We start from the raw sequence: 72,089 nt of genomic DNA on the forward strand, positions 1-72,089 counted from the left end.
AGTTGATTAAAAATATCTGTACATACCAGCCTGATCAGGTCCAGACTGGCTTTAGGGATCCTATTGAGATGATTGGGTATTGAGTTCCATTTCAAATGTGACTCTGGAAACCTGAGGCCATTTAGCAGTAGAGACAGAGGAAGTCTATAGCGACAGTAGCAACTGGGCAGTCTGTTGTAATATGCTATTTTTGGTGTATTACCCAGCTGTCTTCCCTGCTTCAGGTAGGTGATAGGGCTGAAAGTTAAGCTCCAGGTATGAAACAAAGAAGCTGATATTAAATCTATTTCAAAATTGCAATGCAAGTATTCTGATAGTTAAACATTATTCTTGATTAACAGAGGATGATTAATGTTTTTCACAGCAATCATTGGCACTTACTTAATAGATTCAATTTTTAATCTATAAAACAATATAGTTGAACTACATACTCAAACAGCAGAATCAGAGGAGCTGTTTGTTAAAAAGTCAGTAAAGTTGCCATAGTTATCAGACTATAGGGCTGCTCTCTCATTAGTTTAAAAAAAAAACAACTGATGGTGGAGAAATAACAGAAGTTAAGGAGGAGAGTCCTTCATGGTAACCTCAGCCATTGCGGGAAATGTAAGATCTCCGCGGTTCTCTAATTCTGGCCTCTACCAAACCTCTGATTATAGTCAGTCTATCATCACCAGCTGTCTAGGCTCTTATTTGTGGAACTTCCTCCTTAAGCCTTTCTCTCTTTAAAGATGCCTTTCTTAAAAAAAAAAATTACTTCTTTGGTCTCTAACACTAACTGTTAACACCTCTGCCTGATAGCAATATGAATTTGATTTTTCTCTTCCTAATTAAACTCACTTAATCTTTTCAGAAACAAATGAGTCCAGAATAAAGTCTGTTGGTCTGATTAGCTTGAGCACGGGAGTTAAAGTTAAATCCATAAACACTCCAGTATACAGACACTGTTCATTTAAATGCCCATTGCATTTAAAAAGTCAGAACTTTCTTATCAGTTCTATGATGAACCCATGAAAAGAAAATGTTGCCAAAATCTACCATTTTCACCACAGTGTACACAATTTGCTGACTCACTGAATAATATCAGTGGAGAGCCACATGTAGTTATATTTTTTTAACCTCAATTCAACTGACCAAAAGGCTTTCTCTTGTCTCAACAGAATGGCTGTTTGATGGGAGGGTCATTTTTCACTGGTATAATTCAACATTACTACTTCCAACAAGTGAGAGCTCAAATCTTCACCTGTTATTGACTGTGAAATGCAATGTCTTTTTTTTTGCAAAAGACCATTTATTATTACCACCTGTGTTATCGGATGAACAAATAAATCCGAGTTGGAACATTGTCTGAGAATTGCTGGTTTGTAAAACAGCTGGCAGTTAGATTCTCTCATTGTTTGTGGTTGCTTGTCATTTATTATATGTCACACTGCTATCTGTCAAATGTTGTGCAAGAGTAAATTGATTTGTGTCCGTTCTTAAGCAAAGGTCACTTTGATCAACACAATACAAAGCCAGCAAATTAAAAGTCGTCTTGACAGCATGCTGCTTGAAATGAAGGGGAAAAAGAAGCATGTGTAAAAATACATTTTATATTCACTTATATTATGGCCATAATTAACAAAATGAAATGTAATCTCAATTTACAAAAGAATGGCTGGATTTCACTGTTGAAATTCTTCAGAATGGTTAGAGAAAGTTATATTACTTAAGAGGTATGGAAGGATTCAAGGTTAGGCAAAATAGGTCACTGATTTCTTCATTGTGCAATTACACAATTAGACCCTAGCCAAAAAAATCTCTCAAATGTGCATCTTGTAATATTAAATCAGTGAGATTTCTTTTATGATTGATATTTTGGAGAATAATAGTTATCACTCTTCTGGCGATTATAATTTTTGTGTTTAATACTGTAAAAACTTAAAGTACTGAGTAACATTAAAATATCTTTTTAGCATCTTAAGTTTGTAGGAAATCTGCTTTTATTCCATATAGATATCCATCCACTCATTCTATAGTCCTTCCATTCCTCCAGGCCACACATCACCAGAACTGAGATGGTAAGGAGATAGAAGGATAGTCTGTGCATCGACCTCTGTCCACCAGATTGACTGCTTGAAGAATTGTCAGATGGCACAAGCATGGTAATACCAATAGTAATCTGAGGTCTATTTAAAACTGGGTGGGTGTGATATCAGTTGTAAGGTTCTAATTACATTATAAACACCATTCTATAGACATCCACTCCATCTGGTAAATACATGAGGTTGAACAGACTGTTCACAATCTTGGTCACTTGTCTAAACATGAGATGAATTTCTAACCATGTGTCTGCCATTAATAAGACATTTTTATTTCACCCTCCATAGCATTGTCACCCCTATTTTCATTCATCCGCTAATGAAAATCTCATTTGTGCCTTTGTTACCTCTAATTTTAAGGTAGGAATTAATCACATCATCAGGTCATACATCCTCTAAGCAATGATGGAAGTGGTCCTCCACAGATTTCCCATTGACAACTGCAGAGGATGCATAGCATTTCCTAGTCTATTGAAGAGGTGTACGGCTACCTGGGAATACAACTATGCGTCAGCAACTCACATGTCATATAACATTCGGCCACTCTGACTTACTATCAGCAGTAAGAAAAATATAATCAGAAAAGGTTTATTCTTCCCTTTATTAGTACTAAAGCAGATCTTGTCTCTTCTGGGGCTTTATGCATATCATTCATCAGGGAGAATGAACTGACTGAGGGGGCAGGGACTGTTGAATGACCCTCTCTGAGCTTGGCTCAACTGGACACAGATCAATGAAAAGGAGAATCATTGAAGGGAAGCATAAAATGTGCAAGTTATGTGCAGACCTTCCATGCACATTGTCCACAAATAAAAAGATCAAAGGTGAGCCACCTCAAGCATGGAAATTTGACAGTGCCAATCCTTGTGAGATGTCTTCTTCCATTGGTAAGTGGCCAGTTATGTGGAACATCAATTGGTTCAATGAGTTTGTGCAGGTCATGAATGGGGCCATTAGTAAGATGCACAAAGGGTTCTTTAGATGTTTGCAGGGTGTATAAGGGGGAAGTGTGGCTGTTGCTTGTGACTCTTACATCTGCCCAGTGGTAGCAAGTAGTTGAATCATATAGTGCTAAATGAAAGCCTGGCATTCCCAAGCAGTTTGAGCAGCTGATACTGTGTTGTGAGGTTGGGGAATGGCAAGGGTGCTGTCTTTACCACCTGCTTTCTTTTCTTCATTGAATATGTTTACAGACCATATATTCTCAGCTGTTTGATCCTCCTGTATATACATATGTAACATACCATGACCTTTCTGGGGACTGTGGCTGCTAAATACTGAAGGGACCCTCCAGATTTGCTCATGCATATGAATGCATTTCAGCATGTGACGCATTTGCTTTCATATACCTGCCATTGGATTAGTCATTGTCTATGCTAGATGGATTTGTCACAGTTGGCATTGGCTAGGTTTTAAGGAGGAGTGTCCTATGTCTTTGAACAGTCATCTTCAAGATCCAGTTTGTAAATCTAAACTCATTGGAAAGCTTGGAATAACACAGGCCGAAACCATCATGACAACTTGACATTGATTGAATGGCCAGAAGGTGCCCAGATTTTCAAGTTGTGTGAAGCCAATGTGTCACTCTGCCTGTGGGATGACCACCAGACACACAAATCCAAACACTGCTCCTGCTGGTTCTTATGCTGACCAGAAATGCTGATAGAATTCTTTGCTCTTGCAAACAATCTGTCAGTGAATGATTCCCCACTATGCTTGTGTGCAGCCAAGTGAGAAATGCTGAATGTATTTCTGGCCAAAGTAAAATGACCAAAACAAAATATAAGACTGGTGGTGAATTTGACAGCCACTTGCAGTTTCTGGCCATCAGGTTCAATAGGAAGCAGTCCTCCTTCTGGGAGTCTGCTGATTTCTGCCACTTCCTGATAAAATAACCTTTTGCATGTGAAGCATTGCACTTCTGAGAGGTCAACGAAGTTCAGTCTCTCCCATTCTAGTACACAGTTGCTAGCTACTGAGTACAGCATTTTTCCAGTCTTGACTTCTGTGCTGACCACTAGCAGGTCTGTCCACCACATGGCTTTTCCTCCTTATTTGTGTTTAAGCCTCAGGTAACCCTGGCAGTGCCCATCTTGATCTTCATCTCAGTGTACTAGAAATTCACATGTACTAGAAGTAGCCTGACTTCAAGTGGAAATATGTAACTCTGTCACCACTTTCTAAGGTCAGGATGGACGGTAGGCTGCTTTCTCTACAACCTACACAGTATTACAAATGTTGAATTATGGCATGGATTCCATAATAACGGCCTGTATCTTTAAGACAGTTACATGCTATTTAGGTCATGTGACATTCCAGTGTAAAAGGTATCCAACTTGCTTCCAGTCACTCTGTCTGTGTAGTAGAGATAGTAGAGTCTGTCAGCTGCATGTTTGCAGTATACAGTAATGTCAGTAAACATAGGACTCAGACTTTGTGCATCAGTCCATGGTATTTTAGCCTTGTAAACAAACTTTGTGATATCTGAATCAATAAAAATCCAACTATTTGAGATATACATTACGTGGTCTTGCATAAAGAAAGTCACTAACTGCAAAAGAAGAGGAGCAACAATAGAGACGTTTGTGCAAAACCCTGTCTCCAGAAGATTTTGAATCAATGCTATCATCAATCCTATCATCACATATGCAAACCAACTGATGTGATGCTAGAACATTGGATACCATAACCATTCACCACTCTTCAGAGACACTGCATGGGACTGCAGGATGGTCCTTGCAGTAGCATTTCTTAAAGGGCCATGCAGCCAAATTTAAACTTAATTTTCAGTGACATTTTCAATCACAAAATATCCAGAAGTATCCTGGAGAGCTTGTGAAGGATTTTTTTAGTGTTGAGGTCCTGGATTTGCTGCAGAGTAGTGCTACAGCCTTACACAGCAGACAACTTGGTGATCTGCCCACATGACAGCTGCCGCAAGTAGTGGGGACTGCGGTTACAGTAGCACTGTCTGCAGGGTAGCAAGAAGGCGGAGCAGTCTGCAGAGAGGGCAGCCACTGCATCATGTCCTCCACATTTGGAGGTTGATTCCCACAGCTTTCTGACAGGCTGTGCAATATACCCAGCGTTTCATTGTGACTTTCAAATCATCAACATCCTCATTTGACTCCTTTGTAGCAAAACCTATCTGTGACTGTCCTCTGGGACCTGCCAAGTGAATGTTACCCCAATCTGACTGCAGGTCAGTTGTGGCCACTTGCCATGCACTGACTGACAATTTCTCTACTGGCCTTCAGTATGCAAGACTGACTAGTATCTGAGCTGATAGCTGCAAGTGTCAAATTGAGTGATGAGGCCCCTTCATCTTAGCTCTGTTGTTGCACTGAGTCTTTCTTCTGGGTGCATTGTCCAGACAGGCAGCAATTCCTGGGTGTCCGGAAACAGGAATTTGGAAAATGGAAGGTTGGTATGACAAAAGTGGGTGAGTAGGAAAGCAAGAGGCCTTGGGGAACTGCAGTGATTGTAATGAGGTCAGCCAGATGGACCTTATATAGAATATGATTTTCTTGATATGGGGCTGTTAATCTGGTCCAATCAGGAAGCCCTGGCTGATGGATTAAAAACAGGAGTGCTCGACATCCTGTTCACATGCTCTGAGGGAGCTGGATCAGTGTCAAGAACTCTCCACATGTAAATAAAGGGTAGCTTGGTGACAGGATGCTGCCCTTTGTGGAGATATTTCAGTCACACCATTTGCAAATTGCTCATGTTAAAACACTAGGAAGAGGATGTGCTGGGAGTTGGGAAGGGGCATACAGCAGGAACATAGGAATTGTTGGAAAGATTGAGGATGATGCTAAGTCCCTGAGTCCCATTGCAATCAGATACATGATGTTAAGAGCTGTTTCCTTTATCAGGCTCAGCAGATGCTAATTTTCTTATTCTCCATGGGCTCAGCTTTACTCCCTTCCATTGTGTTTCACCTTGCCCAAGAGACAAGGCAGAGTGTCTTCTGTAACAGTTTTGGGTGATGTGTCTACCATAGCTCTGTGGCTGGAAGTAAATGGTGGCTGTGAGAGCTAGGTGTGAGGTTTTCATTAGTGCAAACTTATTGAGATCAGCCAAGGTAAAAGGTTGCTGTATAAAGAACAGGAGCCAGCTCCTTCCTCCCTCGCTTGGGAGTATATTGACTTGAGGGTTTCGTTTCCAGACTGGTAATGAATTGGGATGCTTTGTCCAAGGAATAGTAGGAGCAATGTGTCCACCCTGAATGAACCCATGAATTCCTCACCTTCATTTCAATGGTAAATTTTAAAATGCCTGCAAAATCCAGTAACTGAAACTAAATTTAAGTGCTGGTCAAAATCAGGATATTTAAATATTGTAAACAGATCCATCTTTCAGGAAGAGTTTACATAAAAGTTGCCATGGTCTTACCAGATCATAGAGCTGTTTTCTCTTGAGAGAGAGAGAGAGAGAGAGAACTGTTGGTAGTTTAACCTGAGGGTCACCATGCCTCAGGTAAGGGGAGAGGTTGAGAAGGAGAGACCTTCATGGTAGCCTCAGCCGGTGCGGAATTGTTGGCATCATGCTGCATCACAAAGTAGCCATCCAGCCAACTGAGCTAACTGACCCACTTTACATATAAGAAGTGCACCTGATGTAAACATTAATCAATGCAATGCTGTTGGATTCTGTACCTGTCAACATTTTTGTTGATTTTACCAACCCCACCAGTCATAAATCGGTGCACTCTTCACAATTTAAATGTACAAAAGATTAGCTTCATTGGCCAGATAGCTGGGTTGTGCCATACAGTGATGACAACAATGTGTGTTAAATTCTTGCACTGGCTGAGGTTACCATAAAGGATTCTCTTTCTTAACCTTTCCTTCGCCTGAGGCATGATGACCCACAGGATATGCCACAACCAGCCATCTTTCTCTAATGAGAGAGTAGCCCCTATGGGAGGGATTGTTTAGCTCAGTTGGCTGGATGGCTGGTTTGCAATCCATAGTGAAGCCAATAACATGGCTCCAATTACTGCACTGGCTGCGATTATCATGAAGAATTCTTCTCAACCTCTGATACCCTGATGGTGACTATGCCTTCTTAAACATGTAATTTTATTTTATAATTTTCAATGTTTGAAATCTATGCAAAGGAGTTTAAGAGACGTTGTATAGTTGAAAGATAATGTGTTTGGCTGAGAACTGTAGGAATCTTTCTGTAAAGTATAAGCAGGATGAGTGAATGATTTCATTCAGTAACCATAATGCTACTTTTATTGTAGGCTCAAATGGAATCTATATATTGAATTCAGTTCTGACAAAAGGTCATGAACCAAATCTTTAACTTGTCTTATGTCTTTCAGATGCTGCTACACTGATTGCACTTAAAAAAAAATTCTGTCTTTAGTTAAGATTTACAGGAGCTATATTTTCTGTTGAAAATATTGTTTTGCAATTATTAAAAAGGTAAATGAGTTAGATTTGATTTTACACTTCTTCTCCCTTGCTGTATTCTGTTTAACATCCAGAGAACCCACAATTCATGTGATTTGCCCTCCTTTCCCACCCAAAAACTGATCAACAGCATCCTGTTTCTTATGTCATCAATTTCCTTCGTAGGATGTTTTCAGAAATTTTTTATTGCGACTTCTACATATATGTGTGGATTTATTGATTAGGTTAGCACTACCCTAGGTCTGGAAAGAGCATTGTATATTTAATGTTTATAGTGTTCATTCTTTGTGCTAATGTAACACTTGTACAACAACTAGGTACCACTCAAATCTCAATTTCAAAGCAGACCTAACATCTTACATTGGATCAAATTGATTTTGTCCACTTGGAATAGCCAGATGACATCTTGGACATCCCCTGCATGACTCATAGCTGAAATGCTACCTTTATTTCCAAAAAAATAATTTTGATTTTCATTGAGGTACTGCTTTTCAAGCTGTTTCATTGGTAGGTCACACCATATTGTTCATTCCAAAGGGTTTTTACCCTTTGTCAATTTTCTTTGACGGTTGATTAAACGGATCACTTTATCATCATTTGTCTGTGGTGCAGACTGTTTTTATTCTGTCTCTGATCCCTCTTGGGTTACAGCTGTCATAACTCATTCAGCTTAATAGCATTGAAACTTGTTACAGAGCTCCTCACATGGCTTTAACACAGACATAGTGCATACTGTGAGAAATTAGAGATCAGTATTATTAGCAACGTGTCATCAAATTGCAAAGGATGTGCTGCAACCAAGTAAGGATGTAACAGTATTACCATTCGATAAGGTTTCATGTGTTGAGCAATGTTTCAGAGCAGCAATATGTCTGTGCATTGCAATTTCAGAATACTCAAAAAAGAATTGTCATACTTTAGTGCAAGAAACTTGTCTTCCATTTAATGGTTCAGGCAGTTTTTTGTCACCTGACACTTCATAGATGGCAATTGTGACTTACAGCTGCAATATATTGTAGCACATTACATACAGACAAAAGTAGTGTCAATGTCAACTGTGGGTTGCTACTGTAGCTGTGAGGTATGTTCAGGACCCTTCAGTTATGCCATGATTGCAGGATTGAGCTGGATTTAGCACCTGGCACAGTTAAGCTTTTGTTTTGGAAGATAACCCACACAATTTTAACTTTGGGCCAATTTTTGATGGCTGAGTAGCAATGAGTTATGGACTCATCTGCTGCTCCAGAAGTAAGATCACAGAAGTTTTAATTGTCAGGATTCATCTAAATACAGTATCATTGATTGACTAGTTATCCACTGTGATTGAGATGTTAGCGGGAAGTGACAGAAAGTCACAAAGCCAAGAGGCTGCCTGCTAAAAACAGTTAACCGTGATGGACTACTGGGGCTTGTATATCTACACTCCTCAAGGACAGTTTTTATAAAAATATGAAGTTGCCTTTTAGTCCCTTTCTGACCTTGATCATTTTCACTGTTACTTCAGCTGGGTACTATTGTATGATCAGTTCTGGGTTGTTGGTAGAAAGTAGTCTGCGCCCAACAACGACGACAATTTAAGTATCTGTGCTAAATACAGGAGATGGTAAGAGAAGACATCTCTGGAACCCTACACACCTGGGTCCCGACTTCTAAGACAAACCTATAGATGGTGATAGAGAAAAAAAATTTTCTGGTGTTTGTGTAGTGTAAAAGGATGCTGTTTAGATAGATTGAATGGTGTACATTTGTTGTGTATTGAAATCTTTCAGAATGTATTATACATAAATGGCAGGGTTTATTCTATTTTATCTTTTATTTTGCAAACTAACTTCTGTTTATTGTTAAAATCAAATCTGCAGAATAGTGTGTCCATGTTTCAGTGAACGACCACCTTATTAAATTCAAAAAAAAAGCAAATATGATCCAGTCTAAACTCTGACTTGTGCTGATCTGGAATCATAACACTTTGGCCTAAAAGGATCTGAAAGAATTCATGCTTGATTGAGCGTAGTAAACACATTATGACGATGCTTTGAGAACTTAGAAATTGTAAGAGTAGACCTGGGGAGTGTGCCCCTATAACAGTCCTGTATGATATAGGTTATCATGTATTAAAGGTCGTGTTGTTTGTGCAGTAAGATTCTTCCAGTTCGACCAGAAAGACTGATACTGTTAGACCATAAAGCCATATGGCTCAGAAATAGACAATTCAGCCCATCAAGTCTCTGCTGCCGTTTGATTGCTTCAGATTTCCAAGGCCTTTCCCCATTTAGGAAATAATCTGCGCCTCTATTCTTCCTACCAAACTGCATAACCTCAACTTTCACACATTTGTATTCCATCTGTCACTTCCTTGTCCATTCTCCTAGCCTAGAGTCATACAGCATGGAAACAGACCCTGCAGACCAACACCTCCATGCTGACCAGGTTTCCCAAACTGAGCCAGTCCCATTTCCCTGCGATTTGGCCCACATCCTTCTAAACCTTTCCTATTCTTGTACCTATCAAATGCCTTTTAAATTTTGTAACTGTAGCTCCATCTATCATTTCCTCTGACAGTTTATTCCATATACGAATAAGTCTTTGTGTGAAAAAGTTGCCCCTCAGGTTCCTTTTAAATCTTTTTCCTCTCAACTTAAACTTATGCCCTCTCGTTTTGAATTCCCCTACCCTAGGGAAAAGATCTTTGCCATTCACCTTATTTATGCCTCTCGTGATATTGTAAACTTCTATAAGGCCACCCCTCAACCTCCTACGCTCCAGGTAATAAAGACCCAGCCTATCCAGCCTCTCCTTATAACTCAAACTATCCATCCCAGTAATATCCTTTCCAATTTCATAATATCCTTCCTATGGCAGGGTGAGCAGAGCATAGTACTCCAAAAATGGTCTCACCAACATCATGTACAACCTCAACATGATGTCCCAAGTAAACTTCTATAAGGCCACCCCTCAACCTCGTACACTCCAGGTAATAAAGACCCAGCCTATCCAGCCTCTCCTTATAACTCAAACTATCCATTCCCAGTAATATCCTTTCCAATTTCATAATATCCTTCCTATGGCAGGGTGAGCGGAGCATAGTACTCCAAAAATGGTCTCATCTCAACATGATGTCCCAACTCCTATATTCAATGGTCTGACCAGTGAAGGCAAATGTACCAAATGCCCTGTCTATCTGTGATGCCACTTTCAAGGAAATATATACCTGAACCCCTGGGTCTCTCTGTTTGGCAACGCTTCCTGTACACTGCAGCCTCCCAGCCTCCTCAACACTATCTGACCCTCCACCTATCTTTATGTCATCTGCAAACTTAGCAACAATGCCATTTTCCTTTATCCAGATTGTAAATGTATAAGGTGAATAACTGTGATCCCAACATAGATTTGTGCAAAGCACCACGAGTCATCTGCTGCCATCTTAAAAAAGACGGATTAGATTACTTTGGGCTTGAAGTAACCTAAACACCATATTGACCATGCACTAAATTATCTCATGCTTTCTGCTTGTATAAGTTTCATGTGCCCTTCCTACCTCTGAAGACCTCTACCCAGCAGCTATCAATTACTTGGTGTGGATAAATATTTTTTTCAGTTTACTGTGACCCGTTGTGAGCTTTCCCTGTCCTTGATCACAGTTTCCCATCTTGTGATCTGATGACTAGCTTGTCCATGGAGTCCTTTGACCACTCCACTGTACTGCCTCTTCAGGCTTTTCACCCTCTTTTATAGTCAGATTGCTCAGCTAAACTCATACATCATCTGCTGCACTGTACTGATGCGAGGCACTCCATTGCTGTTAGTTCTATAGGTCTGATCACTGCTTGTCACCATGTAGTATGATCAAATTTGGATTATTGATGGGAGGTAGCATCAATGACATTAGCAACTTTAATTATAACTAATAACTATTAAGACAGGAACCCTACTTACCCAGGCCCCAATTCCATGTGATTTGACCTAGTCGTGACATCTTACACACATTTGCAATAGTTATTATTACAGTAAAGAGTACAGCAAGCCAGGCAGTATCAGGAGATGGAAAAGTCAACATTTTGGGTATAACCCTTCTTCAGGACACAAGTTAAAGCTGAAATGTTGACTTCTCCACCTCCTGATTCTGCCAGCTTGTGTATTCTTCCAGCTCCTATTTATCTTCTTTGGATTCCAGCATCTGGAATTTATTTGTCTCTTAACAATTATTAGAGTAAAGGTCTAATTAACACTTTACTCTGCAGAAGTTGCTACAACTCCCTGGTGTGTAAAGGGTAAATTCTCACTGTGTAATATGCTAAGGGAACACAAGTATGTCATCATGAGAATTGATAACATTGCACAATCTTGCCTTTTCTTGTAACCTCATGGCTAGATTCAGCCACAGTAACACTTTTAAAAAAAAATAAATAAAGTTAATATTTTCCTGTCCTCATCAGGTGATCTGCAAGTATTGTGTATTAGCACAACAGGTCAAGAACATTATATGTTGATCGCTGAGTTAAACTTGAAATGTAAAACAAAGTCCTGCCAGTTTTGAATACCCTGGTTTTGCTGCTCGCTCAATTAAACAAATTTAAAATGGGAACCATACTATTTTTACAGTAGTTAGAGTTATGAAGAAATGTTGGTATTGAAGTTTTAGAAAAGAGAGATTAACACTGTGATCTGCTATTTATGAGATTCTGGTCACAAATTATTATGGTGAGCGTATGAACATTTAAGACTGCATATTATATTTATACTTGGAAAAAATTCAGTATTTTCTGTTGAGTTATATATTCCAAAGCTATGAATTGTGTGATTATCACTCTGTGCTGCATAAAAGATATTTTCCCTCTGGAATCTTTTTATTGTATTGTTGGCAAGCCAAGAGTTTGCAGCAATATATTACATCGAACAAAGATGAGATGAAATCCCATGAAGGGAATTCTGTGATTAAAAGCACAAATGTTTGAAGCCTCAAATGCTTCAAAGATACAATCATTATTGCCAGTATACATGACACAGGTCATTATTATTGTTTCCTCACAAGACAACATACATGGGGTTTATTGGAAAAGTTGATGTCAGTATTTCCTATGTGATAAAGATAGGTGATATGAAATTGGGCTGGATTTAATGGAGACAGTATAAGTTCCATCACTAGGACTGAAAGAGGGAGATGAACTTGCTTAGGGTCCAGGGCTGCACCATATCAACAGCAACCCATTAGGTGGCTGCCACCAGGATTCCCATGTCGATCAAGGATGGCTTCCTGCTTCTATGAGCCTACGACCAATGGGAGAGTCGCTATTTTGTGGTGGTTGTTGCAGGAGCTGCATTTGTGGAGGAGAATACATCGATGGATGATGAGCTCATAACCAAGCAAGTGAGGGTATTGAGGCATGTTTAAGGGGAGGCCAGTTAGTGTGTGTTGGCATCATTGTGGGTGTGGTCATTGCCATCATGGGTAAAGTGTGCCTGAAAGGGGAGGATCCCACCTCTCCAAACTGCTGATGTGTATATAGTGGTCTCCCCATATGAGGCAGCCAGAGAATTACCTCAGGCATTGGCAAAAAGCCAGTGGAGATGGGATGAGGCCATTGATTAACATCTTAAATAGTTTGGTTGAGTTCTGGGCTGGATGATCAGTTGCCACATATTGCCTTCCCATGCCATCTTGCCAATCATACCATCTCACAGCCTTCCCACAAAATGCTGGTAAAATCCAATTCTTTAGAGAGTCATTGGGTCATGTAACTTACCAACAGCCTTTCAGCCTGCTAATATTAATGCCAACCAACAAACACCAAACTATACTCATTCAATTTATGTGCTGTTGGTCTATAGCCTATTATTACATTGGCATTATGAGTACTCCTCCAGATGCTTCTTAAATGTTACTAGAGTACCTGCCTCTCCCACTTTCTAGGGCAGCATGTTCCAAATTTCAACCACCTTCTGGATGAAAAACATTTTCCTTGAATCCCATCTAGTCCACTTGCACCTGACCTTCAATGTATGCCATCTGGTCTTAACAAACATGTGCCACGGGGAGAAGATTCTCATGACCTACCCTGTCCTCATAATTTTGTATAAGAAAATCTGCCTCACCTACTCCAAAGAAACCAAACCCAGCCTATCCAGTCTCTCCTCATAACTGAGACATTCTGTCATAGGCAACATTCTGATGAATCTCCTCTGCACTTCTCCAGTGCAATCACATCCTTCCGATAATATAGCGACCAGAACTGCACAAGTATTCCATATGTTTTATAAAGTTGGAACAAGACTTCCTTGCTTTTATATTTCTATGCTCCAGCTAATGAAGGCAAACCAATATTTTGCACCAGTCTTTATGTTGGAAAATAACTTTGAACATCCCATTAATACTAAAGAATGCTGGGGAGGAATGAAGTACCATCACCATTACTAAAGTAGTAGTATTAAACAAACTAATGGGGCTAAAGGTAATTAAGTCAATTCACCTGGATGGTTTGAATCCTAGGATCCTAAAAGTGGTAGCTGCAGATATAGTAGACCAGTGGTTGTATTTTTCTAAAACTCGCTGGATTCTGGAGAAGAGCCAGAGGATTGGAAAACTGCTAATGAGACACACCTATTCAAAATGGGATGGATGCAAAAATCACTAACTGCAGACCAATTAGCCGAACATCTATTGTTAGAAAGTATTGGAATCAATTATTAAGGCAGTAATAGCAGAACCTTTGGAAAATCGGAGTCTAATCAGGCAGAGTGAGCATGCCTTTGTGAAAGGGAAATCATGTCTGACTAATTTATTAGTGGTTGAGACTTCCTTGAAATAAAATGGATAGAGGGAAACCAGTATATTTTTTGTATTTGGACTTCCAGAAGATGTTTGGCAAGGTATCTCCGAAAACGTTAAGATAAATCAAGAGCCTATAAGCTTGGAATAATCTATTGGCTATGGACAAGAAACCAGAAGTGGGGCTAAGGGGTTATTTTTCAGGGATCAGTGCTACGACTCCAACTGTTTACAAAATATATTAAAGACTTGGAGGAAGGAAATTAATGTACTATAGCCAATTTTTCAAACAACACAAAAGTAGGTGGAAAGGCAGGTTGTGAGATGAACACAAGCAATTTAAAGAGATATTGATGCATTTAGTAAATAGGTAAACAGTTGCCAAATGGAGTATGATGTGCGAAAATGCAAAGTTGTTCATTTTGGAAAGGAGAACAGAAGATTATTTAAATGGAGGAAAACTATAGGAAGCTGCAACACAAAGGGACTCTGAGGTACTTGTGCATTAAACACAGAAAGCTATCATACTGGTACAGCAGGTAATCAGGACGGTTAATGAATGTTAGCCTTTATTTCAAAGGGTTGGAGCATAAGTGTAGGGAAGTATTACTGTAACTGATCAAGATGATGATGAGACCACATCCAGAGTACTGTGAGCAATCTTGTTCCCCTTATTTCAGGAAAGATATAATTTCATTGGAGGCAGTTCAGAGAAGGTTCACTGGGATGATCCCCAGTATGGAGGGATTGACTTACGAGCAATGGTTAAACAGGTTGGAACTCTACTCATTAAAGTTTAGGTGAATGAGTGGTGATCTCATTGAAAAATATAGGATTCTTAAGGGGCTTGACAAGATAAATACTGAGAGGATGGTTCCCCTTGTGGGAGAGCCTAAGGCCAGAGGGATTTGCCTCAGAATTAAGAGGGGCCAATTTGAAACTGAGATGAGGAGGGATTTCTCCTTTTAGAGGGCTGAGAGTCTTTAGGACTCCTTGCCACAGCAGGCTGTGGGGGCAGACACCTGGTGTATACTTAAGGCTGAGATAGAATGGATTCCTGATCTGTCAGGGAATTAAATGACCTAGGAAAGGGAAAACAAATGGACTTGATGAATGTTGGATCAGCCGAGATCCTTTTGAATGGAAGAGCTGGTCTGAGGGGCAAGCAGCCTACTACTGTTCCTTATGGTCTTCTTACTATCTTGACTTGTATGCCTTCTTCACTACCGTGTCAACCTGTGTTGACACCTTGCCTTTCAAAATGTTCATATCCACAGATGCTGCCAGACCTGCTGAGATTGCCAGCAATTTCTGTTTCTCTTGCAAACTTAACTAATTCCCATGGTGGGACTTTGTTTTGGGGACGTCATAAAGAGGACAAAGAAAAAATCTCCTATGCTACTGACAAAGCACTAATTTCCATTAAATATTTAGCCATGGAGTTATATTAATGAAACTGTTCAATATCAATATGTTTATAAATCACAGCAGTTTTATGGTGGCTTTTAGAATCAGTACTGTAAACATCCATAGTGTAAATAAGCTCACCAACACTGCCAAGATAAGATTCAACTTCACATCTCTCTTATATTCTGCACAGCCTTCTAGTAACTTTCTAGTTTAGCCCCATCATTTTCAATTCTCTCCAAAAGTCTGGTCAGGTAATCTGCAGATCCATGTATCTCGGTTCAAGAACCATGGGAAGCCTATTGGTGATTTCAATGAGTTTTCAAACTAATTCGGTCAAGACTAAGTGTTGAAAGTTCCATATGAAGTGTCAATGTTTTTCCTCATCTTCCCCAGCACAGAAATTGGCATTTGTGTAGCGCTGATAAAGTCAGAGATATCCTGATGGCCAGGTAGTCATGGCAGCAGTGTAGACAGAAGCTGTGCACCAGGATCTTGCAAAGATTTCACTGCAACTAGGGGAATTGCTTGGCAAATTGAAAACTCTGATAGCTATTTCTCCAGTTTAGAACCTTCCAGAAAAGCTCTTTAAAGCTGATTAATTAAGAGGAATCCAACTCACTTAAGCTAATAGTCCAGAAAAGTTTCTGATCCCGATTGGAATTTTGGGTCACAGTGTTACAGGGGTCAATGCTGGCAATCATTGCTCTCTTCCTAGAAACCTGGCACAAAAGCTTGGAACAACTGAACAGAGAGGGTTTAACCCTAGTTGTGGGCATGTAGGTTGGGAAGTTGATTTGCAGACCGGAAGCAGTAGGAATGAAATTCAATAAATTCCAGAAGACTCAGTACAGCAGTGCTTCACAGGAGGCTCCAAATCACTGAGGATACCACCTAGACAGAGGACAAGACATCTGCAAATCAACTTCCTAGCTCAGCGACATCAGAGCTAAAAATCTTCATGCAAGCCGAGAGAGGATTTAAACAGATCACTTTAGTTACATCTATCTGAATGTTAATCAACAAGGAAAAAAAAAAATTGGTCACAGCACTGATTTACACAATTGGTCAAAATAACCTGACATTCAGTAATAAAGTAGGTGTTGACCATGATGCCATTTGATTTCCTCTTCATGGATTTCTGGTCATTGTTCTTTTCAATTATGTTCCCACTTCCAGATGAAATTTTTGCTAATTGGGAACCATAAGCACTTTCTTTAACAGGAAGAATGATAAAGGCAACTACTTAAACAGAGGTGTAGAGAGAGTTATATGTTCTAGTGCATGAGTCACATGAGTTAGAATGCAGGTACAGCACTTAATTACAAAAACTAATGGAATGTTATATTTTAATATGAAAGATATTGAACATCAAAGTAGCTATATTATCTTCGGCACTATATAGCATTTGTGAGACCATATCTGGAATACTGTGTGCAATTCAGGTCTCCTTCCTTAGGGAAGAATGTAAATGCATTGGAGACGATGCATAAGAACTTTACCAAATTGATGGTTCGACTGTGTGAGTTATCTTAGCAGGGTATGTCAGAAAGGTGGGGCCTGTTTCCATTCCAGTTAATGAGATTGAGTGGTGACTTGATTGACGAGTATATGATCCTGAATGGTCTTGACAAGGTGGCTATGGAAACAATGTGTACACTTGTGGGTGAGTCAAGAACTTGGAGGCATTGTTTTAAAATTAGATCTCACCCTCTTAGGACAGAGCTGAGGAGAAATTATTTCTCTCGAATGGTTGTGTGACATTGAAAGCTGCCTTGGATGGTGATTAAAAAGCACGGTCATTATCCTAAAAACATTGAGGTGGATAGATTATTGTTAGGCAAAGGAATCAAAGATGTTCACGGGTAAGTGGGAACGGAAACACAAACAGATCTTGTTGAAAAATGGATGAGGTTCAACAGACTGAGTAGTCCCTCTTCTCTCCCTATTTTGTATGTTTGTATCACTTTTCAAAATGTAGGAATTTTAAAAGCTTTCCCCTTTTCATGACTTTAAAACTGAAACACTAAATGCTCTCTCTAATCCTTGCCTAATAACTATACTGAGCTTTACATGAATCATTTCATGTCAGTTTGGTCCAGTGTAGCACTCTTGCTGCCAGGTCAGAGGCTCCTGTGTTGGAATTCCAGTCTAGGCTTTCAGCACATACTCTAGTCTCTCTCTACATTGCAGTACTAAGGAAATGATGCACTATTGGATCAGACATCTGTTCAATGAGAAATTAAATTGATGCATTATTTGCCTATTAAAAGGAAGATACTTCATATATTATTGCCTGGAGAGCTTAGGCTCTAAAGGATCGTGGAAGAAATTATTTATTTCAAGTTATGTGGAAATACCTGGAGTGACAAGTTATTGAAAGGTAGTTGTGAATTGACTTTTTTTAAAAAGGCTTTCTAGAAATCACATGATTGATACTTGCTTGTCCTGCTGCAGATCACTGGCGGAGCTATTTGAACAATAATGTGATGAAGCAGAGTCCTTTATGATCTGGAGTGAATTGGGGAACAAGTAGCCTGTGAGGATAGGTTGCTACGCTGATCTGTCCTAATTTGAAAATGAGCCTCGTTTTGAGTTTGTGATGAAATCTATTTGCTCTTATGAGAGAATGATTGAAGAAACTTCTGAATAGTGCATTTCCTAAGCAAACTGTGCCTGTCAAGATTCCAGAGATAACTGTACATGATCAGCGACTTGGCCACAATGCCAGAACATTAAAATTGCAAACTTCGGAACAATCATGACTCTTTGACTTCAAGAATATCTCTAATGGCAAGGAAGGTTTTTTTTAACATGAAACTTTGCAGAGGGATATCCTTTTTTATTCCTTTCTGAAGTGAGCATTTTTATGGGTCTTTTAGCTTCTTTAAAGGGATAAACATTTATACTTTTACACAGTTGGTAATGTGGAAGTATAAATGTATTTATTGTCTGGGAGGGAGTGGAGAGTTACTGCTGTGGCTGTCCGGTTTGATAACAATCAAATAGTGACATCCTAGCAAAGTTGTAAGCTGGTTGTTGACGAATGTCTGTTTGTAAAAAGCTAGATTAATTGAAGCTGATTTCTGAGCAATGTTACTTTCGGCTCTCTCATCTTCTGGGATCATCAAACTGTCCTGTGAGGAAAGATGGGGGAGACTGGGCCTGTATTTTCTGGAGTTGAGAAGAATAAGAAATGGTCTCACAGAATTCTTACAAAATTCTTAAAGGTGTAGGCAGAGTAACTGTAGAAAGAATGTTTCCTCTGGCTGTTGGAGTCTGCAACCGGGAAAAGCAGACTAAATGACAAACCATTTAAGATGGAGATAGGAGGAGCTTCTTCCCTCAGGAGGTGGTCGATCTATGGAATTACCTACCCCAGAGGGCTATGGAAGCTCAATCATTAAGTAATTCCAAAACAGATTTTTTTTAGGTATCTGTTTACTGATGACTTAGGGGCTATAGAGATAATATGAAAGTATGGTGTGGAAATAGGCCATTAGCTATGATCGAGAATGGCAGAACAGGTTTAAGGGGCTGAGTGTCTATTCCTGGTGCTGTGCTTCTAATGATATTTGCTTTTATTTTTAAATCTTGATTTTAGTGAGAGATTTAATTAGTCATCTTAATAAGTGGAAACAATGTTTTTATTATAAGTTATATAATGGAAGCTATGTGATTTATCCATATTTTAATGTCAATCATTTTAGAATTTGAGTTTGTGTTAATGGCATGTGGCTTTGTCTCTGTGTCTGAGTGGATTTAATAATCAACTTGTAACCACAGTGAATTATTTTGAAAAACAGTGGTCTGAGAGAGTTTTCATGGAGGCTAATGAGAATTTCAGGTGGGGAGAGTTTACGACTGACTAAAATAAACAATGCAGTTCATTTAGGGTTTTTTCAATAGATTTATTTTGGGGGCCAAGAGGTAGCAGCAATAGCTTGGAAAAAGAGTTCAGTCATTGTACCTGACGAAAGGTGATTGTCAAGAACTGTTAAGAAATACATTACTTCAGTGTAAGAAAGTTCTAGAACAGAAGTGTTTGCTTACACACTTGAAGGAGTTATTTCAAGTTGAGTTAAGACCAAGCTCAGTTGTGTGAAGACTTCAGGAAGAGGCTATCAGATTCTGAAGATGGGGAATGGAAGCCAGAGTTAAATTAAACCCCATAGATGTGAAAGAGAAGGGAATTCTCTCTGGTGTGAGTACTGTAAAGGAGTACTTTTGGGATTAATGGAATTGTACTTTACTGATTGTATCTAAATATTTAAACTTGTTACTGTAAATAGTTTGGTTTATTCTGTTTTATTTTTTCTTTTATACAATAAGTCTCTGTTTTATTGTTAGAATTGGATCAATAGCATTGTGTTTAATTTTCAGTGAAAGACCAACGTACTAAAACTAAAAAAGATCATATTTTGTTTTTATCATTACAGGTTTCAGTCTGCGATCTGGCTTGCCCAGTAAAAATATCAGCTGGGATCATAGCAGTTGTGATCCCTAGAGTAGTGGGACCAGGTGATGATACACTCCTCCAGTCTTGCTCAAAACACAATTCAGATGCATGTAAAATATCCCATAGTACTGTTTGGGAAGATCTGATGTCCTGACCAATCTTCAGTCCTTAGCCATCACTTCAAAACAATTGAATTAGTAATTTTCTCATTTGTGTTTGTGGAATATGCTTGCAATGTATTGTAAATTACAATGGGGAGGGGTATAAAATGGCCTGCTGATTTGCTGTCACTCCTTTTCTATTATAAGGTTTCAATTACCTGAGATTTTCATGATGAAATTCCTCTATTAAAGGTGAATAGTATTTGTCCAATATTTCTTTCAACGTAATTTCTGAGGCATTCAATTTAAGGTTTTAAAATATCTTTGTTGTATAGAGTATTGATTGGAATGTAGCTTGTATGCAATCATTTCATAGTATCAGTCAAATATGTTCATTAAGGATCACAACATTTTTACTATTCTTACTTTAAATGGGATCACTCAAAATCTATTCTTGCACTATTCCTGACTTTCTTTCAACAGAATGTTAATGCCTTGTAAAATAAAAGCAGCATGAATGAGAAAATGCTCTCTCTTTGACAGAGTGAATAGTATTACTGTTATACAATGATCAATTGGCTGCATCTGGATGATTTGACGCTGATAATCAAAACTCCATAAGCTGCATCTGTCTAAACATGACAAGGTTTACTGCCAAAGGAAGGTATGACTGGGATATGCCTGATGTAATAATTATTACCAGACTGCTTGTAATAAATGGGATTATGTGTTCAGCTGCCCTGGAGCCTACTCAGCTCCATCCAGCACTATTTAGATAGTCTGAAGTATTTTTAAGCACATTTCAATGCTTTCGGTTCATCTGGGATATAAATCTATCTCAAATTGTGTCTTGTTGGTCGGTTTTGTTTGTTGAATAGGCTGTGCAGAATTTCAAATGTTTAAACCAGCCAACATTAAAGTTACTGAATTCTGCACTTGATGGTGTGGAGGAATTTATTTTAATCTCTTCAAAGGTTTTGATGAATTTTGATTAGCAATGAAAAAAACATTAAAGCTCAAGCCAGTTGTTCTGCTATCTGGATCCTAAAATGCCCTTGTTTAGTTGTAGACTTGGCAAAAAGTAGCAATTCTAGTTCATGTCAAAGCTACCTTTGTTATAGTGCGCATTGTATCATCATAATTAATGCAATAGTGAAGACCATTTTGGCCAACATTTTGCAGGAGTATTGACAATGAAACTATCCAGTATTTGTCTTTTTTACTCCTCTGAAGCTGGTAGCAACTTCTGGAGTTTGGGCATGTGTAGTTAAATATGAAAATTGTTAAATTGCCTTTAGTGATTCTCGGTTGCATTGCTGAAGTCCTCCAAGTCAAATAGGAATCACTAAATTAATGAAATCTTTTTCTCTTAACGCTGGTGATTTCACTATTTTTAAAAATTATACATTGTTGAATGAGTTGTTTTTTTTGAACATTCGAAACGTTGAAGGGTAAATATGTTCCGTCCTCTTCTCTTGTCTGTTTTAAAATAACATACTAAATTTATAATTGCTGCCAAACAATTTCATTGGACCTAATAACAAAATTACGTTTGTGAAACAACAAATTTCTTCATTGTCATAAAAAATCTGCATTTTCAAGATAACTTTTTAAATGGTTTATTTAGGATATTTAAGCTTTACATTGATATCAGTTAAATTTAAATTAAATATGAAGAAATTCAGCTGCTCTTACATTCTTGTTTGCTGTCTGTGAGAATGCTTGAAAGTGATTTGCTGCATGACAACAATTGTTGCGGGATGGATGTAGATCTTCTTGCCTTAGTACCTGATTCAAACTGACATTATGAAGAGGAAATCCACAAAGATCATATCATGTTTATGACCAGTTTCATTTGAGACTTGTGGTGAGCATTGTCGCTTCTCCACTGACTTCAATTTCCAGCTCATTATTTACATTAAAAATGCTGCAGTGAGAAAATGCAGTAGCAATTTGGGTCCATTAAAGGCCTCAATTCAGAAAAGGGAATGGAGCATAGATCCCCTCCTTTGTTTTGAATACTAACAGCGTAGTATTGGACCATGTTTAAATTCAGCATTTTTGAACTGTTTCATGAACAAAGAGTACAAACCCCACTAACAGAACCTTCAATTTTGTTGAACATGAGAACTCTTTATTTGTAATTCTATAGAATCATTTCCACTGCATATAAAATGTGATATTACAGTAAATTGTTTTTTTAAACTCTCTCTTTTCTTTGCTCTTTTGATTTCCACACAGAAGCTAGTTTCTGCCCCTTGACACATTCTTTACTCTGGTGAAAGTTAGCACTATTGAATCTACAGGGTTCATCAAGATTGTGGCTTTAATTTAGGCTCGCAGTTTGGCAGAATTATCTGAAGATTTCATACTTCTTGGTTAGATTAAATGAAAGCCAAAAGGCATTTATCTTCTTTACAATTGATTAAACTAGAAAAATATTACATTTTAACTACAAAAGCAATCTTCATTTGTTATGATTACTTATCATTTTGATTTAGTTTTATATTTTTCAAAAATGTTATTGCGATACCATATGAAGAATAGTAATGCTGCCTGCATGATTGTTATCTTGAACTTCCCTGATGTGTTCAGAACTCTATATTAAATACCATGTTCCACTGTATTACCAAATGATTTCTGGGACTGGCTCAGTACCATCGTTTCGGCTGTGTCACTGCCGAGGAACAGATTACAGCTCTTCAGCACCAATGCAATGTGAAAATTGATTAATATTTGTTCTCAAAATGGCAGGCAATGATGTATGAATACTCTTTACCGATTTAAGTAATACTTTAAGGAGATGAATAGCCTCTACAGAAAATGTTAAAGTTCAAGCAAAATAATTTGCATATTTATATTGCAACTTACTGATAATAATTGCAGCAACATAGTGTAATAGGGTTCGTATTTCATTCTAATCTAGTAGTACTTCAGAGCTAGACCTCATTACCTTCCATGGACAAGAGCTCTAATATCCTCCTGTTAAAATACACAGCTCAAATGATGTCACTGAATACCAAAGGAGGAATCATTATTCATCTTTTTTGCTCAAGCTGAGATCTGTGGCTTCATTGATGTTTGAGAAAGTAAACAAAAAGGACTAGTTCGAGGTTTTTTTATACAAAGCAAAAAAGAGCAAAGAACTTGCTTCTGCTCTTGTATTTGAAAGCCATTCAAAAAGTTGGCCATGGATTTTAATGCTTGAAGTCATGGAAATTTTATACGGTATGGAATGCTTCTTAACATTGTGATACAATTTTGGGAAAAATAATTGTCCCATTAATAGGCTCCTGATAATGCTTGGTCACATATTCTAGCATTTGAAAGACTTTCCTAATCTCCACCAGGTCACGTGTTGCTTTTAATGCCCTTAATATATCTTAAAGGACATTTATTGTCCCACTGTGCATTAATAGAGAAGTTATTTAGGGAAGTAAGAATCACTATGATAGAAGACTTGTGCTGTACATTAGATTAGAGATTAGATTATTTACAGTGTGGAAACAGGCCCTTCGGCCCAACGAGTCCACACCGACCCACCGAAGTGCAACTCACCCAGACCCTACATTTACCCCTTCACCTAACACTACGGGCAATTTAGCATGGCCAATTCACCTAACCTGCACATTTTTGGACTGTGGGAGGAAACCGGAGCACCCGGAGGAAACCCACGCAAACACAGAGAGAGAATGTGCAAGCTCCACACAGTCAGTCGCCTAAGGCAGAAATTGAACCCGGGTCTCTGGCGCTGTGAGGTAGCAGTGCTAACCACTGTGCCACCGTGCTGCCCATAGGTGCAGCAAAATTGTATAAATACAACTACTTTATGACTACCACTAGTTTTATGCGGTCAGCATTTTTAAATAATATTTGTCATTCATTGATTTTTGTCAGTGTGATGAATTTCTTCTTATGTCCTTTAATTTAAGATGATGATTAGGTCAATGTTGTCATTTTATTAGAATTATTCATGTCTGTGAAAAGCAAGCTGAATTACAGAAAATACAGAAACTGGCCTCTCCTGTGAAATAACACATCTCTACTAACCAGCCGCCTTTACATACCTTCTGGGTGACAACCCTCTTAATTTGAATAATTGATTGCATAATTCATGGGGGCAGATGACTGATACTCTAATTGATTTAAAGTTAAGTAATATTGTGACAAGTAAACTTTCATTGCCACCCAAATGAGTGCCGATTACAATCAGAATAAAGGGATGGTTTCTCACAGTTTTAAGGTGTGATTCAATCTGACTTGTTGTTCTTTGAGTGTTAATGGAAAGCATTGCCTCCAAAAACCACAAGCCCACGCCTAATCAGCATGCAGCTGTTTCAGGTTGGTGTTTTTTTTGTCCAAACTGTCTGAAACATCAATGAAAATGACAGTTAAATGCTGATTAGAGCCAAAACCAAATTTCTCTAAGCTGTTTTTGCACCCAGTTTGTCATTGAATTAGTTTTTCTTTTATTGATAGTGGTACAGCTGATGTGCTGCCTCAAGATTACCTGGGTAAGGATGAAAGGCTATGGTTCTGCATGCCTTTAACTTATTCACCTAAATGTGTCAACTTTCCCTTTTATCATTTTCTACACCCCCTAGTAAATTGAACCAGTATAAAATCATATGATTTTACTCTCTTTTAACCTTCTCAAATCACTGCTTTTCCATCCTTTTATAGTGGTTTTTGCACTGTTATTTCTCACATGTGGCTTGCCTGTATATATACTTGAATAGAGCCAATTTCAAATGGACTTCACTAAACTATTGCCAACAGCCATCCCCATTACAACCTCCAGAGATTTCATGATTCGGCGAGGCCTTTGTTGGACTGGGGTGTACAAAGTTAAAAATCACACAACACCAGGTTATAGTCCAACAGGTTTAATTGGAAGCACACTGGTTTCCGGGCGACGCTCCTTCATCAGGTGATTGTCAACCACCTGATGAAGGAGCGTCACTCTGAAAGCTAATGCTTCCAATTAAACCTGTTGGACTATAACCTGGCGTTGTGTGATTTTTAACTCCAGAGATTTTGGTTTCTTTTTCAAATTTTGGAAAAGAAAGGTATTTTCAGAGAAGGGTTTTCATCCTGATTTTTAGCTTTAGCAGGTATCAAACATTTTAATGACTAAGCAAAGATATATTGGTGTTGGGTAGTGATGAGGGGTAGGCAGACATAAGGAGAGGTTGACTTCGCTCTTACCCATTAGGAAATATTGATGAACTGGCTGTGTCACTAAGATGCACTACTACTTCATTAAATTTGGTGGTCGGTTGAGAAACATACACAAATTACCTAAGATCACATGAAGCTTTTGAAGATCTAGAAATTCTAAATGCTAAATGCTGCTAAAATCAAATTATGTTTGAGAAATGAGGTTTTATTACTCCACACGTGCTTGTATATAAACTAGCAGGCCACAAAAAAAAACCTAAAAGGAACCTTTAATTTTGTGATTTTCAAATGGCCAACCAAATCTTATATTTCTGCTTTCGGACACAAGGCCAGGAGTCAATGAAACACAGTTTTAAGGAAATGTATGATCACATATATGGTAAGAATCTTGGAACAACTGAGTTCTGGAATAGGAATAGCCCAGATCTCCCACTTGCTTAAACATGCTCCAGAAATGGCAAGAGAAAGACAGACAGTTTGCAAGCATTTAAAGATGGAGGAATCAGCCACTTTTTACTATCATTCTCTGATGTGACTACAACTAGCAAGGCTGACAATTATTGCCTAACCTTGGTTGCACAAAGAGGTTGTTGGTGGCAAGTTTTTTTCATGAACCATTGCTATCTGTATTTCCTATACAACGTCATGATTTACAAAGCTACTTCAGACAGTTATAAGGAATCTGATTCATTTAAAAAGCCATATACTGTTTGACTAAAAAAACTTTACTCAATGTCATTATTAACCTGAAGCCTGTCTGTGTATAAAATTTGAAGATTCTGTCCTGGAAGGAGTGGACTGATGAATTGAAGATGCTTTATTATTCCATTTTATTGGACTAGTACCAAATTATATAGAGGCCAGATGAAATGAGGATTGCAGGTCTCCTTTACTGATGGAGATTATTGAACTGGTTAGGTATTTAAAAGAATCTGACAGCTTCCAGTTCACTTTTACTGTTTCCAATTTTATTTGGAATCCTGCATTCTAAGTACCAAACTTCCATTTGAACTCATGGATTACTAATCCAGTAAAATAAATAATGGTCTCTGTTAGTAATGTTGACGTTAATACCACTAAAATGTGACCTTTATTGTTGCCAGTTTCTTAGCAGAGTGAATTGCTTCAAAGTAACAATATATTTACTTGTATACAACATTTCATAACACTCTGTACAGTGACTTCAATAATATGGAATATTTTTATTGTACTAACATTTGATAGATGGTTATAATCATAATGTTTAAAACATATTTTACAGTATGTACTCCAGTAATGCTCAATTTTGTGTAAAAAAAAACTAAACCCTAACTTAGTCATAAAATCCAAACTCATCACTGAAACTAAATTCACCCGAATGCAAACCTACTTGATAGAATCATAAAATACCATACAACTGCTGGAGGCAGTTAAGCACCTGGTATCTGCACGCATACTTTTGGATACCCTGACTCTACTTTTAGGGGAGGGGGTTCTTGTGTTGGCAGGTACCGTGTTTACTTTAACAATGCTGTGATAATGAAGCAATGTGGCAGGGTGTATTTCAACCTCTCCAAAATAATATTCAGGTAAAAGTTGATCCCTGTTTTTTGACTAACTAGTCTTAGAAGCTTGCTTTTTACGTAAGCATATGTGGCCATATGAGCAGCCTTTTAGAAATACTAAGTATCATTTTCTAGTTTTTTTAGATTAGATTAGATTACATTACAGTGTGGAAACAGGCCCTTTGGCCCAACAAGTCCACACCGCCCCGCCAAAGCGCAACCCACCCATACCCCTACATTTACCCCTTACCTAACACTACGGGCAATTTAGCATGGCCAATTCACCTGACCTGCACATCTTTGGACTGTGGGAGGAAACCCACGCAGACATGGGGAGAACGTCCACACAGTCAGTCGCATGAGGCGGGAATTGAACCTGGGTCTCTGGCGCTGTGAGGCAGCAGTGCTAACCACTGTGCCGCCCACATGTTTTATGTGTTTTATGTTGACAAATTATTGTAACAATTGCTAAATGTAATGCTGAGGAGTTTATTATAGGAAATTAAAGTTTGCCTCATTAGGAATGATTTTACTTTTTGTTTGGCTACTTGTTGGCATTGTGTTTCCCAAGTCAATCTGCACTTCAGGGTGAAATCTCAGCTGATCTTTCAGTCCTGTCCTGAGCCTATTCTGCATTTATCAGGATATTGCCCTTCAAATGACAAGTTAAGCTGAGACCTATTTACATGTAAAATATTAGTCACTGCGTTAGGTAGTTTGCTGTACGTATGCCACTTCAACACATCCCTGAGAGAGATTTACTGTAGCTTTAAATGAAAGCAAGTATTTCTTTTTCTACTGTTATTAAATATACAATCTATTGTCATTCTTTTCTGTTATTTATAGAGTTTCAGTCACTTTCAATTTGAGAATGTTGGATAAAGGAGGATAATTCAATGATTGTCAATGATTTTGATTTGATTGAGAACTTCCCTTGCTCTAGAAGTACAGAGTAAAACCGGGTGAGTGATTTGAGCCACCTCTATTCAGCTCATGCTGTATGTTGCAAATAAATTCAGTTGGTGAAAGTTGTGTGAAGTCTGTCTTTAGTCAATGTTAACTGGAGTAATACTTTGTCTGACAGTATCACTCTCTTATAATTTGTAGGCAAGAATGGTTGCCATGTCTTCCTTCAGGACCATGTGTACCTAATATATGGTACAATTTTGACTAAAGCTCGTTAAAAGCACCTTGTGTTTCAGTAAGCTTATTTTTATTTAGTTACCGAGCCATTAGTCTTTAATTAAACTCATTGTCTTTTTGAAAATCAGTTGTGTAACACCTACTGTGAGTATTGATAGAATGGGTGAAACTTCACATCGCAAACATTATCTTCAGTATCAAAATTCAGTTGACTGCAATCATTGGTAGTGGTTTTCTGCTGAGCTTCAAGTAGTGTAGATTCTCCGGAAAGTTGACTGGTAATATTAAAATGCATACAAAATAGTTTAAAAATGAAAAGTGTAGCATGTTTCAAGCTCTTTATCTGAGGTCAGTTTGATGAACAAATGATTTATTTTCTCTAATTAACAATAGACTTTTGGAGCCATTTAGAAAATGGGAGATTAATTCTTTACTGAGTATGGAAGAACTGGTGGTTTTGTCACAAGACTAGTTCATGTCAAACCTAGAGAAAAGAGAGCAAGAGAAATTGAGCCCATGATGTTGCAACAGAATAATTGACCAAAGTAATTAACTATTCATGCATAGTCTTAAAATTGTAAGAAAGATTTTCAGCTAAGATTTATATGTAGTAATTCAATCACTAAATATAATCAGCTCTAGACATGCACATATGCAGCGTGTATATGTTGGTTGGCTCAGTTGGCTTGACAGCTGGTTTGTAACACAGATATTGCCAACATCATGGGTTCAATTCCTGTACCAGCTTAAGTTACCATAAAGGAGTCTCCTTCTCAACCTCTCCCCTCGTCTGAGGCGTGGTGACCTTTAGATTAAACCAACACGAGCCGTCTCTCTCTAATGATTGAGCAGCCCTATGTTTGGTAAGATTATGGCAAATTTTTACTGAATAAGATTTGTGTTTATAAGACAATGATATACAGTATAAAAACCAGAAGAACTGTGGATGTTGTAAATCCAAAACATAAACCGAAATTGCTAAAAAAGCAGAGCAGGTCTGGCAGCATCTGTGAAGAGAGATCAGAGTTAACATTTTGGGATGCAAAACATTACCACTGATTACCTATCGTTGAGGCTGAACATCAGAACTCAAAAATTTCTTCCCTTTGAAAGAAAAGTTGTCAGACCATTATTAAAGACATTCTGATTATTGTGTCATACATTATTTTCATTTTACAGATAACTTTGTACTTTCTATATTACTGCTTTTGTTCCTTTCAGAGTGTTTTGCTTAAAAATTGTTAAGGTGTGATAGAGAAACCTGATCGACATGAAATGTGAGGCACATGTTCTTTCTGTATTAAACAGATAACACTTGGGCCTATACTATTTCAGACAATTTTGGACAGGGAAGGAATTGTTCTGTTCCAATGACTTGAACACAAATCTAGGCTGACACATCAGTGCAGTGCTTACAGAGCACTGCCCAAGGAAGCAGTAGAAGCAGCTTCATTAAATATATTCATGACACAGTGGATGGGGTTTAAAGGTTAGTAGGGGAATTAAAGGTTATAGGGATAATGCAGGTAAGAGGGAGCTAAGATGATGGATAGATCAGCCATGATCTTGATGAATGGCAGAGTAGGCTTGATGGGCCAAATGGCCTATTAGTACTTCTATTACTATGAAACTATAAATGAGGTCTTTCCAGTGAGATGATTATTATTGCCTCGTCTGTCCTATCAGGTGGACATTAATGGTCCCAGGTTTCTTTTGAAGAAGGAAACAAATCTGCATGATATTTATCCCTCAACTACCGTCACTAAATCAGATTATTTGACCATTATTGCATTGTTGTTTGTGAGACCATGCTCTGTGCAAATTGACTGTTGAATTTTTTTTATATAACTACAATTGCAAGTCAAAAATTAGTTATCCTGAGCTCAAGTTTGACGTTATATAAATGCACATTATTTCTCTCTTATCTGATGTTTGTTTGTGTAATGAGTGAAATTATTTCTTTGCAGAATTTTCAACACCATATCAACTCATTAAAATGTACAGTGGGAAACTAAAGCATAGAATGTGCTTTTCATCAGAAACCTCAATGTTCTCCTTTACAAGTGTCTTGGTAGTACCCTCACTGATTAAGCTATAGGTCCTGAAGGATATTGCTGCCTGCATCATCTGGTGCAGCTACTATCTCAAGAGTACAACCTACTTGACTTTCTCGTCCCTGTTCGCATTGTTAAACAAACACCTGTCCATAATACAATTGAAGATGTCCACTATGTAATTACTTTGAAGATAAAATCAAATCTTTACAATGAATGCATGCTCCATTGTGTATTGTGGTGTTGCTGTGATGCTAATTGAGTTGAACTATGAACAGTTGAGTTGTGCAAAACTGAACATATATGAGGAAATTTTGATTAGCATGACAGTAGAGTTCTAACCACCATACTTGTAATCATGTGGACTCACACATTTGTCATTCCTCTGTCACCATCAATTCAGAAAATCTGTCCTGATTCAGATGACATTGTTTTTCAATGTAGCCATGAGAAATAGCAAGGAAATCTCAGAACGAAAACCTATTGAAATGACCATACATGGTCGAGTGTATGCTGTACACCAAAACCATCACAAAAAAGGGTATTATCTAGTCAAGAAGATATTGTGTGCATTCAGTTCAATTAACCAGTTGAGTATTGCTAATAATTCTGAAGAGTAATGCCCTTTAGGCAAGGAACCTGCCATCCTTATCTGGTCTGGACTACATGTGACATCAATATTTTGACTCTTAACTGCCCTTTGAGCAGTTGGGGTGGACAATAATTGCTGGCTTAGCCAGTGACACCCACATTCTGAATGTGAATAAAACAAACTGCTCCAAGATGAGCAACCCCTTCCGACCAAGTTATGCCAGTGCGGCTTTAACACTTGTTTCAAACCAACAATGTTGAAAATTGCATAGGTGTATTATATGTACTAAAAGCAGAATAGGGATCATTTTTGAATCCCTGTCCTATCAATTTCTTCAGGAATTTGTTAGCAGGAGTTATCAAAGAGCAGTTGATCACTAATAGCCTGATGCTTAGTGTTGTATAATGTAATGATTCTGAAAAGTTTAAGGTTCATGTGATATTGGCTTCATCCATTCCACTGATTTTTACAGTCTGTTGGAACAACACATTCTCCTCCAGTTTTCAGAGGGAGCAGATATCTGTACCAGTTCCCTAAGGTTGTAGAAATTATGCCTGACTTACTATAGTTGTACTTATTACTATCACATAATAGAACTTCCTTGTTATCTAAGATTATAACCTCTTCTATTGACACTCTTTGGTGGTGTATTCTCTATCAGTTATCACTTTTAAAAAAAAGTCTAAGATAAAGCTGGATTAGTGGCAATGAACTACCTCAAACAATCTGAATCCAACACAACATATTAATAGAAGTATCAATAGTAGTCAGCAGGGAAAATACCTCTCGTTAGCGTGGTGTGGATCTGAGTCCCACCATAAAATGAAATCCTGAAGATGCAGAGAAAAGCTATGATACAGAAAGGAGCCATTAGTTTCATTGTTGCTGTGCTGGCTGAATAGAATAGTTCCACTCTGATCCTACTTTTCTGCATCTGTTCTGTAGTCTTGCAATTTGTAACATTTCTGTTGCAGATTCAGGTTCCTTTTAAATACATTGAATATTTCCACCTCAACCACCAACACATCCAGCAAACTGTGGATATCTATCACCCTCTGAGTGAAAATTGTCTTCTTCATTTTCTCTCTCAACTTTTCACCAATCACCTTAAATCTGTGCCCAAGGAACAGTGACAGAAGACCCAACCGTACAGAATTGGGAGAGTCTCAGAATTTTTATAAGCTGAAAACCAAGCAAATGCAAAGAAACCTAGTGGACAGTGTAGTGGAAGAAGAAAAGTCGGGGAAAAAAATTAAAGATTTAAAATATTGAGACTCAGTTTTTGAGCTGTGATTTTGGTGGGAAGATTTATAAAAGCTGCAGTTAAAGAACCTAAAAGAAACAATTGTTGAAGAACGTGCTTGGAGCTTAGGCGATTAAAGGTGGGAAATCATCTATTTTACCAGGAAGAAGTAGGGAGACTATCTTGGCTGAAGAAGGCAGGAAAATCACAAAAAAAGAGTATAGCTACCATAAGGATTGTTAAGAAAGGCAGAGAAACACAGTAAGCAGAAAAAGCGATAAAATGTTACAAAAAAAGTTTAAAAATCTTGAATGTAGTGCAAGTTGTTCTGCTATAATGTGACAGTAGTGTTCCTCTGCAACCTTGTGCTATCAAAAGTCATGCAATGGAAAACCGCTAAAGAAAATAGCTTTTCCCGTTCAGTAGAAAGTTTGCATTAAAAGCATCCCCAATTCGTCAATTGCGTTATAGCCAACTTGTGTTAACGAAATGCGCATTATACCAGAATGACCTGTTCAGAGTTTGATGCAATATTACAATGTAGAGTTAAAAAGATTTGCGATAATGAAAATACAGCAACATCACTGTTTTACAAACTCTATACTCATACAATTTAACATAACATTGATGAATAGAAAAATACAAGCTTGAGGAACAGCAAGTTTAAAGCAATGTTGAAGTGGTACAAAATTAAAATACCTTTACAATAATATGGTTAGTCGACACATTGAAAAGCAATAGATAAAAATACAATACTTCCTACCAAATTTGTGGCCATATGGGACAAAAGATTGGACTTCATGGAGGTGATAGTTCTTACAATTGCATTTACATTGATTCAAAATTATATACACAGCCCCTGAAGTTGAGTAGGTTAATGCATCATACTCAGTGGGTCCAATTATGGACAATGATAATTTGATGGCAAAACATCAAAAGACTGCAGACACTTTTGATGCCTGAAAAGCTCTTCATAGATATTTCAATTTAAGAACAAACAAAACTTACCAAAATAATTTAGCTTCTCAGAAAATCCACAGACAATTTCAATAATGACCTCTTTGGATTAGTGTAAAATTGTAATATATAGCTTTGAAATCAGAATTCATAAGAGTATTTTTTTTCAGAATTCCTATGAAACATCACTGCATTTGTAACAGTCCAAGGAAGATCTAATCCTGGAGAATGCTGTTCAAATAATCCAAGAAGCAGAAACCATAGACAGATGTTAAAGTGAAAAGTCTCCGCTCTCTTCTCCTTTGACCAGGTATGGACACTCTAAAGAGGCATCTGGCAAATCTGCATCAAGAACAAACCAATTGCCTCCTGCAAAATAAACTAACAGTGCTGCAGGATATCAAGGACTTGTAAGCACAAACAATGCCTAGCTGTCACTTTTTTTTTAAAAAAAAAACATACCTTTACAAGATTGTAGGTAATTTCCAAAAGATGTTCAGAAAGTAAGACATAATTTTAGAATAACAGAGGTACTGGTTAAATATGCGTAAAGAGCTTTACACAGTAGAACATCCATGACTGTTATGAAAGATAACTCATTCAAAAAGATAACTGCACTGAAGAAGATACTTGAACCAACCAGGGTGATCTTGCTGATCCAGAAGAGACAGAACTTTCTATGTTAAAGGGCAACTTGTTGATTTTGCACTTGGTAAAGGAGCATGTTTTACTCTCCTACCAGACCAATTACCATGACTGAAGAATTAGAAGTTATACCTGTGGAAGTGAGTGTGTACATACAGGTTGAATAACTGTCAGAAACATGGGAACACTACAAATTACATCTGCAGTCCTCACTTTCTCCTAGTGGTTTAATATTGTCAACATGGAGGAAGTCATAGACTTCACAGGGCTGGTCCAATTCTCACTATTCTAAAACAGAACAGTCATTGTCCGTGTCAGAGAGTCTGAGTGAGCAGCAATCTTTCAGTAAGACAATGGAGAGTCTGAAACCCAACGCCCCACCTCTCAAATACCCAGAATGTGTGACTGAGGATATCCAGCCTGATTAACAACTCAAGGGAGATTTGCTTCACGTGACTCCATGGGAGCCAGACCAAAATTCATAGATCCAAGACCCAATCAAAAAGATGATGCTTTCTGATCTAAACATTCAGAATACCTTACAAGCTTATTCTCCACAATCATCTGCTGAAGGAGCACCACTCCGAAAGCTAGTGTTTCCAAATAAACCTGTTGGACTATAGCCTGGCGTTGTGTGATTTTTAGCAAAAAAACCCTAAAAGATAAAAGATCTCTCAGCAGAGACATGATCCACAGATCAGAACCAGGGTCAGCAACCCTGAAGTGAAGACTTGCCATTCTTCTAAGTGAATGCATGCTGAGAAGAATATAGGATGTCCTGACTACCTGCATTTGTGTTGCCAAACACTTGAGGCAGATTGGATAGTAGTAAATGGGATATATTTATATTCTTGTATGATAGGATAACTATGTGGAAACAAAGCTTGGGTTGGAATATTTTACAAGATCACATGATTAATAATCATAATACATTGTTCTTCCCATTCCACTGATGTCACACACAGTCTGTAGGTGTGGACAAAGAGTTCTATTGATGTACTTGTGCCAGCTCCCTAAGGTCCAAATCATTATGTATGATCAAATGTAATTGTACTTGTCGCTGTCATGCAATAAACCTTGTTATACAAGTACAGTATCTCTTCTGTGGATGAGTTATGGTGGTGTACTCTCTACCACTATTCAGTAGATAAGCCCAAGACAAAATAAAGACAAAAGAGGATTGGTAGCAGCAAACTATCTGAAACAATTCTTATCTGTTACCCCACAGGTGTCAAACTCCACAAGTTTCTGGGGCAGTCATGTAAAGAACATAACACATTTAATTCAGTTTTTGTTCCCCCAGAAACCCACAGCTTAACATTTCTTCTCAACCTTAAGCTTAAATGGACCAGGCTTATTCTGGGATGTTGTCAAAAGAGCAGGACAGAACTAGGCGCTCTGTTACATGTGGCTTGTCTTGTGACCACTCAAAACTTTTCAGAATTTAATGGTTTAAGCCAGGAATGTGATGGAATAGTCAAGGTACTTTCAGCTGAACATCACAACAACAACAGCTAAGAGACTCAACATCATCCAGAACAGAACAGTTCATTTGATTGATGTGCCTCCCATTGGACTTAATAGTCAGCCTGCTTACCCGTAGCAGCAATGTGACCTATCTTTAGATTTTACTGTAGCAACTCAGCAAGTTTACTTCAATTGCACTTCTTTCATCTGTAATCATTAGTGTTGAGGACAAGTTCAGCAATGTCAAGGTAATCTGTAGGTTTCACAGCAAGTTGCACACTATCCTGACTCAAAAATATCCTACTATTCCTTCACTGTTAGTTGGTCAGAAGCCTACAGATCTATATCCAAGACCGTGGTGGGAGCAGAATCCAGCACAAATATCGCAGCAATTCAAAGAGAATGTTTATCATTTTCTTCTTAGATATGTATTGTGGGGAAAATCACCAGTCTCTGAGTCAGAATCGGGATTAAATGACAGAGTTTATTGTACAAAAAAAACAGAGCTCCGGAGAGAGAGACCGTCCGGCAGCATGGCTGTCAGCTGCAAGCCTTCTCTCGCCCTCTGAGCACGTCACAATATTTTATGTGTTTCATGGTATAATGGTCCAGATATTAGTCTTTGTTTGCACAGTATGGTTTGTTTACACAAAACATTACAGAGTCATTATCGGTTTCAGAGGCATGTTACAGAGTCATTGTCAGTTTCAGCAGCTACGCAGAAGTCCATTGCTGCAGTAATTGGTTGTAATTATTCTTTGAGAAGGAAGATTGTTTTCCATTACTGCAAATCTAAGGTATTAACACTTGTATACAAGCAGTCTCAGGTATTTAACATTTATATTGAAGATGGTGGCTGGACTCGGACACTTCGGTGGGCAGTAGACGCTACTGATGTGATTTCTCTTCCCCCACCAACCTTAAACTAATTATCCATGTTCTATGTCTATTGTGCTGGTATCCGGTTGGTCTCAGGCAGTATCTATGTATGCTTCACTTTTCCATGTAATGTCTCAGTGGCCATCTTGTGTCTGTGTGCTGCGTGTCAACTCCCACTTCACATGTGCAAAAAATAACCCCTTACCAGCCACACCTCTGTCTTCGGGACAATTGGAAAGAAAATATCTAATCTGTATCTACTTGAAAATTCTTATTGTTTAGAAATAAACCACCCATTTGATTCATCAACATGAAGGACATGAATGTTTCCAAATTTCATATTAAGTCTCAGACTTAATTGGCTAATGAATAGATGACACTTTTAACATCAGCTTATCTTACACAAACAGTGAAGTGGTGTCCTCATTTACAGATTTCAATCATGACATTCATTTTGTAAAAGAGTGAAACTTTACTGCCTAAATCTTCTATTATCCTATGCTGCATGCTACTTACTGTATTATTACCTTCAAAAAGTTAACTTTCTAACAGCTTCAACAGCAATTGACGACTTTGATATTTGTTGTCTAGACACTTTACACTCCCCTTTTTATGATATTTACCTGCTAACAATTTTAATAATAGCCACGTAACTGTATGATCTATGTTACATTGTTTTTATTTACAGGTTAATTTAAACAGTAATTTTTTTTAAAGAAGACATCAATGAGAAAATAAGTCAATAAATCTCCTTGGAAAGAACCAATATAATATGTTGTGCATCATGTAATTTGATAATATCAATCATAATTGAGTTACATGCAATCCATCTGACTTTCAGTACATTGGGGTCAGCAGGGGCCACAATGCCTCACTTCCCATCAATTACCACACATAAGAGGAGGTAGTAAGCATTTCCCATTGATAGCTTGCTTCAATAAATAATATTAAGAGGCACTGCAGAGACAATCAATAAAATACAGTTCTACAGTCACAGTTTTAATGGCAGCTGTTCTGCTTCACAGCCTGGTCAATACTCAGCCTTGTCAGACACAGACTCAAACCGCAACATCAAAGCAGTGCATCTGTGCACCATATTAGATTGTTAACAGCCTAACAGCATAAGGCAATTACATATGGATATGAACTAAATATGACAGCAGTTATAAATATGTGATACATTGGTGTGAATATATTATAGCCCAAAGGGTTTTCCAACTACATTTCCCACATTGAATATGCTCATGCCAGATGTGCAAGAATAAATCTATGTGATATTTTTTTCCTTAAAGGACATGCTTGGAATAATTTACTTAGTTGATCTGATTGTTAAATAAAATAATTGAAAAGCATGTAATTTAACATTGTTTTGTGGAAACATGAGACAATAATAAATTAAATTTTTAAAATGTTTTGAACAATTTTCATTCAGCAGTGAGGCAGTTTTCTGCACATTAGTTCAATGTGAGATTTGAATTGAGGCTGAATAACATTGTAAAATTTACTTGATTTAATTACTTTTAACTCTTTGATGATTGATTTAGCTATGTGGTCTTAGATGTATATCACAAAAGAGGCCATGTAATTTGGATATGAAAAGGATATTAAAGACCAGGGACTTAAGAGCTCACTGGCAGAAAACAACCAAAAATCTCTTTTGATTTCACTTTGACTGCAGTATTAGTCTAACTTTGTTTTAAACAGGAATTTAAAAGGATCTCAGTAATCATTTAATCACCTTTACCTGGAATGTTCACAATTTGAGGGAATGGTTTATTTTCCCTAATATTGTGAATTCTTGTTCCAAGGAGAACTCTGCCAATGTACTCAAGAAATCCTTTGCAAAGTGTTTTTATGCTTAAGATTACAAAAATATGTATTATCTAATCATATATGACTCCAGCTACCAACTGTCCTGTGTACCTCATATAGAGGTTGTTAGAACAATAACTGCAGTATCTTAAAGTGGATTTATTCAATTAGGATTGCCTAGTATTATGGTACTACTCAAAAGTCATGAGTTTAATTTCCGCCATGATAAATTGTGAAGCTGAATTCAATAAATCTAATCATTTGCAAGTTGACAGCAGAACTATAAAAACTGTCCAAATGTACCAAAAGCATCTTGCAATGAACTGATATTAGGTTCCACACTGTAGGCTAATCACATCTAACTATATCGTTCAAATATCTCTCGTGAGCTTTCTGCTTGTCCCTGTGATGTCAGTTTGCTTGTCTAACATGAAGTCTGAGACGACTGCAAGTCCCCCCATTTAAACACTAAAAAGTCCCAAGCCATTGTTTAATCTTACCCCTACCAGAATCTCCACCTCCTCTCCAATCTGGCTCAGGCTCAATCTGATTGTTCACAACCTTGGTATTCCATTTAATCTTAAATTCAGATTCGCACCCCTTCACAAAATAACTGTCTACTTCCAATTACATTATCTAGACTATCTTTACACTGCCTTAGTCAATCTGATACTGAAATCCTAATCCTTGCTTTTGCTAACAACAGGTTCAACTTACTCCAATGGCCCAACATAATTCTCCATAAATTTGAGTTCATTTCAAAATTGTGTTGCCTATGTCTTAAACCTAATTGTACATTTTGCCAAACTGTAACCCCAAGGTACCATACTTTTGGCATGGACAAGTTGGACCGAAGGGTCTGTTTCCATGCTGTGCATCTCTATGACTCTGACTCTCTAACTGTACGCTCCTTTAAACCGTGCCTTTTTGTGCCTTAATGCCAATTCTCCTTTACTCAAGTTGTATTTCCAATTGTGTAGGTCCCCAGCACTGGATTTCCCACCCTAATCTTGTCTCTGTCTGTCTCCTGAAGACATTCTTAAAACCTACCAATTTTGCCATTCTCTTTGGCAGTTCTAGTAATATTTCTGTTGTTGACTTTCTTCATTTTTGTCTAGTTCCACTTCTGTGAAGTACATTGGAAGTTTGCTTACCTGTTTCATTCTCGGGAGGAGGGTGTCACTAGCTAGATCAGCATTTATTGTCCATCCCAGAGAGCAGTTAAGAGTCAACAACCTTGCTGTGGGGCTGAAGTCACACGTAGTCCAGACCAGGTAAGGATGGCAGTTTCCTTCCCAAAAGGATATAATGGTGCAATTAAATTCAAACCATTGTTGGACTGAATGTAAAATCATACCAGAAGAATAACCACCAGATTCAAAATATTAACTCCACTTTCTCTTCACAGACGCTGCAGACCTGCCCAGGTTCTCCAGCAATTTCTACATTTGATTCCAGTTTCCAGTATTTGTGGATCTTTGTTTAATTATAATAAAATCATATCTGCTGTTGGTGAATTAGAATAACCTTCCCCACAAATGAAGGATGGTGGTCCTGATGCAGTTTAAAGCATTCATTTTTCAAGTTTTAACTAAAAAATGTTGTCAACATTCTCCGGAAGGGAGCAAACACTCTACAGTATAAATTATGGTGTGCTGAGATGAATGATTGAGCTTCACAAAAAGTTAGTTGTCCTGTGACTGAGCAAAAATAAAACACATCTTCACCTGAATCTTCCCATTTTTTGATAGTGTTTTGTAAAGAGAGTTAATGGCTCCACTGTAACGGATTAAAGACTTAATAACCATCTAGGTTTATTCAATACATTCACATATGTTGTATGACCCTTTGATCTTTTGCTATAAATTCTCTGTCCGATATAATTTTTCTCACTAGCCACTTGAGGAAGGAGCGGGGTTCCAAAAACTTGGATTTTCAAGTTAATCTGTTGGACGATAATCCAATATCATGTGATTTTTGACTTTGTCCACCCGAGTCCAACACTGGCGCCTCCACATCACGACCTATTGTGACCTTTTTTCCTGAATCTTCCATTCCTCATGTCATTAATTATGCAACCAGCTTCTTTGTTGGCAGGAATGATAGAAGTGGACATTTCTGCCAGGACTTTGTGATGTTCATGCTGCTGATGCCATATTTCAACCCTTTTGTGGCCCTGAAAGTCAACAACAGCCCTGAACTTTATTATCCTGAAGGAAATGGCCAGAAAGAAAGTTACCCTTGGTTCAACAATATGGACCTGGAGGTGCTGGGTAACAGGATGGTGGAAAGGGGACCAGTAAAGGAGGTAATGCCACTAGTCTCAGCTAGACCCAGGGTAGAGGCCCAGGTCAGCGAAAGGTCTTAGTAAGAACCCAAAACATAACAGTGCATAAAGAAAGTTAATGATCTTTTAAGCTCTGCAAAGGTAAGTGTTACCATGTTCTTTCTGCTATCTCCCCGTCACAAGGCCATTAATTACTTTAACTCTTCCACTGCATGTTCATCTGACCAAGCCTCATGGATTACATCTCATTATTGTGAGTGTCTTGTCCACTCAGTAACTCTAACTCAACTGATCCTCCAAGACTGCTAATCCTTAATATCCCCTACACTTCCCACTCATGCACTATGAGCACTTTATCACATCTCGTGCTCTTGCACCACCACTAACCACTCTTTCATCTACTGTCATAATACTCAGTCCCTCCAGGTGTCTCATCGTAGGAAAAATTAGCTCAGCGCCTCACCCCAGATTGATGTCACCACAGCACCCCAAGCAATATACCTACAGTGCCCAGATTTCTTTGCACTTGACTTGAGGACTGACCATGGTCAACCCCCTGGACTAGAGTAAGATGAGCCTTGTGATTGACTATGGTGATATCCCTGACCTCACTAGGGACAGACACATACTTGCTGTAGCGTTGTGCCATACCCTTTAACTGTTCAGTGCTCTGAGCAGTGATAAGTGTGCATCAAGATATGCAGGAAATGTCGAGATTCTGACTTTTTTCAGTTTTGCATTTTCCCAACTTTCTTGTCATCGCCCATGCTACTCAAGGCAGCAGAAAATTCTGTCTTAGACTAAAATGGTAAGTGTCGCTTCCTGATTTAAAGAAAAATCCTCCTGAGATATTTCATAGATGGTGGAGAATGTTTGGTCCTTCATCGGATTTGTGGAGGAAACTGAGCAGGACCAGTTATCAAAATAATTAACTGATCCCAACTCCTACAATCCCATCTCACAATGGATGTTTTCATTTCGATAAAATCAGGTTACAAAATTGAATATTCATTTAATGATTCTTTGACTCTGTGCACATCTTAGAGAAAGAGCATTTTGAAACTCTCATGACCATGGGTAACCTCGGGGCATATGACTGTTCAAGAATCATTTCCGGGTGAAAAAGTATCAACCATAAATAATCCCTCCATCTACATGGGGCACGAGGTATAATGCTGCATAAAAACAAAGATAATTGGTTGATAGATACTGTCTTGTATGAAATTCAGAGGTCAAGAGCAGGTCATGGGTTTAACGTTCTCTTTCTTTACTGGAAACAATGCTCTTTCTGTGTGTTAAAAATTAATTATGAATCAGAAAGTTATGGTCAATTGAATTGCTGACCAGATACCATTCATTAATGTCTGTGGAAATAAGAGGTGACTGCAGACATGTAGAGTTTTAAATGTATCTGTATATCTAATATAATAAGATGGGATTCAAAGTCTAAAGATGAATTGCGTGCAATGAAATTTATAATTATAAATTTATGCTGTGAGCAAAATCTTGAGTTATCAATGTCCTCTTTTTGTGTACAATTTTGCAAAATTAAAGCAAAGAAAAATGTTCCTTTCGTTGCTTGATTTTCAGTGGCGCTTTCAATTGAATTTGATCGCCAGTTTTTGCAGAACTGTTTATCCATCCTATTATGTAGGCTGTGCCTGAGTGTTTCTTAACATCTTCATAGCCTTTTTAAAATGAAAATGGTAGAATGTAAACAATGTCACTTAGTTTTGGAATAAGGCTTTTTTAAAAAAATTCAATCCTTATATTAACATATTAGCAGAAACAGGATACAGCTGGCATGTATGTACGTGTCTGAGGGTGACTGCCTTCAATCTGTTATGTTGGTTTAATGTATACAGTTTTAATCAGTACTACAGATTTATTCAGTATTAGTTCAACATTTAAAGCAGCATTTATTTACAATACTGTTCAAATTATATTTCAACATTGTGAGTAATGCCACAAACTCTTCTCGCCACATGGTGAATTTAGATTCACGCAAATATTAATACACATCCATGGCAAACCAATTAATTTTCCACACAGCTACCTTAAAGTGTTAAGATCCCTGGTTCACAGCTGAAACATTTATAGAAAAAAAAAGCCTTAACGTGAAAGATGACATGGAGAAAGTCTACTTTTGAGCAAAGGACAGTTTTTTTTTTCTGGTGAGACCTTAGAAAACTCACATCTGTAATTCTGTCTTATTCAGTTGATTGATTGAATCTCATTCATTGCCACAGACTTAAAATTGAGCTGTGTGTAACCACAACTGAAGTTGTTAAGTGTAACTGTCATTACCTCACCTTCCATATTTAGCAAATAGGAAGGTGGGTGTATGAAAAGGTGAGTTGTGGAAGTGTAGACTGAAAATCTGGGAGAGAGTCTATCTCAGTTTGGTAGGCTCACTCCTTGGCCACTTGCTGCTAAATGCCTTGAGGCAGGACTCCCACTCTTCGGTAAGTCAGCATTCAGAGAACTGCTGTTAAATCTTCATTACTGGCAGTGTCACCGGGAGCAGTATTGTAGAAGGGCTCACAGGGAGGAAGGAGTACAATGCAGGAGCTAGAACCCAGAGGTAAATCTGGGGATCGAGCCAGAGCCTGACAAGAAGCCCTGGTGAGTAAGAGTGTGGGAATCAGGAACTTGGAATGGATCAGCTGGTGGGATGGTACCTGAATGGGGAAAGATTTGGGACTAGGCAGCTTCTGATTATTCCAGGGAACCCATTAAGAGTGAACCTTATGCCTTGTTAAAACACTAACCTATGCAGGGAAGGTTACCAGGTTCAATTTTTTTTGTTGTTGTTGCCAATGCTTGGTGTTATTTATCTGCTAATTGAAGGATTTCAATTGGCACGCGAATAGGCAGATTGGCAAACCATTCTCCTGCTGCTGGTAAAATAGCAATAGGGACAAGGTTGAGCAGAGAAATGATGGACACAAGTGGCCATGGCATTTTGTGCCATTCTCACCCTGGCTGCCAGTCTGTCACCAGCCAACAGGGACATGAATAAACTATTTAGGCACACCTGTCTATTCTCCATTATTTAATGAGATAATGACTCATCAGTAAACTAACACCATACCCCGCCTTTGCTCCATATCACTTAGATTTGTATTGTCCAAATGTACCATTAATTTGAGTTTTAAAATTTGAAATTGATCAAGAATAAATTGAGAGTTTCAAATTTCTGTCACCCTTTGCATCTGTTTCCTAATTTCCTTCCTTTTCAGGTATACTTTTCAGACCTTGCCCCATGTCCCAAACTCCAAATTGACCCAGATATTTTCTCTTAATTTGCTTATTTATCAATGTGTTCCTTTAAATATTTGATTAAAAAATTTGACTGAATCACTCTTAAACTTCTCAATTTCAGGGAACGCAAGGCTGGATGTGCAATTTCTCCATATAATCTAACCCTTGGAATCCAGGTATCATTTTACTACATATTTGTTGGCCATTCTCCAAGGCTAATATATCCTTCTGAAAGTGTGGTGCCAGAAATGCCCACAGTACTTCAGATGTGCTCTCCCAGTGCTTTGGATGGTTGAAGCACAGCATATGTTGACTTGAATTCTATTCTTCTAGGTATAAAGGCCAGCAATCCATTACATTTTTGATCATTGCCATGTTATAATACAATCATTCATTCAGTTTTGAAGACTTGTTTTGTAGTTCAGTAAATTGGTATAGATACAGTGAAATAAAATAGTATCATAAATATAGAAAATCAGTTTGGGCAAAATAAAATTGATTGGTCAGAGTTACATTGATAAACTTGCTGGTAAGCCTTTTTCATTTTACTGTTCCATTAGAGTTGGGTTATAAGGACATAATATTCATGCTTATTACTCTGTCTTTCTTTGGCTGTGCCATTCTTTCATTTAGAACAGAATGAAATCTCATCGATACTGGGAAATTTTTTACAGCCCTGAGAAATGACTGATTGAATAAGTCAATATTTACAAATGATTTTCTTTTATTAGTCTTATTTCTTCCATCAGAAAAATACTCTTGACAAATATTTCAGAATATGGGAACGGTTGTATTTTTCAATCACAATCTCTCCAGTGCCCTTTTAAGGTCATGGAATTCCTAATTTTGCTGAAATGCACTAACTTTGATTCAAGTGGAAAAGATATGTTATCCTCAGGTCAACACTTACCAAGCTCAATTAAAAGAATTGCAGAAACTGGGAGTTGCTGTGCTGGACTTGAGCATATGCAAATCCCTGAACTTCCAAGAATTGCAGCACATCACTCTTTACATGAAATGTTTGTTTTCACATCTCACCCCTCAAACTCCAATCACCTTGGGTCAAATCCCTCTTGAAAATGCATAAATATGTTGAAACTGAACCAGGAGAGAAAAGAAAAATCTGGCCTTCATTTCAACAATAGCCAATAGTTGGCCAGACCCCAGTAAATGGATGTGCGCTTATCCACTTGCACATGAACATTCATCAAGCTAGAGCACAATTATTGAACTGCAATGGACAGCAGTATAAACAATATATAACCACTAACAATTTACTTAAAAACTATACCTCTAACCAGAGCAAGTAATAGATCAAACCAGTTGCAGAAGAGATCTTCCACTTGCAGGAATTTGTCCAGTTTCTTTACACTGAATCCATACTCACTGACCATGTTGGTAACATGTTCCAGATGTCAGAAAGTTTGCAAAAAGAAAACTTCGTGGCATCTAATCTAAATCTTTGCACTTATAACTCTTATCCCCTCTGTTCATATTTCCTTACTTCCCCAGCAATCTGCACTTCTTTATGAACATTGAATCAATCAGCAATAAAAATCAGGAAGTAATATTGCACAGTATTTACTTAATGCTAGATTAAGTTGCAAGAAAACAGTTAAATAATGTAAAATTACACTGTGTAAACTAAAATGAATATTAACTACTTCTATTCTAGGTAGAATATTGGAATGATTATTTTCAATTTACTAAAATTAATAACATCTTTTCATTTTCAGTATTCTATATAATTATGACTATCTAAGGGTTAAAGAGCTTAGAAATAAAGTATATGCTTTTTTAGAAATTACTTTGCTGCAAAACTGAAAAAATGAGAGTTTATCATCCTGGAAATTTTCTCCTTTCAACGGGAATGGTGTACAGGCATCTGTCAGGAATGGCCAAGAATTTGATTGGCATCAGTTAGGATAATACTGGAGTATGGCCAATGTTATGTCCAGCTTCTTGGAGCTCTGTGCGGTCCCATCAAGTGTGTAGGTACAAATCTGTTGCATACTGGTGAATGAAAGTGGGATGACCGAGGTCAGTTGCCACGGAGTGTTAATAACCTTGAGAGCAGTGAGCTGCAGAGAATTTAAGTGGGAATTGAATGAGCAGAGTGTTACACTACAGGGAATCAGAGTGCTGAACAGAGGCCTGGCACACAGACAGCAAGGCATGGCTTCTAGAGCTAATCCTCCCTGTTCATTTTTTCTCCTCGAGTCACCACAGCTGGAGTACACTTCCCTCCCAGGGTTATCTATTGTAGTGCCAGCTGTTGTGTGCTACACAGCTGTTTCCATGGTTATCACCACTAAGGCATTTTGTGTACTGCCTTATGTTCCCATCTAAGACAGATGTAACACAGTTAGTAAAAAAAAAAGTTGTAATACCATACTTACAAATTTACATTTTATGGCTTTATATCTTATGGGCATTTGATTTATATAAGAACAAATGCTAGTCTTCTGTAACTACTCTCAAATACTCCTAGAAAATTGTTGAACTTTCTCAATCTCTCTTATGTAATGCCTGACCACTGCGCGACATTCGAATCAACAGGTTAACAAAATGGATCAGAAAGAGGGTTAAAGATGAAACTATGCAAAAGAGCATTGAGATGAAACCAGATGAGAAGCTGTGGTTTTTTGATCAAAATTCTGTATGGTGGTTGTCACTCACAAACAATATTTGCTTTTGTTAAAATAAAAGACAAAACAGTTTATAAGCTGCTCTGTATACTTTGCTTGGAAAGTTTATATGACAGATCCAGTAAGTCAATCTGCTTATTTTCGTAAATCACTGATATTTTACATTCTCACCATCTCAAAATTATTTAAAACTCAAGGTGTATTAAGAGCTGCTCATGGTATGTTGGGGCTTAATTATCAAGTATTGTGGTATATTGCAATAATTACAAACTTTACATATTAATCTACATTAATAATTCAACAGTTTCAATGCAAGATATTACCATCTATTGTTACTCTGAAAGGTAAGGAAGAGACAGATAAGGATATTCTTGCTGATAAAAACCTGCCTGAATTTCTCAAAACTCAAAATAAGGGCTGACATTTTGGAGAATTATCTTTTTTTCATCTCCAAATGTCTTACAACACAGAATACAACTACACTAATGTTGATTTCATTGGGAAGGCTTTTGGTTAACCTGATTGTTTAGAGAATGAGAACTTGCAAAATGTTTTTTTTTGTCTTTCATTTGGAAATGTATTTGAGTGTTGATAACAAAATAAATGTGCAAACATAATTGTTGCAGATGATTCCAGGATCATAATAATATTGACACATATGTGAATGTGGAAATACATAACTGTTAACTTCTGTTGAACTGAAGTTTATTTTTCTAAGGAACATTAAAAAGAACAGCTGCCATTGCATGATTATATTAGACTTATTTCTCTCTTATATGACATTTTTGGATAAAATTTATAACTTTTTGCTTCTAAATGGGAGTATATCAGGAATTCAGGCACACCAAGGTTAGTGATTTTCTACGTATTAATATTAATGGATAGGAAATCACATAAGCTCTGTCGCTGAAGTCATATTATGCACAAAACTCTGCATCAAGAGTGTTATTCATAGTGTATTATTGTCCAGCGTCTATAGTTGCATTCTGGAAAAGTGGTTCATGAACATGAGAGCATTTCACAGTTCCCTAGATGTATTTAGTTCAACTGTTCACAAATGGTAGCTATTCAGTACTTCTCTATGACTGAGCATGGGAGCACAAATGAGTTCTTGATCATTTATAAAAGACTTACAAAGTAACATATAAAGAACAAAACATAGTTGCATCTGGTCAGTGCCAACTCATTGGCAGTAATGAAACCATGATGGATAGATAGTAATGATCTTTAAACAATTTTCCAACAGGTATTGAGCCATGTAACCAGTACAATTGTCAGGAACTCATTAATCTGGCTTTAGAATGATAAATATCCATGCATATGTCTCTGTGCCTAGTTTAAATAGCCTTTTGTGATGATAAAACACCCAGAAATATGGGTAACTACAGTGATGTAGTAAAATGAGACAATCTTTGGTGGGAGCAAATGACCTCCCGTATTGTTTTCTTCAATAAAAACCTATTCACATATTTGCACCTCCAGGGCAGATGAGACTTGAACTTGCTGAGAGGTAAAGATATTACATTATCACAGGAGCCCAATTGGCCTCCAGTTGTGAAATGGTTTCAAAAGGGGCCTGGTCAGACGGCCAAGTGTCAATAACTGCGATCTAGTTTTGGTTAGAAAAGTTTTATAATTAATGAAATGAGCTCAGAAAGTTGTGAATATTATTCTAAAGTAGTATTGTAAGATAAATATCACTATGCTAGGAAGTTATTACAAAGTATTTTGGAACAATAGAAATATCTTGCATTCATCATATACTCCAAATATCAAAAGTTAAAATAGGAGAATTACACAAATTTTGTCATATTGTGAAGAAAATGTATTACAGGAAGCCATGTGTGTGTTCTGAATCAGTGTTGGGCTAAATACCCTTTCAATGGCAATTAAGAGAATAGCCATTTCTCTGTAATTAATGACTGAGGAAATACCATTCTGAGAAATCCTTAAAAAGCTACTTGCAACTTACTGGTCGAGTGTGCTGAAGAAACTGTTGTAGTAATAATCTTCTCACATCCTGAACTAAATTTTACTGCCCTAATGTTAAATGCTAAATCTGCAGATAATTGGAGTCGGCAGTGTTGATCTGGTGAAGAAATCCCAAGTATAAAATAGCTCACTGCTTAGATGCAAGTTGTTTTGCCTTCCAAATAAATCAAAACATGGAATGGACAAGGTTTGTGCTGATTGAGCTGGATAGGTCTTGTACTTTTTTGCTATATTGATCAGAAAGCCAATGATTACATAATATGTCCCATTAATATGATTATGTGCAGATCATATAGTGTTAACGTGCAGATGTGAGGAAGGAATAGTAGGCTGATGCATGATGAGAGGACACCTAATACAAAGCAGAGATCCATCATGCTGCATGCCACTCCTGATTTGCAAGGGGTTTCAGGTCTTAATAGATCTACTTTTACAAGGCAGTTAGTTCAGCACCTGGACTGTATTAAGGAGTCAGTAGCACCTGGACTGTATTAAGGAGTCAGTTGCTTCTTTACAGCATACAATGAAATGTGATATCTATAGTGTGAGGAAGTTCAACACTCAGATGTGTTTTCATGCTCATGTCATAGATATTATAGATTAATACTTGTGTGTACTATGTAGAATATGGCATCTTCATAGCATCTTCATTCGTGACATTAGCCTCTGCGGGGTGTAGACATATGGGAGCAGCATCTTTCCTGAATAATTCCGCTACTGCAATGTGACTTACAGACCTGACTGTTATAGCTAGCACTAACTCACCTGAAGGAACAGTTCTAGCCTGTCATAGGATGGATACTAAGCCTTATGATGACGCTGTTCAATGCAGCAGTGGCAAATGGAAGAAAACATGAGATAAACTGTCAGGGACAGCTCTGTAATATTGCATGCTCCATGTGGCAATAGACACCAGCTGTGGAAACATTGAGGCCACAATAGCTCCAGAAGCAGTGATAACTAGAACTTGTATGTGTACATCAGAACTTGTTGCAGATACATTAGAGTTTCTGCATTTCCTGTAGTTTGCCAATTGGTTGTGCTGCTATCCACCAATGATGATCCTTCAATTAAGAGCGCATTTAAGACGGGGACATGCCTACACAGTGTGAAGGTGTTTGCAACTTGAAGCAATTTTCCAGGAAAGCTCATTAAGGTATAAGTCAGTTACATGTTACTTTCCTGTATTCTTAGCCTGTATTGCATGAATAACAACATGGAGGACAGCATTTTCCATTATATCTTGCAGTCATTAATTCTTTTCATGGCAGAGAAAAATAAGCATCAGTTGTGCAAAAGCCAAGTAAGAAAATTGCCGACTTCTGAGATGTTCCCCGTGATGTTTGTGAGAACCCTCAAATATTCCAATTATAACCTACATGGTCACATGACAGATGCTTGATTGCTGTAACATAGACCAGTGGTGCACCACTACTCAGAATTTTCTTAATGATCCCCCGCCATCTCCTTCACATTTACATGGACAGTCTGTTTTTTCCAAGCTAGAAACCGAGGAGTTCCCTTACAAAGATGGCATCATTAAAGCAGTCTAGAAAGCAAATGGTGTAGAAAAAGTACAAAAAAATTATTAACAGACACCCCCCATCCCCCAGGTAATTCCAAGGCCCTGCCCAGGATGGTCACCATCTTTCTATCAGCTGTTGAACCTGCCATTTTTTGTAGGAGTTTAAAAATTGCCTAAAAGTTTGTTCCAGAAACATGGACACACTTGAGCCCCAAGGCGGATATATAGCCCTTTACTGGTAAAACACTCTTGATGCCATTCAGTGAATTATTTTGAAAAGCTGTGATGACTTGGCAAAATCTTGATTGGTCATTTTGCTTCAGATATAACTTGCATGACTGATAAACTGCTTGATGTAGTGCTCAATGTGAATGGTACACACGCTACTTTCTTGAACAATCATCTCTTCCTCCTTCTCCTGCATTTTAATGTATCCTTCAAAGACTAGTATACTTAAAATGACTGGCAAAGGACCACCTGTTAATTTTTAGGGTTTCCTTTGTAGGCATTATTGTGAAACATCAAATCAGAAATTTAATTGAAACGGAGGAACAAATATTAACAAAAAAGCACTGTGTCTTCAAGCAGCATTTTCAATCATGGTTTTGAGCACACCTGAAGACAGTCTGGAAGGAAAGCCAAGTTTTACAATTTTTAAGTTTTCTTTATTCCCTCTTTACGAATAGAGAGTTAAGCTAGAGCCGAATAATCCATTTAGATATTTTATTTTAAAGTAATTTTGTGCGCCATTTATTTTTGTCACTGACTAGAGATACCAAAATCTTTAAGCCTAAAATAAAAGCAGAAACCATTCAAAATGCTCAGCACATCTGGTGGCTTCTCTGAGTGAGAATCAAAAATTAATCAAATTGTTGGCGGATCTGGTAGTCCTACTATTGGAGCAAAAAGTGGGAGCCATCCTCCTCTATGGCAGACAATGGAACTCAGGGACAGCATATTGCTCTCAGTGGCTGGTTAAGAGGCATCTAACAAGTCTACTTGAAGTTGGCCATTGATCTCCACAACTGATGGCCCAATCTGAGGGTTTGCAGCTTGGCAGTCTCAACAGCGCCAACTCTCATAGTGGTCAGTACTGAGTCTGCAACATCAGAAAAAGGTGTCTCCTTGGAAGGCGGGGGAGTTGTGTCCCTTGAAGTGTAGTGAATCTGGTTGGGGGAAACTGTGGTTAGGCCTCAGCAATTGGGAAGAAGGGATAGCCATGGTGTAAAGTGGTGTCAGACACTGCTTCTTCATCAGCCATGGAGCACTTATTAAGAACCCAAATCCAGCTGAGAAGCCACCAAGTTTTAAGTGCCAGTCTCCCCACTTGACAGTGGGCTGCTCTGATGCAGACAAAATGTCACAGGGCATGAAGTCACCATTAATTAAAAAGTTAAGTGACTGAAATGGCTGTCCTCTTGGATGCTGTGCTGCTGAGGTTTCACCACCAAGGAACATTGATAGTCCTCATGAGACTTTTCATTAGCTGATGCCAGGTCCAATGCCTACTTTAGGCATTTTCTGCTGTTTTTCAGATTTCAGACATTCATAGTATTTTGTTTTTGAATTTCACATCTAAGTTAGGGTGAAATATTTTGTTTTGATTAATCTGTGTGGCTATGTGTGCTGAATCATTAATTACCATAACACAGTCTGAATGGGAATAAGATTGTGTTTATTTTTAATTTTCTTCAGTGTGTGGTACTTCATTTTGGAGGGGTAGGTATCCTCACAGCGGCAATAAACATGGACAAATAATCTGTTTACACTTTCTTCCAACATTACATCTGTTTTTTTAAAAATTGAGGCTATTTTCAATATTTTTTAAAATTTGGTTTGTGGGACCTAGGTGTTGCTGGCTGGCCAGCATTTATTGCCCATCCCTGGTGGGGGTGAGCTGCCATCTTGAACCACTTTGAGGGAACTAACCAATAAAACAAAATTGACATTTCACTATGCAACATAGTGATGAGCATTTTGGATGAGGAACTGCAAATAGGATATTGTATTTATACACTGCGCTTTAAGAGATCAGGAATTTTGTCTAGTAGGTGGGAAATGCAACTACATTGCAATCCTGGATGTCTGGATCAGGCTTATGTAAACTTGGTTGTATTAATAAAATGCAATGTGTCTGCTATTCAGACCCTGATTCTATACATTTAGAATTTGAAGTCCATTTTTCATCACGTTTTGGTGCTTATGGCTTGAAGGACTGCAGAGAAGGAACATATGATTGTAGCAGTAACCTTTTTTTTTGTCTTTCTTGGGAATGAAATTGAGAACTACCAGTGACAACCTTCAGACAGAAGGCACTCATTTGCTAATTGTATTTCCAACACATACAGTCTTTGTCTGTATAACAGAGACTATGGGATTGTCTGTTAGTTTAACAAGCCCTGGTATTAATGAGATTGCGCTGTAATTGAACCTTTTCACGAGTCCCTTGACAATGATATTATGTTAATTTAGATATGCTGCAACAAAGCATCCATCATACTCGATCAAACCGTAAAGATCAACTACAATATCCTCTTCATGTTTGAGGGATTCTTCTTCGCGTTATACAAATGTCCCATTAATTACTTCAGACATGAACAGTAACCATCCATTTACAAATGTTTCATAGCTGATACAATATTAACAATTGAAATCAATTTCATAATATGACCACAATGTGGCAGCACATGCTAGAAAAGATGGTTAGACTATTACAAATTAAAATAAAACTTTATTGTCTCTAATGATAGGCAGTTTAACATAATAGCTCATTCATACATATCTGCTTCTTTACCAGTTTTAATAGTGCAAAAAACAGATCAGTTGACAGTTTATGCAAGATTTTATCAATTTATTTTTAATCAACAATATTTCAGAAAAATCACCAGATGTTGCATTTGTTCTCTTGTACTAGAAAAAGTGTAAACTTACAACAATAATTTTAGAATTTTGTTTAATATTCTATGAAAATGTTGTACTGTGTGAATGCTTCACATAAGACATTGCCAATAGTGGGATTTTTAATTTATGATTTCAGCACCCTCTGCCTCACTCCAAGGAAATAAGTATGATGCTTATTGCTCGCAGTTCCATTACTTAAACCAGAATCGATTGGTGAAATTCCTATCTTTGATTATTGGGATTTTAAGCAGCCAAATCAGGCCACTTCATTGATTCCCAGATTTTTTTTTTATCTGGGCTTCAGATTTCCTTACAGCATTTAAACTTAGGTTTCTCTGGTCTGCTGTGTAAATAGGGAGCAGCACTTATCAAGTGCTGAAGATTATCTATTGCTGTACTTAGGCACTTGTTAAAGTTTTGTTTTCTTTATACAATGATTCTTTGCTACGCTGAGTGTACATCTGGACTGAAGTACAGAAATTTTGCATATTGAAAACTAATATAATCTCAATTTGAGTTTCAGAGCTCTTTGGTACAGTCAATAGTTTCAACCAATGTAACTCTGAATGGCTTGCTGTGGGTATAAAGACTCACCAAAGGTGAACATGGATTGAATAATTGATTTCATAGAGTTAAGAGCAATTATAGACCCAACTTACATTTAGGAAAGCTCTCAACTGATGATGCAGCCTTATTAGTGCGATTGTGTCAAAACAAGACTTCTTGCCTTATCACCTACTCAAACCCTGTACAACTATGGAACTCCTACTCCTTCAGCCTTGCCTTCCTTCTCTAATGTCCTGCTTTTTAAAAGCAAAACTTGACATTATATATTCTCTCTCCTTTGATTTTATTCTTTATTCACAATTCTCAATTTATAAGAGCCATGAAATTGCTTAGTGACCTTTTTGCCATTTGTTGGTCCAACTAGTTTGGTGTTATGAATTGGTTAATTTACTCTATTATGTATGCAGCAGCAAACACATATAGTTTAAATATAAAAATTGGAATTTGTTGACAAACTCGAAAACAATTTGTTTGGCCAAATTTGACAATATATAGCATGCCCAGTTATATTTATTAGTGATGACAGATCATGGACTATAGTGACGAATGATTGGGAGCTTATTCAATTTTCTGGCTTCGGGAATACACCAGATGTTGGGAAATTTCAGACTTGGACATTTTGGAGGTTACTACATTAAGGGTGCTATATAAATGCAAGTTGTTGATGTAAAGGTTCCTCTCAAATGCTCTTATAAATATTTAATAAAGAACTTAGAATGCATACAGGCTGGAGGGAAGAACAGCCTTTTCTTTTTGCTGAATTTGATGTAACACATTTGACCAAGAAACTGATATATTGACTTAATAGGATCACTTCCATCATTTACTGATATGGCATTCTTGCTTATTCTCACAGCTATAACATTCAGGATAGGGGATACATGTAAACCCAAATTCCAGCTGCTCTGACTTAGTTTCTTTTCATTAGTTTGTGGAAAAAACCTCTTCTGAATTAGTTGGAATTTAGATTCAGGTTACTTAGATTGCTAAATAAAACACGTACTCATGCAAAAGGAAGAATGGGGAATAAATACTGTGACTACCACAATTGTGTTCATTGCTGCTGTTAGGACAGGTGGAGACACTGGACAGATTTTCTGTTGGGTTTAAGTGCCCACATTGTTAGTCTCCGTGAATTTTTGGAGAGAGAGTTTCATTTCAATGTGTGAAATCGTAGTGCACATGATTACCCGTCATACAGAACAGGATCCCATTGTGCATCCAGACGTGGATGTGAAGAGAAACTCCATTTATAAAGGAGTTCTTAAAGAATCTGCCATTTGCACTGATTTATTTTTAAACTGCTTTTTATTAACTTCTGTTTTTTCTTAAATATTTTCCATGCCACTCTTCTGTTTTTTCTGGGTTCTTTTTCACTGTTTCCTCAGCTTATTTTGTTTTGGTTTCTTTTGGCAATAGAACATAGTCAAAACGCTTCTGTGGAAACAAAAGCATCCAAAAGCAGTCGACTGTAAATGAAGCATTTACAAAAGTTCAGCAGAATAATAACATAGTAAAAGAAAAGTAGCCTGAATAGGAGCTTTTACAATACATTCACTCCAGTTCAGGGAATGGCAAGCCATTTATGCATGTTACAGACTCCTGTGCTGGTTGTCAGGACGATGCAAAATTAATAACAGAAGTTGCTTTCGGAAGGTCCCACTTTCATGATTTTGCAGAAGGAATTGTAGAAGATAAAAGAAGAAATATGCCTAGGAAGATCTACAAACACCAGAGGCATTTTGCCCCATAATTATATCTGGAAGTCCTGGCACACCTATCCTGGCAAGGTTATCCAAGGTTAACTGGCTCCAAGTCAGCAGAAAACCTGTTACTCAGCTGTACCATCAGCTGCAAGGACCCATTCAGTCTCCTTGTCCCTGAAAAACAACACTGCCTGGTGCTAAGTAAGGTCACAACCAACCACAAATTTTCTTCCTCAGCTTCCTTCCATTTAGCAGTGGATTTGCTTCTCAAAAGGTATATCAGACATGCAAATATACACAGGTCAATCATGTACAGAACGTGTAACTCCTTCCCAGTGAAGGAATCGCAACAACACCGTGACACAGTTGACCAATTTAATCTCAACTCTGTCTTTTCCAACTTAAGGGGTTATTGATATCAATGCTGAGGCTGTATGAGCAATACTTCTATCTCCTTCCCTGTCACTACCATTTGCTTATAATCTGCTCACTGAATGCATCCTCCAGAATATGTACAGTTCTGCTGGTGCATGCAAGCCAGCTGAGATGAACACAGAATTGTGTGACATGTTAATTTACCCTGGGACACTTACATTCTCTATTTTCAGGACTACAGTGAGTGAAGATGTCAGAATATTGGCTCCAGCACCATACAGTTCACATCACATGACGCTAATCTTGTGTGATGCTTGTGTGGTTCCAGGTGTTGCAACAAGATATTGTTCTTGAGTAGAATAATATCTATTTACATTTTAAACCCAATCCAATGGATAAGTGAACACATACTCTTCATGTAACACAAAACAATTTGAGTGTATAAAAAACCCGGGGGGTGAGGGTTCTTGTGGCACAGTGCTAGTGTCCCTACCTCTGAGCCAGAAGACCCAGTTCAAGTATCACCTATTCCATAAACTGGTCACAGCAAACTTTTTCACATGTGCATGTGTGGAATGAACTGCCAGAGGAAGTGGTGGAGGCTGGTACAATCACAATGTTTAAAAGGCATCTGGATGGGGAAATGAATAGGAAAGGTTTAGAGGGATATAGGCCAAATGCTGACAAATGGGACTAGATCAGTTTCAAATATCTGGTCAGCGTGGACAAGTTGGTCTGTTTCTGTGCTGTATAACTCTATGATGATCGCTGAACAGATTGATTTAAAAAAACTATGTTTAAAAAATCCTGTGAAGATTAATTCAAATTCTGCTGTTTATAATATATGCATGTTGCTATCAGTGACTAATGTGATGTAAAGTGCAGTTATTATATGTTTTCTAAAGGATTATCACTACTTTTAGTTGCTGAACTATTGAGATAAATGATTGCAAGTTGATAGCATCATTTGAGTACAATTATGATGAGTTGCAATGCAACCCTTAGTTTCAATATGTTGGGTGCTCAAATGTGATGGGAATCTTTCAGTGCTGAAAGCCCCTGAGTGCCTTTGGTAACTTCATTTTGAGTTGCTGTTGATTCTGTTCTGTTTTTGATTCCGTGCTTGCCATAGTTATCTGATAGTAATTAACTAACAATCTGATCTAATTTGTCTGGTCTGACTGTCTAAATTAAAATCTTTGATTAAATTCAACAACAAAAATGTGCACTTCTGTAGCCCATTTAATGTAGTTTACCATCTCGAGGCACTTCCCAGGCAATTAGATCAGATGAAACAGGAACAGGGTTATGCCATTTTGCCGTTCGAGCCTGCTCCACCGTTTGGTAAGATACTGGTTGATCTGAATGTGACCTGAACACCACATTCTGTTTTGGTTTCCTTTTTACCCTTAACTGACTATCAATTAAAAATATACTTAACTCAGCTTTGAATATATTCACCCAGGCTTTACTGCTGTCTTTTCAAACACTAATGAAATGTATGCTTATCTCCTTCATAAGTTTAGGAGTTGGTTATTGTTAGACTGTTGCCCCACACTTTCCCAACATCTACCCTGTCATAATTTTATACGTTTCAATAAGATCTCTAAACTCCTATGTGAATAGGCCCAATCTGTGTAACATTTCTGCATGAAACTTGTTTCATCCCCCTTACAATAAAGTCCAACTTAACAATTACCTTTTGTACCTTCATGCTAAAGTTTCTGTGATTCGTGTCTGAGCACAGCCAGATCCCTCTGTCCTGTAACATTCTCCAGTGATTTTCAATTTAAATAAAACTCTGCTTCTCTATTTCTCTCAGCAAAATGGACAACCTCATATTTTCCCACATTGTGAGGACCCAACTGCAAATTTGCTGCCCATTAATTTAACCTACCAATAAACCTTTGCAAAATCTATGTGTCTTCCTTAGAACTTGTTTTCCTACTTATCTTTGCATCACCAAATTTAGCTATAATGCAGTCTGTCCCTTCATCCAAATAATAAAAATAGATTGTGAATAATTAAGGCTCCAGCATTGATCTCTGTGGCAATCCGCTATTACAATTTGTTAATCTGAAAATAATCCATTAATCTTGACTCCCTGTTTCCTGCTGCTTAGCTGATCCTCTATTCATGCTAATATCAGACAGAATTTGACACTGAGGTGCCTAAAGAGAGATTAGAATGGATGAGGAAAAGGTTTATCAAAGACATAGATTTGAAGGACTGTCTTGTGGAGGTAAAGATATGGAGAAATTCCAAAGTTTAGGACCAAGGCGCTGAGGGCATCAAAGAAAATTGTGATGCTTAACAGAGCAATTGGAAGGAAGACAAAGTTCTCAGAGAATTTACAAATTGGGAAGGTTACAGTGATGGACAGAATCAAGGGCATATAGGGCTTGAATATAAGGATGGGAATATTAAATCTTTCTCAAGAAAAAACAAATGACGCTGAAAAGGTCTCCGTAAGATTACTCAGCAAGACTTAGAAACATAGAACATAGGAGCAGCAGTCGACAATCGGTCCTTCGAACCTGCTCCACAATTCAATCTGATCATGTCTGAACATCCAACTCCACAGCACTGTTTGGAGTGGAAGAAAGTATCGATGCTTGTCTCACTGCCTTTTGAATAAGCATGAAGGGTGTCAATGTTATTTTTAAAAAAAAAGCACACTTTTTTTGTGTTACTGCTCTTCGGACAGCTTTGAGACCTAGCTTTGATGGAATTATCCCATTGAAGTGTTTGTTTTATTGCTTTCAATTCCAATACTCTTTACACAGGACTAATCTATCTTATAATATGATCGTGTTAATACATACATATGATATTTCGCTTATATATATTGTAGAATCTTACGATAGTAAAATAGGTTGGGGAAATCTTTTATGGCGCAGGAACTTCAGGAAATCGTTCCAGAGTGGGAGGCAATTCACTGTTAATATTGCTTTTTTTTTTAAATACACCAAGTAATCTAATTCTAGCGAATTCATGATTTAAATTATTCATATTTCATGACCTTTGGAAGATCAATGTCCTGAAAGTAAAATTACTAAAATTTAATGTTGGGCATATTAAGATTACAAAAAAGTTTTGAAAATTGCATTCAGGAATATGGTTTACCCTTCACTCCCTGTCTAATTCTTCAATTTATCTTAATGTAGAGTTTACATTTTGGCAGAACTATTTTACTAACTGGATAAGTGTCAAAATAAATAAGCCAACCTTGGATTTATTACAAACTTTTTTAAAAAATGTCTATTCATAGCAAGATTAGTTGATTAGTTCATATTTTTGACACTTCAACTTCAGTTGAGGAAAGCTATGAAAAGATGCAGTCCTTCCCACCAGACCTCCTAACATCCTCGAGTTAATGCTATAGAGTGATTGTTTTTCATTGCCTAGTCTTTATGAGGACCACCTAGTCGACCCATGTGCACTAGTAAATTCAATCCTGTGATCACATTTCAAATGTTTTAAATTTTATTTGAGACAATTGAATGGTTCTGGTGCTCAAATACACTGTTTCTCCTTTGAATTTTACCAATTGTAAACAATGTAAACATTCTATTGTGAGTCTGTTCAATTTACCATTTAATGACTGTATCATATTAGGTTCATTTCTCAATTTAGAGACTATTTTTTACTATTGCTGTGTACATCAATGGATGCTATACTCTTCAGCTGACACAGCAGATGAACAATCCATCCACTGCTGCATTAATAAATTACTTTTATTGAAGCTGATGCTTAATTAAAAGATTATTGTAGCTCATGAACCAGGAAAATAGAAGGCTTTTTCTTTCAAATGCACATTAGGGTTGTACAACCTTTGTGTTTTGTGGAGCACAGTGATCACTGGAGGTGAAACCATTTACACACCGTGATAAGTAAGAGGCACTCGGGGCCTGACTGCTTGTACCAGACCAGCTGCTTTCAGTTCCGAAAGCTCCTGAGGGAACACAGAGGGGAGAATGTGCGATCCATCCGGGATTGTGTTAGCAGGCAGAGTAAAATGACACTGTTGTGTGTGGTGTGACAATCCAGAATCCTGACAGCAAACAGAAGGTCTGCAAAGGTTTTTAGTACGTGTTAGTCTTCAAGATCACAACCTACGAACATATTGAAGCTATCCAATTTGGTGCTATTCATTTTTGATTACAATCATTTCCATATATTATGTTGGGATACTTTTGTAAAATCTAACTGGAGCTCAGTAACATTGTATGCAGAATATAGTTCTGTCTGCATGTAACATAATAAAGAGAAGTCTAATTCAATGTATTTTTACATTTATTGTCTCTTTTGTTCCAGCTATAATAACATAAGTTATGAAATGAACAAGTGTTGGAACAGTAAGTAAATGTGGTTGCTCTAAGATTTAATGTTGACCTGAAGAAACAGGAATGTCAGTTAGTTTGTAGCATTAATGTAATGTTCAGACATTTAAGGTTTAAATTAATTCCGGAACATATTGAAATGTCCAAATCTATTCTGTGGTGTCAAGCTTATATTAATAGGCTGTAAGGACTTGTGTACTTTTGTGTTTCAGCATAAATATTGGGCTACTGTTCTACAATCCAGCTTGATAATTTTAAACTTCCTGAAGAAAGCTAAATGTCCTTTGAATTATTAAGATTAACAGTGGATCATCAGGAGTTCATGTAAGCAATGCTTGAAGTTCATAAAAATGAAAAGGTGTGTATTTTTTTCAATAAAGACATTTGTTCATGTTAGAAGTATTTTACTGTGTATGTCATTCTTAGAAAATGTGAGGAGATCTATGTTTTATGAAAGAGGCCGTTATCCATTCAGTTTAATTAACCACATAAATTATTTGGTGCTCAAAGTATAACTTATTTATCATATCGAAGGCATCTTCGATATTCAGTGGATGTCCATTTGTAACACAATATTGCCACTAGCATAACTATTAAAACATTTTGCTGCTTCACACAATTATTATAATCCTTCAATTTTGATAGAATATAGATTTGTGCATGATCTTCTTTCATAAATCCTGAAGAAATATTACCACAGCTCCAAATTAATCAGGATTTCACCAGTTATTAGATTTCAGAAGTTGAATATGATCAGATGTTAAAGGGATTTTTATAATGAAGGCCTGTTTAAAGCAGGATTATTCTAAACAATACTGTACAAAATGATATTTAGAGTATTAAAATTACCTATTATTAATCCTCTTCAGAGATTTTCATCAACAAACGTAAAGCAGATTGTCTCACTCACTATCATTCCAGAATGCAAAGCAGTCCACGCTTCCAAGAACATGAATATGTCGAGCTTAAATGTGGAACTGATCTTTATTAATAAAATATATAGAAATGTGGATGAGGGAAAGGAAATAGGCAACTTCTTTGTAAGGAAATCAAAACTAAAAGCCTGGTACAGAATTGCAAAGCTAAAGAGGTTAACAGCATTGTTATGATACTTAATGCAGTTATTGTTACTGATTATTAAGGCCACTGTTTGTGACCAACCTTATTGTACTGGTGTAAAAATATTTAATTCACAATACATCAGGTCATAATGAGCAAGAAGGCGTGTGTTAATGAGCTTTAATAGCAACTGTGAAGCCATTATTGCCTCCTGACTTACTTGGATAAGTGGTTCTGTACTGCTGGTTGTTTAAATGGTCACATAGCCTGACTGAAAGGCCTTCAAATTAGCCTTTATTAGTAGATCAAACTATAATTCCATAATGTTCAAATCTATAATCAGAAAAGTGAAAAAACAATCTCCAAAGCCATTACTAAAGTCATTATATGACAGGGAAATTGTTGTTGACCAGTTTTCAACTGATTTTTATGATTTCATGACTAATGTATCATATTCCACAATTCATTCGAACATTTAGTCTTTATTAACATTTAATCTACAAAACAGGATAACTTAATCAACAATTTTTGAGATTCAGTTAATAAACTTGTTGTCACAACACACACAGCAATAAAAAATCTAAATTTGTTTTGCATGTCAACAAACCAAAGAAACTTGTTGCAAAATGAATTGACAGGATTTACTAGTGGCAGTTCTCTTCCTGAACTAATTACTCTGACTGGTTACTTATCAATAGACCAACAAGAGTTTCCCTCACATAATTAAGACATCAAATAAGAAGATGAAAAATGTTTTCTATTGTTGCTGTGGCTTCACCCAGACATTAAATATCAAATAATTACTGAACTTGTTCAAAAGAATATTTTAATATAGTTTGCATGCATATTCAAAGATGTAAGATAAATAAACATACAAGATAAAAACACTTCATCCTCATTTATTTAAATGGGGTTAACGCATCTGCTCCAATAATGAACTAAATTGAAATTGTTAATTTATTTCAATTCTCATTCTTAATATTTACAAAATGGATTAAAGATGCTGCATTACTTTGTAAAATAAAGCTGTTGTGGATTGAGGGATACTTGGGTAACAAGCTAGACCGCAATCTTGAAATCCAGTATAATTTATAATCTTCCAAACTTCAGCACAAATGTGAAGATGACACACCCTGAATTCAAAAACTCAGAATTTAATTTTGGTATTGGCAATTCTGGATCAAGAAACAAGGCAAAGCAAGTGCCTAAGGATAATCCCAAGGTATATAAATAAGTAATGAATATGTATCAGCGCTCAGCATTGCTATTATATTCCGAGCACCATTATTTAATATTAGCTTATACTGAATTTGGTTCATTGAGGTGAGGCCATTCATATGTTCATGTTCAATTGATCAAATTTAATGGTGTTACATAATTTTGATTTTTTTTTAATTTTGAGAGAAAAGAAATCACTTCAATATCACCAGAATACCTTCCTTTCCGATTAACTGAAGCTTTGATGATTGGAATAAAATTAATGTTCTTATTTTCCTATACAGCTGGTGCATTTGAATTAATCATAACAGGCACAAGTTATAAATCATGTAAAATCAATAGAAGCTGACAGAAAGATGAAACTTTCTGCATAATATTTGCTGATTAAAACGGAATTTGTTTGGAAACTTATGCACAGACACATTGTGGTAAAGCAAGGACTGAAACTAACATTTAATTTACAGTATGTAATGAACAAAATGGCTTGGGTATGGAAATCATAAAGTATATTATTTTGCAGGTTCTTATATTCCTTATTAAACAGCTGTTTATCATGTGATCAGACAATTTGAGAAGCTTAAATAATGTTCTTAGCCAATGATCTACTGAGGCTGGCTCTGAGAAAAATGAAAATCCATCATTCGTTAGTTAGCAGGCTACGAAGTATGATGTTTACCATGGAAATTATTTAATATGAACACCTTAAATGTTAGGACAAACTGAGTAGAGGAACAATAATATTCTGCCAATGAAGGGAAATCATTATATATTGGAATGCTAGACACATGATGTGATTTTTACAAAATCCACCAATGTGGGTCACACAACCATATGTTTGTGCATGATAATGTCCAGAAGAATTAATTATGAAGGGAAATCTGTGTACTAAGTATTAATCATGGCTCAGTATGACATATTGAACAGTGTATGCAGTGAGACAGTTTTAAAGATACCTCTGTTATCACCTCTCATACCAACAATCTAACAGTATAGTTGACTTTTTAAAAATACAGATCTATTTTCATAAGATTGGGGTCCCAATACTTTGAGTATTTTCTTTGGTTTAAATGAGTTACAATGCTGATATTAATTCTATTTTACAGTGTTGCATTGTGTGAAAGATAATTCTACACAATGGCCGAATGGTTGAACTTATTATTTATCCTCTAAAGTCACAACAATTTTTTTCTAGTAAAGAGACAAAGATTTAATGGATAAGTCTTTAGTTTTACTGAGAAAAGGGCCTTGGAGCAAACCCACTGTTAAAATTCTGAACTCGATGCACTTCTTTCAAAATGTTGTGATGCCTTAAGCACTTCAGCAAAGTATTTTGTTTGTCAAATAATTTCAAGGTCTAATTCAAAGGAGAATAGATTTTGTAACTATTAGACATCAGAATGCAGTATTTATTATTCATTATAATAGATGGACCTCATTGTAAGCACCAAGAAATGCATGTTTTGTTTTTACTCAGGCTCTCCAGATCCCACTGCATTTCTTCTTTTAAACTGCATGATTTAAAAATGGCTAGTAAAAACATATTTATTAGAGACTATCCAGAACATCACATTACTTACTGTAATTTCCTGGGCAACATGGCAACCCCCATGGAGTCTGTTTTCTGTGTTTGAACATAATGGTGTATGATCACACAGTGAAGTCGAGACAAGTGTTTAATAGACTAATAATTACCCAATGTTAGTCATCTTAATTTACTCCTTTAGGAGAATGTGGGATGTGATTAAGAAAAATGCATCAATCCAGAATTTAGCTTCTGCAGATTTCTTCACAGTTCTGGCTCCCTACAATGTTCAACAGATTTAGATCGGTGAATATATTATCCTTCAGTGGGTGGCGCTGTTAACACAAATGAATAATAAACCAGTACAACAGCATCCAGTTTATCTGTGAAGAGTGGAGCTGGGAATGTCTTGTGTTCCTACTGGCTTCAGGCTTTGAAAGAACCATAGTGGAGATGGTGGTGAGGTTGGAAGTAAGGTTGGTGGTGATTAATGGAAGATTTTGTGGGAAGGAATGATTTGAAAAAGTTTTAGGTCCATAAATGATAGTGGGGAGAAAGCTTAGCCAGATGTTATGAAACTGGGCATGCAAGTCAGTTCAATTACCACTCAGAATGTTTTGAATTCAATGACACTGGAGTGTACCATGTCATCATGGTTCTCAGGCCTGGTGATTCAATCAATTATATCCTGCATCATTGGTAGTGGTTTGCAAAGTTGTCCAGTGGAAGATGGGCTCAATAGTCATGTGAGGAAAACTCGCATCGTCTTTATTGACATGACAATCATTCAATTGCTCTGGAAATGAGGTACAGTTAATAATGTGAAATCTTGAAACTAGAAATAATTAAACCAGTTGTTATGAAAGTGAGCATGCAAGCCAATTCAAGTACAAATCAGAATGTACCCGGAGTTCAACGACACTGGAGTGTACTATGTTGTCATGGTTCTCAGGCCAAGATATTCAATCAATAATATTCTGGAATCATTGGTAGTAGTTTGCAAAGTTGTCCAGTCAGCTTCCCTGCATTGCTAAATTGGAAATGAATAGGTGTTTTTAACATTCAGCCATATTTGAGGCCATTAACAGTAGGCTATGTAACATCAGTGGCTCAGTGTTTAGCACTGCTGCCTCACAGTGCCAGGAACCCTGGTTTGATTCTACCCTCAAGTGGAATGTCTGTGTGGAGTTTGCACATTTCCCTGTGTCTGCATGGGTTCCCCCGGGTGCTCCAGTTTCCTCCCACAGTCCAAAGATGTGCAGGTTAGGTGAATTGGCCATGCTAAATTGCCTGTATGTTCAGGAATGTGTAGGTTAGGTGCATTAGTCAGGGGTATATGTAGAGTATAGGTGGGTTATTCTTCAGAGGGTTGATGTAGACTTTTTGGGCCAAATGGCCTGTTTCCACACTGTAGGGACTCTATGATTATTGAGTGGAATTTAATGGAGCCTACCAGATTATGATGGCGGCAGGGCTGGGGTGTCACGGTGGCTCAGTGGTAGCATTGCTGCCTCAGTGCCAGGGACCTGGGTTCAATTCCTGCCTCGGGCAACTATCTGTGTGGAATTTGCACATTCTTCCTGTGTCTGCGTGGGTTTCCTCTAGGTGCTCCGGAGGAGCAAGTTAGGTGAATTGGTCATGCTAAATTGCTCGGAGTGTTAGGTGCATTAGTCAGGGGTGAATGTAGGGGAATGGGTCTGGGTGGGTTGCTCTATGAGAGGGTCAATGTGGACTTGTTGGGCCAAAGGGCCTGTTTTCACACTGTAGGGAATCTAATCTAATCTAATCAGGTCGATGTATCTGTGTCTGATTTCTGGAAGCAGGGAACCTGTACCACTTGATGCAGGAAACCTGCCTGCTTGTAGCAGGATATCAATTATGTTAATTAATGAGCCACTTAAATCCAAATCTTCCAAGTCCACTGTGGTTCAATGGTGACTCATGGATTTAGTGGAATGTGCATCGGTCTAACATACCTCCTCAATAAACTCTTAGGTTTTCCACTGGCCTGGCAAAAGCACTCAGTGTCTGACCATGAAACCTGGCATCAGAAAATATGGGAGTGGGGTCCTGTAGCTACCCTTGCATCTGACCACCCCTCCCCTCTCTGCCTTGTTGGTATCCCTTCACTACATATTCCCATCCCACACCGTGTAACTGCCTTGAAGGGACCAGCACAATCACTAGGGAAGCCCTCAGCTACTGGCTTCTGACAGACCACCAGTTCACACGAGTTGGATTTCCACCAGACCAGGCCTTGATCATGTGGGAGGCCCAGTGCTGTTCAATTCAATGCCTGATCCCACCTTAAGGTTCCTGGAGATGAGTGACTCAATGTTCTCCCCAGTTTTCCAACAGATGGAGGCGGGTAAAGCCCCACCACACACATTAAATTCTACCCCTTGTGGGGAACCTCCTTGCAGTTTTTACACTGCAATAGTGAGGTGCCCTTACCCAATGAGTTATGTTTATTGACACTTCTGAGAATATGTGAACGGATTCTCAAGACAGACAAACAACAGTGATTGCTGAGAATCCTTTACCTTAATTGTCAAGTAGCCTCAGCTTGGTAGCCTTTTACACTGGAGAGTTGTAGTTGTAGCTCCAAGTTGGATTCCAGGACTTCAGATGATATGCATGCAAAGTCACTTCAGATCAATGCAACATCACCAGTGTAAAGGACAGCCATAAAGAAAAGTTAAAGTTCCTACTATTTGTAAAGGTGTAAAAGTGATTAAGTTTTTGAGGGATCTGAGGAGGCCACAATTAAACTGGTGTTGCCCATTTAGCCAGACACATGACATCATGCAGGAGGAAGTATACAATTCTATTTTAAATGAGAGGGTAGCTATTTCATAAGAAAAGATAAGGTTAAAAATCCTTAGGCAAAAGATAGAATATAGAATTCTCTATGCTTCCATAAAATATAGAATTCTTTGCTGTGGAATCTTGCATAAATTCTTTGAAAGGGGAATTAGAGAGTTGCATGAGTAAATAGAATAATCCACGTCCTTGGGAGTGAGCAGGATAGTCGGATCTAGTTGGCTGGCTCATTTGAAGATTAATACAGGCCTGACCGTTCCATTTGACATGTTCCTGTGCCACAATGTTCTACGTTACCAAGACAGGAGGTGGACGGTCAGGTTTAAGAGGAGCCTAAAGTGGAGATTTTAACATTATGACATTCAACCAGAACACCTGAAAAGTTTAGCCAAAAAATAATGTGATTTGGATACGTGTTGTGAAATGTAGTACCATGCACTGTAAATATTGCTGGCTAACAAAAGAAGAAAAGCACAAGAAAGCTAACTCACAGCAGCTGGAGAAAAAACAACAGGCTTATGATGTATAACCATCAATAATTTTCACTTGGTCTCTGATCTCAGAGACAAAGCCCACAAGCATTACTATGATACTCTGCTAAATATGTGTGTCAGAGAGAATTGCGTTGAAAATTGATTTGTATTATTATTTCATAAACTGCTATGTATATTTAATAGTTCATATAATTATTGTGCAACTTACTTGATATGCTCTTGAACATAGAGTATTGAGCAGTTCAGCACAGGAACGGGGCCTTCAGCCCACTATATTAAACTAAATATGACACCAAGTTAAACTAATTCCTTCTCCCTGCCCTTGGTCCATTTCCCTCCATTCCTTGCATATTCATGTGCTTATCTAAAAGTCTCCTAAATGCCATTATTGTCTCAGCCACCACCACCACCCCTGGCAGCATATTCTAGACTCCTTACAGTCTCTGTGTAAAAACTTGCCCCTTGCATCTCTTTTGAACTTTCCCCTTCTCACCTTAAATGCATACCTCTAGTTTTAGACATTTCAACTCTGGGGGAAAAAGATTCTGACCGCTAACCCTGCCTATGCATCTCATAATTTTATAGACTTCTATCAAGTCTCCCCTCTGTCTCCGCTGCCCCAGAGAAAACAATTCGAATTTTTCTAGCCTCTCCATATACTTCATACCCTCTAATCCGGGCAGCATCCTGGTGAACCCCTTCTGCACACTCTCCAAAGCTTCCACATCCTTCCTGTAATGTGACAACCAGAATTGAATGAAATACTCTTGAGTGGCTTAACCAAAGTCATATAAACTTGCAACGTGACACCCTGCCTTTTGTACTCAGTTCCCCGACCAATAAAGGAAAGTATGCCATTTAGCTTCTTTATCAACCTATTTATTTGCGTGGCCACTTTCAGGGAGTTATGGACCTGAACCCCAGGATTCCTTTGTATATCAATACTGTACAACACCCTGACATTAACTCTATACTTTTCCTTAGCATTTCATCTCAGAGTGCAGCGCCTCACACTTACCCAGATTAAAATCCATCTGCCATTTCTCCACCCATATCTGCAACTGATCTATATGGAGGAACCTTGATTATCCGAAGGACATGGTCAGGGAGTATTTCGTTCGGTTAATTGAATTCTGGATAATCGAATACCGGATAATATAGTTTAGCCAAGCCTTGCGCTCGTGCCGAATAATCTGATATTTGAATAATTGAATGCTGGATAATCGAGGTTCCTCCATATCCTGCAGTATCTTTTGACAACCTTCTACGATATCCACAACTCCACCGATCTTTGTGTCATCTGCAAACTTATAACCCATCCATCTACATTTTCATCCAAATTATTTATATTTATCGCAAATAGCAGACATTCCATTGTGGATCCCTGCAGAACAGCACTAGTCACGGACCTCCAGCCTGATAAACAACCTTCCACCACTACCCTCTGCCTTCAATGAGCAAGCCAATTCTGAATCCAAGCAGCCAAGTCACTGTGTATCCCATGCATCTTAATCTTCTGGATGAGCCTACCATGAGGGACCTTGTCGAAAGCCTCACTAAAACCCATGAAACAACATACAGTGCTCTACCCTCATCGATCACCTTTGTCACCTCCTTGAAAAATTCAATCAAGTTAGAAAGACATGACCTGCTTTCCACAAAGCCATGCTGACTGTCGCTAATTAGGCCTTGCTTTTCCATATGCCTGTAAATCCTATCACTGAGAATTCTCTCCAATAGCTTCCCAACCACAGATGTGAGATTCACTGGTCTTTCATTTTCTGGATTATCCCTCATTCCCTTCTTGAATGGGAGAACAATATTAGCTACTTGCCAGACCTCTAGGACCTCTCCAGTGACCAATGAGCATACAAAGATCTTGGTCGAGGCCCCAGCAATCTTCTCTCTTGCCTCTCTCAATAACCCGGGGTAGATACCATCGGGTCCTAGGGATTTATCCACCTTAATGCTCTTCAAGAGACCCAACACCACTTCTTTCTTGATCTCAAAATACTGTAGCATATTATGCTCCACATAAATCTCACTATCCTCCATATCCTTCTCCTGGATGAATACTGACACAAAATATTCATTTAGGATTTCACTCACATTGTGTGTCTCCAAGCAAAAGTTTGACAGAAGGTCTATCCTAATTTTTTTTGATGTGATGGTTTATACAAATGACATTCAGGATTTTGGATTAGCTACTATGTTGACCTTTCCCTCGTCCTCTCTCTTGTCCACCAAGACACATCCCCCGGGTTCAGACTGCTGAGCCCATGTCTTTTTCCAGTTTTCTATCTTACCTCTTGCCAGCTCCATGTTTATACACCACACTTACATCTCCAGGCTTGAACATGTTAAGCCCCTCTTAAATCTGTGCCAATCTCTTTCACAACTTTAAATGTGATTCTGTTCCATCAAATTTTCATCCCTGTTAGAGCACTGAAATGGTACTAACCAAAGTTATAAATAATGTCACTGTTACCGTGGTATATTAATCTTGCTTTTACCTTCCAACCTGTCTGAAGCTATGACATTATCAGTTCGGGCACTGCCATCATTATGTTCCCTGTATCCAATTGTAGCTGGAACTCTTTAAGAACCTCCCTTCAGGAAAACACAATTCACTTCCGGAATCCCAAACTCTGTCCTTGGTTCTTTCCATTTGATTTGTCTATGTGCAACTCTTTGCCAACATCACCAACAGACATGGAATCAGCTTCTGGGTAATTATTGTCTCCCACTATCTCTCTTAAAGTGCTAGATTGGTTGTGCACTACCCAATCATGGATACAGTGCAACATTGAGGAAACTGAAGTCATTGTTATCAGCTTCACAACAGACTCTATCCTCCTCCTCAAATAATGAAAGAAAGAACTGAGGATGCTGGAGCAAAAACAGGAATTGCTGGAGAAACGCAGCAGGTGTCTTCACATCTGTGGAGAGAAAACAAAGTTAATGTTTTGAGAATGTGACCCTTCTTCAAAACTAGAGGCAGCTAGGAAGAAATAGTATTTTTTCTGAATACCCAGTTTGGGGCAGGGCGCAGTGGATAGAATTTGAAATCATGAACATCCTGTTTCTTGTCTATTAGCTATGCCCACACATCAAGGTCCAACTCATTTTCAACTACACATAACTGACCTAGTTAGCTTCTCTTCTTTCCTGGCTTACTATCAACAATCCTTTTGTCTGCTTAGTCTTTTTTCTCTATCTCTCTGATCTCCCTCTCTACCTGTCCACTCACTCCAATTCTCCCACACTCTTCTGGAAACCAAGGATTCTTAGCTGATTACTACCATCATTGCTAGCATCTACTATCTCAGTAGTTACTTCTAATTTCCTATGATATATCCCACCAGGTCTAGGGGACCGATATGTCTTCAGCCCCATTAGTTTCCCTTGTACTTTTTCTCTGGTAGTGATTGTATTTTTTTTTCCTCTCCCCTTTCTGCCCTTGATTATTAAGTAATTTTGGAATGTTATTACTGTCTTCTACCTTGAAGACTGATACAAAGTATTTATTCAACTCCTCTGCCATTTTCTTTTTCTCCATTGTTATTTAATCAGCCTCATTTAACCTATGTTAACTTTGGTCTGACTCTTCCTTTTCATATATTTAAAAAGCTCTTCCTGTCCAACTTTATGACTTCTATGATTAACCCCAATGCATATTTTCCCTTTTTTTGATCATCTTCAGTTCCGTTGTTTTAAACTTTCCCAATCCTGTGGCTTACCATGAATCTTTGCTACATTCTATGTTGTTCCATCAATTTGAAATGATCCTTAGCTTCCCTGGTCAACCATGGTTAGTTTATCCCCTTCCTAGAATCCTTGTTCCTCCCTAGGATATATCTTTTTGTGAGCCATGACTTTTCTTAAATATCTGCCATTGTATCTCAACCACCTTTGCAGCTAAACCCCTTTCCCAGTCAACTCCACCTAGCCCTGCTCTCATTCTTTCACAGTTACCTTTATTTAAGCTTAGCACATTTATTAATGACCTAAGTTTTTTACTCTGAAATTGAATGCTAAATTCTACTGTATTATGGTTATGTTTTCTAAGGGATCTTTTACTCTGAGACTATTTATGTAACCTATTTGATTACATATTAATAGATGCAAAATAGCCTAATCTCTGGTTGGACCCACAACATATTATTCTAGGAAACTGTCCTGGACATACTCTATGAATTTGTTCTCATGGCTCCCTCTGCCAGTCTGATTTTTTTCAATGTATATGGAGATTAAAGTCAATCATGATTAATATGGTGCCTTTTTTATATTCTGTCATTCTCTGTCCTGCTACTATTAGGGGCCTATAGAGTATTCTTACCAGTGTCATCTTCTCCTTGTTACACTTTGTCTCCACTGACATGATTTATAAATCTTCTGATTTGTTCCTATGTACTTATTCCATTCTATACTAACAAAGATACAGTTTGATTGGCAGCTCAGGGAGATTACTGAAGGATTTGCCATCTTTGATTTGGGGGTTATTAATTCCAGTTTTGTTTTTTGAGATTGTATACTTGAGAGCTATTAAAATTTTTGAATGGGTTTTGGAAATGGATGGTGGTTTCTTGAATAAGAAAGGCTATAATTGATATCCAGATCTCTACTTTGTTTTATTTCAACATGCTTCCTGAATTGTACCCTCTAGATGATATGGAGATTGTAAGGATGGTGTACAGGTTAGCATGAGTTGGCATTAAATTGGCATTGAGGCTGTAAGAGCTGTAGGTTGGCATGAGGTGACATGGATGTGTATGGGAATTGGGTGGGGATTTATGGATTGCAGGGCTACAGGCTAAGCAATAACAAACAAATCAACTGGGATGAAGTCCAAAGAACTGAAGTGATGGAGGAGTGTTTCAATAGCTCACCTCAGCACTTTGCAGCCCTAGTGCTCAGGTTCAACCTGCCTCAGGGCTGGCTGGGGGTACAAATGCATCTCACAGGCACCAGCAGCATCCATACAGACTCCACCCTGAAGACTCCACTCTGGTCATCAGATTCTCCTCCACCTGAGGAAGGCACCACAGCTCCTTCAGAGAATGTACTGACAATGCTACCTCCTGCACCCTCCTCCAGCTCAGCTACGAACATCTCAGTGAGTCCCTCAGTGAGATTAGACTTGGGAGTATTGTCTGGTGAGCACATGACTGGTATGTGCTGCTCAAGGAAGAAATGCCATGGTTTTTGGCCACTATAAGGTGCTGATACCTGCTCAGCCCCTGGCTGCAGATGATCCCATAATGTTGGATATTAATAACTTCATGCAGATGCACAGACAGAAGCAGCACACAGTTCTGACAGACACACTTGAAAGACTGGATAGAAGGACAGAGGAATCCTCCCCCATGCTGGCTGTGTTTGCTGCCTCTGCAATGTGTGCTGACTCCATGGACAGGTTGGTGGTTATGGGAAGTCAGCTCAGTGATTGCTGGATATGCACATGTACCTGCATTTCAGCACTTCAGCCACGGGTGTTCAGCATCAACAGCAAGGTTAAAGGAGGATGATGCAGGTCTACCTCACTCCAGGTGCCTCTCCATCCCAAGGAGACAGACAGACAGACAGATACCCAGATGGAGGACAGACTAGAGAC

General features: G+C 37.8%; 1 long non-coding RNA gene across 1 annotated transcript; it reads left to right on the top strand.

Moving 5' to 3' along the window:
- The first annotated feature begins 2,737 nt into the window (after window positions 1-2,737).
- LOC122558677 lies at window positions 2,738-39,016 on the top strand. Its single transcript, XR_006314222.1, has 3 exons — window positions 2,738-2,902; window positions 33,119-33,258; window positions 38,870-39,016. It is a non-coding gene; the product is annotated as an uncharacterized LOC122558677 (long non-coding RNA).
- The last annotated feature ends 33,073 nt before the right edge of the window (window positions 39,017-72,089 follow it).

This window comes from Chiloscyllium plagiosum, chromosome 17 (genome assembly GCF_004010195.1).
Source record: "Chiloscyllium plagiosum isolate BGI_BamShark_2017 chromosome 17, ASM401019v2, whole genome shotgun sequence".
In the NCBI taxonomy this organism is placed as follows: domain Eukaryota; kingdom Metazoa; phylum Chordata; class Chondrichthyes; order Orectolobiformes; family Hemiscylliidae; genus Chiloscyllium; species Chiloscyllium plagiosum.